We start from the raw sequence: 61,643 nt of genomic DNA on the forward strand, positions 1-61,643 counted from the left end.
CCTAGATGAGTCATGACACAGTAGAATTGGGTAAGTGGGCACAAACAGTTAAAGATGGAGTGATTGGGCAAATATTGGGTTAAAAATTGGTAACTGGTCACGGCCCCTATTATTAATTATGACATCCCCTCAAATCCTCAGGTTAGTCACTTAGTCTTGCCTTTTTGTTTGCTATTTGTGGCATGGTAGGCCACTGATCTTTTCTGCTTTATATTGTTGATATATTTCTATTGAATTGTTGCTCTTTATGCCTCGATATGCAGTATTACGTCCATCGAATAGGACAAAATGCTTGTGACGGACGATCTAGAGTTGCAATCTCTCTAGTAAATCAGTATGAATTGGAGTGGTATATAAAGATAGAGAAGCTTATTGGTAAGCTACAGTTTCCATGTCTGTGTTGTGAGACACAAAAGAAGAGTGTTTGGAATGCTTACTGTTTGTTTAATGTCCAGGCAAAGAGTTACCTCAATTTCCTGCTCAAGAAAAGGAAGTCCTACAATTTCTTGAACCTGTCAGAGAAGCCAAAATATTGGCCGAATCAGTACGTAATGTTCATCCCAATTTGGTTTACTTACTCTTCATTATCAACAATTGGGATTAATTAAGTTGATATACATTTTTATTTTGTTTTTTATTAGCCCACAAATTATTCGGTGTTTTCATTTTAGTTGATATGATCTACATTTGATATTTACAGAAAACAAGCGGAAGTGGAGACAAGAAAGAAAGGATGGTGAAGACTGAAGAGCATATTGAAAAGTAGTCTTTAGTCAGAAATGGAAAGTGCAACTAAGATAGATTGGCTTCAACTCAATTCTGTCAAATTTTGAACAACATAGTTTTTCTCGGATCGTTAGCATATTCGTTATCATCGATATTTTCTTCAGCTAGTTGTTTCCAGTGTAAAACAGATAGATTACCTTTTTATATCTCGACTCAAAATCACCTATGCAAAATTTCTTTAAAGCATCTCATAGTGTCGGGGATTTTTGAGCCGGCTCACCCTAATCAAGTGAATTTAATTGTCATGACATACAACCCATTTTGTATTTAATTAATGCTTTAGCTCTCATCGTTTCATTCATCTTCGTTTTCCTTCCACTCTGAAAATGGCCGAATCTGACCTACCTGAAGATGTTATAGTCAATATCTTGTCTTGGCTGCCCGTCAAATCCTTGATCCGATTTACCTCCGTTTCAAAACGCTTCCGATCCATTATACTTTTCGACCCCAAATTCGCCAGATCTCAGTTTAAAGCAGCTTGTCAGCTGAAAACCCTAGGTCGCAGACTCCTCTTCTCCACCGACACCCCTCAACTCGAATCCCTAGACTTGGATGCTCCGTGGTTTGGAGACATTTCCTCCGTCAGAAAGCTCAGTTTCCCTCTCAAGGAACCGGCCTTTGATGTCAGGCTACTGGGCTCGTGCAATGGTTTGGTGTTTGTAGCGGTTGTAGTCTGTGATGATTTCAAGCTTTACATCTGGAACCCATTAATGGGATTCTTCAAGGAGTTGCCCCAGCCAGGTTTGTCTACCCTGCCGGTCTATTACGGTGTTGGCTATTTGTCTGCCACCGACGACTACAAACTTTTCGCAGGCTCTTATGGGAAAGAGATCGAGATGTTCTCCTTGAGAGCTCATGTTTGGAAAACAATCCAAAACCCTGGCTATAACAGAGGCAATATGTTGGCGTGAGGGAAACATGGAAAAGTAAAAGTGGAAAAGTAAAAGTGACTTACCTGCCTAATTTCCGGATCTGTGTCTATTACCTTCACTATTAGAATAGTATACACCTTGTATATATTTACCTCTTCTGAGTAAGAGCTTGTAAGAGAGAAATATAGGAATTCAATCATCTTCTGTAAAACATCAATACAAATTATTCTCTCAATCTTGTTATCTTTGACTTGGTATCAGAGCAGAGATCCAATTTGGACTCTGTTTGTTCTGCCGTGTTTTTTTGTTTTTCGGGTTCTTTTGGTTAATGCAGTTTCGGATTCTTTAGTTTTTTCGGGTTCTTTTTTGGTTATCTTCCCTCCAGCACACTACCATCACCGTGAGCCGTTCCCGTAGCAGCAGCAGCAGTTCGGTCCAGTCCTCCGCATCTTCCGTCCGAAACCCGCAGCAGCTGCTCCAGTCCGTCCAAAACCTGCAGCAGCAGCAGCAACCCCACGATCCGACATCATTTGCAGCAGCAGCAGCAGCTCCGTCCATCACGTCACTTGCAGCAGCAACCTCACTATCCCTTTCTACTGCAACAACCCACAAAGTCACTTGCAACTCACTAGCTCAAGCCTTTGAAAAGCTGCTGCATTATCTACTTTTTTAATTAAAGAAAAGCCCATCAGCTCATTTCTAATCCCATCTCCTTTTTTCATTAATATATACATCCCCACTTCTATCATTCCCACTATCTCACCGTGCATGACAGACAAGTTTTTAACCTTCTCAGTTTTTTAATCCTTTTATTTTCTTTAGAGAGCTTAATTAAAGCTTCTGTAAAAAAAATAAAAAATAAAAAAAATAAAAAAAAATTTGCATATGGCTTGTAACTATTGCAAGGAAGTTGGTCATTTCAAGAATCAATGTTCTAAGTTGCAAAGATTTCATTCCAACAATTCTGGTTGGAGTGGAGGGAGCAATACTGGAGGGAGTAGAAGTCAGAGAGGCAAAGTTGCAGTCCAACAAGTACCAGAACCTGATTTCTACAGTGTTGAAGGGCAAGACCTCTCTAAGGATAATGTTTTCTTGACTAAGAAAACTCGAGGTAAAATTGGTATTGTTTTACATGTTTCTGACTTTACTGGTAGTGATACATGGATAATTGATTCTGGTGCGACTGATCATATGACCTACGACAAGTCTTTCTTTGTGTCTATGTCATCTCCTTCTATATCTCATGTCTTTAATGCAAATGGTGCGTCTTTTCCGGTCCTAGGTATTGGGTCTATTCAGGTTACACCGTCCATTGTTTTGCATGATGTCCTTTATGTACCCTCGTTGTCTCATCATCTTTTATCTGTATCTCAACTGAATTCACAGAATAAGTGCTCTGTAACCTTTTATCCAATGTATGTTGTTTTTCAAAATCTGTGCAATCGGGTGATTATTGGCAAGGTTCCCACCAAAACCTTGCCCAGTCGTTCAACCCGTGGTCAGCCTCCGAAACACTATGAGCCTGTTCTAAGTGCTAAAACTAAATACCCTATTGCTAATTATGTGTCGACCCATAGGTTATCTAAACCGTATGTAGCCTTTGTGAATCAATTATCTTCTGTGTCTCTTCCTAGTAAAGTGCAGGAAGCCATGAAGGATGAGAAGTGGATGAAAGTAATGACAGTCGAGATGGATGCTCTTGAGAAGAATCGTACGTGGGAGTTAGTATCATTACCACCCGGGAAGAAGACAGTTGGTTGTAGGTGGGTGTATACAGTGAAACATAATTCAGATGGTTCAGTGGACCGGTACAAGGCAAGATTAGTGGCTAAAGGCTATACTCAGAAGTATGGAGTGGATTACGATGAGACATTTGCACCAGTGGCCAAAATTAACACAATTCGGGTACTTCTTTCGTTAGCTGCTAATCTTGATTGGTCTTTGCAACAATTTGATGTTAAGAATGCATTCTTACATGGTGACCTGCATGAAGAAGTTTATATGAATTTGCCTCCTGGATATGGTACTTCCACTGGAGAACAGGTGGTGTGCAAATTGAAGAAGTCGTTTTATGGCTTGAAGCAGTCTCCCAGAGCTTGGTTTGGCCGATTCACCAAGTTCATGAAGAAAATTGGATACCGACAGAGCAATTCAGATCACACCTTATTCCTTAAACATCGGTGTGGTAAGGTGACTGCCTTGATTATTTATGTTGATGACATGGTTGTGACAGGTGATGATATTGAGGAGATTCAAAGGTTACAAGGTCAGTTATCTTCTGAATTTGAGATGAAAGATTTGGGTAATTTGAAATATTTCTTGGGAATTGAAGTTGCTCGTGGGAAGGATTGTATTGTGTTGAGTCAAAGGAAGTATGTCTTAGACTTGTTGGCAGAAACAGGTATGCTGGATTGTAGACCTGTTGATACTCCTATCGAGCAGAATCATCGGTTAGCAGAGTACTTGGACCAAGTACCTACAAATAAAGGGAGATACCAGAGGTTAGGTGGACGGTTGATTTATTTGTCCCACACTAGACCAGATTTAGCCTATGCAGTTAGTGTGGTGAGTCAGTTTATGCACAATCCCAGTGAGGTCCATATGGATGCTGTATTTCGTATTTTACAGTATTTAAAGTCTGCTCCAGGGAAAGGATTAATCTTTTCAAAACACAATCACTTGGATGTTTTTGGATACACAGATGCAGACTGGCCAGGTAATATTACAGATCGTAGGTCTACTTCGGGATACTTCACATTTGTGGGTGGTAACTTGGTTACTTGGAAGAGCAAGAAACAAAAGGTGGTGGCTCGCTCCAGTGCAGAAGCAGAGTATAGAGGAATAGCCCGAGGACTTTGTGAGATGTTGTGGTTGAGAAATTTGTTGAGAGATTTGGGGTTCAAGCAACAAAAGGCTATGCCGCTTTATTGTAATAATAAGGCTGCAATTGAAATTGCTCACAATCCAGTTCAACATGATCGCACGAAACATGTGGAGGTAGATCGACACTTCATTAAAGAGAAGCTGGATGGACATATCATTTTGTTTCCCTTCGTTCCTACTGAAGAGCAATTGGCAGATATTCTTACAAAGGCTCTATCAAGAAAAGCCTTTTATGACTCACTTGACAAGTTGGGCATCTGTGATCTGTATGCACCAACTTGAGGGGGAGTGTTGGCGTGAGGGAAACATGGAAAAGGAAAAGTGGAAAAGTAAAAGTGACTTACCTGCCTAATTTCCGGATCTGTGTCTATTACCTTCACTATTAGAATAGTATACACCTTGTATATATTTACCTCTTCTGAGTAAGAGCTTGTAAGAGAGAAATATAGGAATTCAATCATCTTCTGTAAAACATCAATACAAATTATTCTCTCAATCTTGTTATCTTTGACTCAATAATCAGGGGACGCTTTTGCATGAGGCACTTCATTGGCTAAACGATGCTGAAATCCTTGCTTTTGATTTCGCACATGAGGAGTTGAGGACATTGCGGCTACCTGATGATGACCAACATGGTATTAGCTTCGGCTCTGTTGGGGTTTTTGAGGGATGCCTGTGTGTATGTGGTCATCTGTGGGAAGCTTCTGGCTCTGTCGGATTCTGGGTCATGAGAGAATATGACGTGCGTGGCTCGTGGACTAAGCACTATAAGTTTCTTTACGATTCAGAGGAGAACCTATACATAGATTCCTTGGTTATGGATGGTATTACAGTTGCCAAGAAATGGAGTGCCGGCCGGACCTGGTTGGTAAAGATTGATCTTAAACAAGAAACGGAAGTAACGGAAGTTGGCATGTATATGACTCGAGGCACCTCTGTTAACATGATTCCATATCAAGAGAGTCTACTTTGGATTAATGATGAGTCCTGAGTGCTGTTGCACTGCTCTCAGCGGCCTCATCTTCATAAAAACACCTTGGAGTCGGCGGAATGAGACGTGAGTCAAGCAGTTTGGATCTCAGTTTTGATTATGTGTGAATGAAATTCATTAATTTGGTTTTCAATTTGAAACCCTCACTGCTTGTCCAGAAACACTTTCATGTGTACGATTTTTGCCTAGAAATGGAAATAATGGAAGGTTTCTGTTTTGTTAAAAAGGATAAAATAGTTCTGTTCAGGTTGTCTTTACTAGCTAACTTCTTATTTTCGAATTGTGCAAATTTTAACCCCAAGACCGTGCTAATTTCTTAGCACTTTATAAATTGGCGGAACTCAAAAATGTAGACTCAAATTTTTTTTATTATTTTTTATTTATGATTTCTAGAGTCCGAAAATGAGAAAATTCACAAAGTATAATCATTTAAAGTGTGAGTAGATGATAAAGTATTTTAACCGTGTGAGTAGATGATAAAAGTGTTTTAACTTTCACATGGAAGTCTGTATCTAATGTTGTTTCACACGGACTTTTGTGGCTATTGTTATTCCATAAACTCTTGTGGGCTCAATCATACTTATTTCACACAGTTTTTTGTACATATTGCCAATTCACACAGATACCTGTGGCTTTATAAAATCTGTGTGAGATGCTTGTTTTGCTAGTATTGTTTTGAGACTTCCATGTTTGGTGAGCAGTGTGATAGAAATCAAGAACTTAGTAACAACGTAACATGCATCTAAGGTTCTTGAACACAAATTCAAGATTACATTTCAAATTATGATTCGTCTGGATAAGTCATTGTATGTTATAATTTTTTTTATTTAATATTTGTTTCCTTTCAAATCAAGCTCATCCTAGCCAAGGAAAGCCTAAACTGCTCGAGCAACTCACTTTATGAACCAGCCTCCTGTGCATCATGTTATTCAGGCTTTGCTGGATGACATACTATAAAATTCGACTTGAAAATTTAGGTTTAGGGAGAACGATAATTTTATTACCAAGGAGCCATATGTGCTACACATCAGACTCGGTCTAAACCCCCATAATTCAAGGGGTATGTATGTATGGAACACAAATTTAACACTAATGGTACAGGTCTATCAACGCCCCAGTGCCTATACAACAACACATACCACGTACAGCTCGCTTAGTAGTAGTTATCTAATTCTCAGCCTCTCCCTGCATTGATTGCAGCTCGCACAAAGTCCTCGCATTGTGTAATGCCACCAGACAGCACATCAGCCAATACACCAATTATGTCGAAAGCCTCCTGCAGATCACTTGCAGAACTCATCTCGTCGAGCCATGACAACAACTCCTTCGAGAACTCTACCATCTCGCTCACATTCAGAAGCCTCTCTTTCATCACTACTTCCCAACCTTCCAAGCCTCCAGAATCATCTTCCCCTTGAGGGACTGTAGTAGAAGAACTAGCTTCTTTTCTGGCTGACGATGTCGCTTTGGCTGGTGCTTTTTTGACCTTGAAGAAACGTTGCAGCTGTTCAATCAGGCCAGTGTAGACGAGCATTGGTCGAACGACATTCAAAAGCTCATCGGCACCCACGATTTCTGCACTAGGACCTGGGCTAGTATTTCCAGACTCTATCCTGACTATAGGTGATGAACTGGATGAGGTGCGGCCTGCTGACCGACCATGAGTATGCTGCATGTATGCATGGTAAATTCCACGCTGCAAGAAGGCACAGCGGTGTTGCAGCCAGGCTTCATGCGATTCTGAGAGAAGTGAGTTCACCATCATAAATTGGACAGTTTCTTCGGATCCCAGAGAAGGTTGTGTTCCAGGAGTGGTAGGTCTATCTAAAGCAGAAGATGTTAAATATGTTGACACAGACTTGGCCATTGCATGACGCTGAGATGAGCTTCCCTGATCAAGAAGGTGGCGAGCCATTTGGATCATGAAAGGAAGGAATCTGGAGTTGCTTTCCCTTCCACCACCTCTGCTGTCTACACTAAATGATGCCCCAGTTGCAAATCGAGCTAGCATCTACAAAACAAAAAGTTTTATAGATATTAGGTCCAGACGTATAATGCAAAATCACATAATAGTAGAAGAATGTGGAAGTTCCTAAAGCATAGCCACAAAGCATTCAATTACACAAAACATCAAATGAATTTCCTCTTGACTAAACCCCAAAATAAAATTGCTCTCCTGCTAGTGAAAGATGATTTACCTTTTAGAGCAAGATTAATCCCAAATATTTTATCATCCAAAACTATGCAGGACAAATTTTTATTTGTGTACTAAAAGTATCCGTTAATCATTTCGTTATCAGAACTTCTCTAAACATAGAAAAAAAAATGAAACACACAAGGGAATAAAAGAGCAATACATGGTAAGGCTAAATTATAAGACAAAAGAAAACAAAGCGAAACAATATACCAGAACAATGTCATAAGTCAACAGCCGAAGACGGCTTCCATCAGCACGTCCAAGAGCGTTGAGGTTGTCCCAGTACTGCTCTACATAGCGACTATACTGTGATGAAGGAACAGATGGACCTCTCACAGGGAACAAGGAATTGCAAAGAGATTCATTGTTTCTGAGAGTCGCTCCGTCCCACTCTTTCTTTGGATTCTTCAGTGCGGCATCAGCTCTCTTGGCTTCCTGATGGCACTGGAAATGAATAATATTGAAATAACTAACAGTTGTATAGACACACTCCCCCCGAGCACTTCCAGGAGTCCCTGCACCTAGATTCACTCGCTTGCTAAAAGAGTAAATACCAAGCAAGTCAGTAGGCCTCAAACTGTAACCCTCTCGGCAAACCATGCATGCCAAGCCATCCTCCTCCTCCTCCTCCACATCTTCCAAACCCTCAAGTAGTGGCCGAGCAACAACAATACGCTCACCACCATCTGATGCTAGCTCTTGTCGCATTCCAAGCCCCTGAATTGATAGAAAATAGAGGAGCTATCAGTTTCATCAGTTTATTTCATTTTCTCAATACAAATTACAATGATAATTCAAATAAGAATGAATGCTTTCTTGATTCTAATAAAAGAACCTTCTAACTAGCTTACACCGTCTTCTTAAAATTTTAAACAATAACTTGCTTCTGAAACTAAATAGTTAAAGTCTACTTTCAGGATACGAATAACAGAGGAAGAATACCCCTATTTTTCAACAGAGAAGCATATGCCGTAACTCCTATCAACATAAAATAAACAGGAAAGAAGAACTAATGACTACTTACTTGAAGCAATTCCTCTCTCTTTCTCAAAGCTCTGCGCCTCATCTCATCCCTTGTGGCGTGTCTCAACCTCAGCACTTTCTCCTCCAAATAACCATCTCCTTTTCCCTCCTTATTTGCAAGTGTGTCCAACAAGTTTTCAGCCCTTGCTCCGATCTCATTTTCCCCAGAGACACCTTCCAAAGCATGAAGCAAAGGTAATATGTCTCCCTCATCAATACACTTTTGAGTAGCCAAATGTCCTGTCGATAAGCCCCTTAGCATAGACAGTATCAGTGGGACAGATGGCAGTTTTAAACCTGCACTTGACTTAAAGCCTGCCTGTCCAGCAACTGAAAAACTATCTCTCAGATGTCTAACTGCAACACCAGTAATACCCCTCTCAAGAATAATGTCTTTCAATCGCTCTCCACAGGAGCTTGTTTTAAGAGACTCGGAAACTCTTACAAAATTCTCCAAGGTGAACCTCTGCTTGGCAGCTTGCTGGGCAATGTTGTCATCTTTCGGGTTCTCTTGATGTGCTTCTTGCAGCCGATCGTATTCTCTCCAGTCTTGCAAAGGAGGGCTGAAGTGTTGGATAAGTGCTTCCATTGCAGCAGGTTCACCATATGTCAAGTAGGGCAAGATTCTGGCAACCATCTCAGTGTTCCTCTGCTGTTTGTTTGATTTTTTAAGGCCTGAAGGATGAGATAATCTTTCCAGAAACATGAGGACTATTTTCTTGGCCTGTTCACCTGTCTCTTCACTGGTGACAGTAAGAGCACTCTGCGTGATACTAATGTTGTCACTTTCATTAGCTTCAAGTGTCAGACTCTCAACAATCAGAAGTATGCCTTCAGCTGGCTCCATGGCATCCACAGAGAAGGCATGTCTCGCAGTTTCAAGAAGTAGACCTAAAGCTCCTAACCTCAGCAAGGCCCGTCTATTATCTCTTATTTTGCAACAGTGCATTAAAAGATTCAGAACAGCTACCAACTGCTCTTGGTTGGACTTGAAGTTCTCCCGCAAACGCTGTCCATTCAAAACAGAGTCAGATATTCATTAATTAGTGAGCAAAAAGAAAGGGATGGACAAGGAAGGCAAAAAAAAAAAAAAAAAAAGCCAGTGAAGCAAACACCAAACCATAACATTAAATGTTCCAAAGGTCGCTACCTCACAGAACACTTGATTCATAAAACAGAAATAAAATGTAAATAAATAAATTCTTCATGAATCAAGATACTATTAGCCAGAAATTTGAAATATGCAACACACCTGGATCATGCTCAATATAATTTCTAAGCCACCATATTCACGAACAGCACCTGCAATGGCAAACTCAACCTCCGGATCTTGTGACTCCTCTCTATCTTCTTCCAATTCTTTAATCATGGGCTCAGTAGCTTCACCATCTAATCCCTGGAATACATATAAATCAACCAGATGTCAAGATAGGACCTAAAGGATATGCAGACAAGTCACACGATATATAAATTGATGCATAATGTCAACTAAAAGGATGTGTGTACATGAACAAACTAGAAACAAAGAATTTAGATATAAGTATATGGATTTCACTGGCGTAAATATGGATAAGTGCCTATCTTTTTGAAGTTACTTAAGGTCATAGATGAATTTAAAACTTGTATAGAAACATAGGATGAGACCAGTTGTAACAAACCTGAAGCCGATATGTCACTGTCATAGGTGGAGAGTCTCTAGCTGACGAAACAGCATTAGGAGATAATAATGTAGAGTTAGCCATTGCATTTGAAGATTGATTGGACTTTTTCCAGACTTGCTCGTACACTAGAGCTACGGTCAGATCGAGGGAGATAATGTTCCCAGCAACTAACAATTCCATCCCATAGTCATCTTCAATAAGTCCCAACAGATCCAACTGATGACAAATTTTATTCTTCACATCACGCATCAATGGACCAATCTCAGAACTAGAGTAAGGATTCTTTGTCATAGATCCCCTGATGAATTCTTCTTGTGTATGTGCCTTGTTTAGAACCAGCAGATACACCGGCTCTGGCTTTGATGGGCAGATCAGATTGCAGAGCTGCTCCAGGATAAACTGCACATATAATGGAAATTAGTTCTGTCACATCGGTTGGCATTGACAAAGCAGACTGATCCCCATGCTCACAAATTAAAGAACACCAACAACATAATTGTGAAAAAGCACATGCACAATAAGAAGAGTATATAGACTTGTAGAAACTATGCAGACACCCCAAGTATTGACATTCTCTATATACAAGACAAAAACTTTACTTCACAAATCACGTTGAAATAATAAGGTAAGACTACATAGATTAATTACTTCAATAAACTGGTCTAAAAGCATTATTTTGGCCCACTACAAAACACATTTCTAATGGTTTCAGTTTTTCAATTTGGTTAAAACATAAGAAAAAGTATATATAGGAGAAATGAGGAGGAAGATGAGATATCAGATATATGAGGCAGAAACAAAGAAAAAGGGGTGGACAATACGAAAAGTGGAAGAAGAAAAAATATATATTTGTTTTTAGTTTTTAGATTTTTACTATAAATCGGTCTACATATGATCTCCACCATTCAAATCTATCATCTCCCTCCTACCTACACTGTCATCCTCCTCCTTCCATCTTTAATTAAAACTAAAACCCAAAACCAATCATAAAAATTAACAAATTGGGCCTCTTAAAAAACCATAAAAAATTCATAACGTCACGTTTGTCATCCATACCAGACAAGTTCGTCCTTTACTCTCCTCCCCATGGTTTTGCAAACCAAAAATACATGCCCGAATGAACTGCCGCTTGTTTTCACTGCTTTCAAGCAGAAGGCTATCTAAAAGATCTTTTAGAAGACGATTGCAATCACTAATTAACTTTGTCTTCTGCACCACCAAGCCACGAATAACAATAAGCGCCTCAAGAATTTCTGAGAGCAGATTGTCTCGCATGAATCTGTCATCAAGACGTATTAAGTATGATAATAAGAATGGTATCAGTTATGCACTAAACAAAAAAAAGTTAAGAAGGCAGTCATACCTGGATCTAATATTTGGCACCTCCAAGAATTTACCAAGCATCTCTATAAGCTTGTGAAGGATGAAACCTTGTGAGATGTCAATATGCAGGCTCCTTTCCAGAGACTCAACGTTGCCGACTTCTTGAGTGATTAGCTTACAAATTGTACGCAAACATCCACGCACAGTCAAGAACAGGCGAGCATCTTCTGACTCTATCATCTTGAACAGCGACTCAAAATATTCGGCAGCACTTTCACCAGCAGTAAGAGTTGCCGGTAGCAAAGACACTAGTAAGTTCAATAACCGAAATCGCCTAGATGTACTTTGGGCACACAGCAGACTGATCAACATGCACATCTCGGACCTTATTGATTGAGAACAAGCACTAAGAACAAGTTCAGTGACCCACGAGCCCAGCTCAAATGCTGGTAAGTCATTCTTTGTTGTCTTGCTAGCACGCCTCTTCCACCTGAGTGCATATTTCAGAGCCAGGAAATCTTGCCTTTGAGGTCGAGGCCTCTGGCTACCACCTTTTACAGCCTGGGACACTTTGTACTGCCTTCTAACAAAATCAAGATATGACGCTCCCTTCTCCCACTCTGAATAACTTAACAATTGAATATCCTGAGTCTTTTGAGATGCATCCCAGTTTTTATCCAATGATTCTGAAGTGGGCTTACTCCCACCACCAAGTCCACCCATAGATCCAGAAATATTAGAATTACTTTCATCCTTGATCTGCGAACCAGTAGTAGCTTTTCCTGTGCTAGGCTCTTTATCTGGTAGATCGGGTTTTGGAGGAGTACATGCCTGAGATATAATCCTCAGACAAGGAAGAATAATGTGCTCAGAAATTGCAGGATGCTTAGCTCCCAATTTGATGGAAGAAAATAACAGCTGAAAAACGACACGCAACCTTGATTCCCAAAATTCATCACCAAGAGAACATACTTCTGACAGCAATGACAACTCTTCACGGGTGGCCAGAGCAATGTCCATAGAGCGATGATGTTCAAGGCAGTACATCACCTTTTTCTGTATTAAGCTGTTCAACTCAGTCACTGCATTCGTATCACTCTCAGAAAATGCACAAAGAACTGCTCTAGCTTGGACACGAGCCGTTTTAGGACCTTGATGAATATTGTTTTCAAACAGTTCAGTTAAGATGCCAGCACCAACAAGTTGTCTCTTGGAATTTGCATGCTTTGACAGAACCTGTAATATCTCAAGACACTGTGTCACAAATGTAATAGCACAGCCATAACAATTATTCGGAGACCTAGAAACCACAAATCTTGAGGAACCCACACCATTATCAGAGTGTTTCTGGTGCAAATAATTCATCAAAACCCGACGTAACCCTTGCAGTGTTTGAACACTTTTGCTGACAGAATCAAAAGCTGCTTTGCACTTCTCCCCATATAAGACACCAAGAAGAGCTATTTTACGATTAATCTTACATGCAGGCCCAGGTAAGGAAACCATCATTTGCTGCACAGAATCCTTCTGTTGTGAGTCTATTTCATTCTCACCAACACTTGATACAATCTTAAGGAGAGGCTTCTTGAACCCTAAAAGTTGCTGATACCTCCTATGAGCATTCTCTGATTCAGTTTCTATAGCAGCCAACCCTCTCTTCATATCTTCGTCATTCTCCATATCATCAAAAGCAAAACTTGGCTTTGCCATGAAGTTGAACTCAAATCGACCATATTTGCTGTACCCACACTCATTGCATAAAAAGGAATCCAGATTTTCATAATTGATGTTCCGGCATTGCCGGCATTGATATGCATTCTCATGGCAATTGCCACATATTCCATGCTTATCGGTCACAGGTCGACTGCAACGTGGGCATTGCAATGGTTCAAGAGACAAAGCCTGAAGATTTTCATAGAAGGAATCCAGCTCAATCATGAAGTTGCAGGCTGTTATTGGAATGGGAAAGTCCACCTTCAATTCAGTTTGATTGAAAGCAAGATGACAACTCTTGGCACGCTTCCACAGAGACCAATTATTTTTCAATTCTGACAAGTCAGCCACAGGCCTATTATTGTAATACAGATTCAAAACTTTCACTGATTTAGACTTCCTCGCATCATGGACATTCATGGTCACTGTCTGGATGGTGTAACTTCCGGTGCATTTCACTATGATGCGGTTGTCAGTGAATTTTGTTTCAGATTTCAGACTTTCTAGCTTCATCCTGCTGTATGGAACTTCTGGAGAGCTGCAGGCAACGCAAGGCTCACTCTCAAGATAGTAACCATCAAATTCAACTAATCCACTTAGAGTATTGTAAATGCGGGAATTTGGATGATTAGCTACAAGCTCATTTTGTGAATGAAGTGTCTCAAAGATGCATCTAATGACATCAGGGGTTAAGCATCGATCCACAAGTTCACTGCTGTTTTGCTTTGAGCTGATATCTGGCACTTTACCCAGAAACCATGTGACAAGTTCGGTATACTCAACAATATTTTGACCATACATCGGCAGAAATTTGACTTTCTGCAAGAGAGCCATCAACATAGCTTCCTTGAATGACTGTTTCGCATGATGCCAGACACCATATAGAACACACTTGGCCTCTACACGTACAGAGCTAGAATTCCATTCCAGCAAAAAGCAATCAATGAATTGCTTCAAGACATCTCCATCCTTGTCACTAAAAATATCTATCACCGACTCCATATCCACATAGGACTTCTCAACACTAGATTCTGCTCCTTCTTCACTTTTCTTCTTCTTCTTTGGATCCTGAGATTGTGTCACTGATTTGTTTGAATTAAGACCTGAATCCACAGCTTCACTTTTCTGTGATGAATGACCCATATCCTTTCCAGTGTAAAATGACAGATTTAACAGCTTCAAGATCTGAATAACGGACTCTTCTCCAAGATAGAACACTCCATTAATCAAGAACGGTAAAAAATCAGAATGCCTCAAACAGTACCTCTGCCAGTTCCGAGGCCGTGCTGCAGCTACTTCAGCCATAGTAGAAAGGCACTTGACAATCTTTACACTTCTTTCATATGACAAAGGATTTTGAAACCCACCAGATTTGTTTACATGTTTGAAAAGTTTTTTCATCTCATTTGAGAACTGCCAAGAGTCTCGAACACTATAATAGTGAGTTTTGCTTCCACAGAGATGAAGGAAAAGCCTCCTAGCATATCTCCTTACAAATGTTGTGTGAGGATTGTTGATGTAACTGCAGAGAACATCTTGATATCCATCTAGCTTCAGATCCTTTCCGGAAGTAACTTTTGAAACCTTCTCTTTGTCCCCAGTCTTGTCTTGCTTTTCTGGTCTGACCAAGGTATATACCAGCCGGAAGGTATTTTCCAACAGCAACCTATGGTAGTCCATAAAAATATCTGCCCGATGGGCTTTTGCATATGAGTCTGAAAAGAAAGGAGAAAAATTACCGGCAGCTAGATCTCTTCGAACTGTTAACAAAGCTCCACAGCCAGAACCAGGTCCTGCATTTTCATAACTTGCAGAAGGAGACTTGAAAACATGCACTAACTGCTGCAGTATGTCCATTAAGTAATTGACAACAGACTGTTGCCTAAGAGAACTGCAAGCACGGACCAGCTGAGACGCAAAGTCATTTTTCTCTTGATCATCCAAGGAAGATGAAGCAGCAGTTGAAGTGGAGGGCGAAATTTGGATGACACTTTTATCATGCACATCTGTTGTCCCACTGGGTTTTGGCATGGAACTATCACTGCCAGGCTGGTGCCAGTTTCTTAGCATCAAAGTGAAGAACATGAATATAAGAATTGCAACTTCCCCAAAAGAAGAGCGGGATTTGCCAGCAAATGGTTGGTTGAGATTGAGCTCATCCAGAAACCATCTAATTAATTTCTCTAAATCTAAGCTCTCAGGCTTTGAAATGTCTATAAAAGGTCCACCAACAGCAGATGACAATCTGTAGAAAAGCTGCATAACAGGAATTGCCCGTACCCCAGAGGTTGAATGCATCCATCCTTTTAATTGTTCAAGAAGTTCAGACAGGATTAGGGAATTCAAAGCTCGTTTTGAAGCAGAAATTGATACTGGGTCATTCACTGAAGCAGAAAACTCCCCAGACTCACTGGGTTCAAGGACATGAATTGATGTAGTAGAACTCTGGGTCCTGGAATCTGCAGTAATTGGCAACATTGTTGAATCACTGGCATCATCTGGTGTGAAGTGGAACTCATTGCCATCTCCCCCTAATGATTCCACTTCAATGGGTATTGCTGTCATAGGATGATCTCTAGAGTGTGGTGGAGGAAGACGGTCGGCATCCAGTACTTCATAACATGCCTCACACAGATCAAAATCAGGACAAACAGTACAATGCCATCGCCGTCTAAGTATAGGAACAGTGGTGCAACCATCACAACAATATTGAACAGAAGAAGTGATGGAATCTTCTTCAATCATGACTTGGGCGTTTCCACCAGTCGTATCAGCATGCACAGGAGCGGAAACTGCAATTTCTGCAGCATCATCTGTTGCCAACATTGTTTGCTTTGGAAATGGAACCTGAAGTAACCTTGAAGATATAGCTAAGCTGAAAAGGAAAGGGCATGACATGTGAAGATCTGGACAAATAAAAGGAAAACCAAAATAAAATCAAGTTAATGTGAATACTAATGATTACCTGGTTGATGTCTGGACAGCCTCATTGGGTGAAAAGAGAAGCTTTTTGAATAATGAAACAGCAGGCCCAACAGAGTGCACCCCCATATCCTTTCCATGTAAAGCCAAGCATTCAGCATAACAATAAATGAGTTCCACAGAAGATATGACAATGTTGTTCATTGTTTGTGTGTCAAGCTGCTCTAAGTCCAAAATTCCCCACAAAACTTGAATGAGCCCATCCACAACTTCAGAACCTACACAAGAGATGGAAACAGAGCTTCTTCAATTTCAGATGAATGAAAAATGCAGAACGAGTGCAACAACCGAGGACAAGCACAATGGTAAAGAGAAAAAATAAGTACACGATCTTCAGAAAATTAGTGACAATTGAAAAGTTGCATTCCCTTTTCACCAAATTTGTGATACAAGAATAACAAATGCTTGCTTAAACTCATAATACTACTTAAAGGAGTATTCCCATTGTCTCCAGTCAAATAATAACATAAGCCCATGTATGCTGGTGTACGATACCAACAAATTACAATCACGAAATTCCCAGAAACAACTTCTCAAAACCCAGTAAGATAAGGAAAAAATAAAATATTATAACATGTAAGATTATGAAAATGCCATTAGCACTTTCTGTTCAGATTCTGTCTCCAAATTTATACGTTTAAACAATGGCAAAATCGAGTGCTAGAAGTTAGATAGGAGTGGCAATAACTCTAGCTAGAATAAACAGTGCAGTTAATTGAAGTTTGGAATGTCAGAAAAACAGAACAACACATCATATACATTGGACGAGAAAAGAAAAGGATGAAAGTAAATCTAACATCTACATGATTTAAGCACAAAGAGAATCTACATAAGAACAATGTGAAATGCACTTGATAAAACCGAATGGTATCATAAACATCCTCACTTCTTTCTCTAATTCAAAAACGCACATGAGACTAAATCCTCTACAAATAACTACGATGAGAAAAAATAGTGTATATAAACTGGACAACCACAAGCTCTAACTAGGTTGCAAGCACAATCAATAAACTGTACCAACAAATTTACATATAAATGACATGAACAATCTACAATTAGCCACCACCAATTGCACAAATCTAGGGCACAGGTAAAACACATTATAAATTGATAAGATGAACATTCGGCAAGAACAAGCAACTTCGCGGTACCAAAGATCAGCAAGGGGAATTTTGTCACCGATAAGCATTGCTGAGATTTTTTTATTTTTTTTTTTTTTTATTATTTTTTTTTTTTTGCAGCACTAGGTTGTGGTAAGAAGATATGGTTCGTAACTTTACACGTAAGGAACATATACTACATTCACGACAAGAGAATGAACTCTTAAACAATAATGGTGCTTCAGAGAATGTAAAAACTACCATTTATCTCTAAGAAAGTAGCCAGGTTAGAGCGACGGTGCAGTGCAATCTTAGATACTGCACGCATCTGGGCTGTGAACTCTTCAACTATCCAAGTTCCTGCAGTACCACCGACCCCAAGCCTGGAAGAGAGTACAGACGTCGATTTCACCACCCCAGAAAGCCGCATGCTATCCTTGACCTACAGGAAAAAAAAATGTCAGTTAATGATTAACAACAATTATGTTCATTCAGTTTTGTGCAAATAAGGATGCTCATGCACAGAAGCATAATTTCGAATGAATCATATGCATTGCCATTGGAAAATTACATTGCAGTATATGTCTTTTTTGGGGTAAACAGCCTGCAAGACACGACAAGCAGCTGCCTGCAACAAGGGCTCTCGATCACTTTCAAATATGTTTTCTAATAATTGCTTGCATCTTAGTTTGCTCAACTCTAGATTAACTTCTTCAACTCTTGAGCAACCTTGAGACCGACACAACGAATAAATCCTGGACAGAAGCTTAAGGCCATCTGCTATAACCTGCTCCTGTATAGGAGCAGACTGCATCGACCGGCGTTTTTTCCCAGATCCTGCAAGCAAGGAATTACAACCAAGCACACGTGCTTCCATATCCAGTACAGCATCCATTTTTTCTTTCCAACCAAATTCATCTTTAGCTCTACCATACACTTCAAGACAATCAATTCTAGGTAGAGCTGATCCATTGAAGGATGGTCCAACACAGATTGTGAACTCTTCATCAGCAAGGAGTGACTCAGCAACTGTAAATGGAATATCATACCAAGACCGCATACCTTCATCTAATTTAATCACCCTATGGAATATAGTAATATCAGAAGGTATATGACTTGCTGATGTATTACCAACATGCACACGAAAACCAACCATGATGATATCGGGGTTTGAGTTGAAGACAGATATCTGAGGAAGAAAACAATGATGTTAAAACCTTAACATTTGAACTAAAGATAAAAGCAAGTTATATAGACTTGGATGCTATTTGCAACAATCACTAATACAAAAACTACAGATAAAAATCTTGACAGCACAAAAATAGAGACAACACCAGAGGAAACAAAACTTTACGTGACTAGTAGTCATGCTACTAATTAGACTAATTCTCAATAATGCAATCAAACCTCTCAAATAAAGAAATAAATGAAGAGGAGATGGATATAAGAGCAGAGAGACAAGAAGTCCATCTGAGCAAAGTCCACAATAAACGCTTTACAAGCAACACAAACAACCCCATGAGAAATTGACAGTCATGAGCTTATTACTTAGATGAAGCATTGACACCATACAATTGCCATTGCTTAAAACAAAGCCTCTAATGAATTACTGCATTAGCTCCTCATGATGGTGAGGTAATGAAAATTCATCAAAATGTGACTCTTATACATGCTTTGAAAGATGATAATTTAATTTTCTGTAATTGCAAATTAATAGCCAACTATACAGTATATATTATCAAGCCTCAGTCAACCACTCGACCCTAACCTATAAAAAAGACGAGATAAAACCCAGAAACTACACCCTGAAGCATGGCATGCACATAAAATGACTAGATACTATCAAAAATTTACCTTAAAGCCTGCCGGGCTAGGACTCTCTAGAAAGCCATCCTCAGATGCCAAGCTCTGTTTAGCTCCTTCAGAATCACCATTTCTGATAGCATCACCACCCAGTTTCACATCTGCTGTTATGCACAATGTTTTCTCAAAAAAATCAAGGGGGAATTCAGGGTTAACACCAGCATAAGCCTTACTGCTGAGGATACCGGAACCCAATTTTTTTACTTTCTCTGCTGTTGCACTAGCACCAGCATCAACTCCCACTGGAACATGCGAGTAGATTTGAAGGCTACCATCATCATGTAAGACAAGACAATGAATCTTATCTTTAGATAATGGCTTATATGCAGTTACTCCCACTAAAGGTGAAGTCGAGCCCACTGCATGTCGCAGGTTCTGTGCAAATAAATCATCTGCTCCCATTGATACAGCAATTGCAGAGTTTAATTTGATGGTAGAGAAGCAAACAAAGAGCCCACTGCCAGCCAGCAATTCCTTCCAACGATGAAGTCCAGCAGGCCGCAGTTTACCATCTTGGTCCTCATATATAGTGGATACTTCACACAAAGAAGTCGCATCCGGGCTTAGCCGTCCCACCAAAGTAGTCCCATCCTGATAGGATAGGAAAAGTAACTTGTACGCCGATGAAAAGTACAAAGATGAGCCCTTCGCATCTATCTCTCTATCCTGTATCTGGATTACTTCCTTCAAAGGTGTAGCCCCGACATTACCTTCCACTGACAACTCTAGCCTCAACAACCTTCCATGTTCGGAAAGAACAATTAGAAATGTCCTTCCATGAGATGCCACAAGAAGGGTTGCATCCACAATCATATCATCTGATAGCGTAAAGTAGTGTATGGGACTGATGTTATCCTGAGATAGATCATATATTTTGACAAACCTGTTGGTAACTACCATTAATTGAACCTGGGAACCTGGAACCCAGTCTACCCTTCTGATATATGCACCTTGCAGTGCCAACTCAATGGCAAGACGATCAGTCACTTCACCACGAGGATTCAAGGTGAGAACCTGGCAATCTTCATAACCTGCTACTGCAAGATAATTCTCCACCACTGGATTGAAAGTAAGACGCACAATTTCAAAGCGGACAACATTCTTAGATAGGGGTTTGACATTGGTCTTGTCTGCAGTCACAGGTGCAATGGTGGCTTGTCCAATCAACTGCCCAACATCAAATATTGCAACTTTATCACCTTCTCCGACAGCAAGTCGCCCTCGAATACTGACACTAAGCAAGGATTTGACAAGAGATCCACTAGCTAAATGTGATTTAAGTTCCTTGGCATTTGAATAGTCTGCTTTTATCTTCAGGTCTAAGGACCCACTTTTGTATGCCTTCTTCAATTGCAAGAGATCAACACCAAAAGAAAGCACCTTGTCTTTGCCAAGAATGATTTTGTTATCTTTTGACAAGATGGAGTCCCTTTTACTAGTTATATAAGGGAACAATGAGGAGCAAAGCTCAAGCACCTTACCTTCCACATCAAGTTCTTCAAGCAATGGTCTGATTCCATCTTGAAGCTCTTTTGGGATAGAAAGTCTGAGAGAGTTATCAATATCTGTACCAGTATCCTCATCAAGATCTGAATCACTTTCTGGTAGCTGCTCTCCATCTTCCGCGAAGGGTAAAAAGGACTGAAAATTACTAGCACTGCGGACTGGGCCACTACTAACACCAGTGAATTTTCGTGGTTTTAAGCATTGACAGTTGCTTCCTCTAACACCCCCAGCTCCGCAATCACAAAAGAAACGACTGGAGCGAGAATAAACAACACGATGACCACGATGACAAACTTTTGCACACACAGAGCAACAGCCTTTTGAGACAGTCAGATCACATGTATAACAGAAGTACCAGTGCTGCTCCATGAAATTGCTACCACTAGAAGTAAATGTGCAAACTTTAGAAGCAAGGGCCCTATCGCTGTTGGTATCCTCTTCATCATCCTTATCCAGGCTAGCCACCTCACCATCAGAAGTTCCATCATCCTCATCCTCATCTAAAGAAGTTGCATCACATTCAAGAGCCATTGACCTGCCTTCCTGATTAGTAGAAAGAACCAATGTCTCGGAGTTCTTCCTTGATCCTACTTGCCTTGAAGCTGTAGGTCCCACACCATGGGTATTGCCAGACAGAGACTTCCCAAATGACCTTTCCGGGGTATTCCTACCAGACCCACAATCACTTAACACACTTTCCAAAAACCCAAAAAGAAACTTCAGGCCTGGTAGCAAAGAATCATTGCCCGCCAGCTTCTCCATCAGCATTATAGTTCTTTTTAAAAGCAATTTCAGAGAAGTATCCCCCTTGGATAGTTGAACAACAAAATGGAAAAATGATTTGGCAACATGAATATCAAACTGCAAAAAGGCAGGATCGAGGGAAACGAGCACAGCTTCAAAAATATGACTCTGGAGTTCCACTGATTGCAATTCAGAAGGTGAGGATACAAGGGATAAAATAAAGTTCATGGTCGACTCCCTGAGAGAGAGAGGACTTCCTTTTGCACCATTAACTCCATCCAAAGCTTCCATAACGGAACCTAAAAGCCTCTTCTCTAACCATTTGGACAGTTGAAGCAAGTCCATGCTGAGAAATTTGTTTTGCATCTTCTGTTTAAGATCAGGGCACAGGTCTCCACTCAGTAGATCAACAAAAAAGCCAAGAACCTTTACGTTGACTGTTTCCGAGTAACAATTATGTAGTGAGTCAATAAAAACCAGCAGGTCACCACGTTGCAAACTGAAAAGCTCCTTCACCTGATCTGAAACGCCATCCATACCAAGATAAAATTTAAAGATATCAACCTTGGTGGGGTCTTTCCTTAAGCTATCCATCGTATCAATAGCCTTGGTGATTATGCACTCATGGATACTGCTGTCACTTACACCTTTGGAATTGATATCCCGTAAAAACCGCTCCAGGTGCTCCAATAGAATCAAATTGGAATATTCTGGCCCTACCAAGCCCGCACTCAAGCTGTCATACATAGTTTCACATTTCCCATGAACACTTTCGAAGATCCTGTCAAACTTGATTGTCACTACCGAATCAAGAATTTGACGAAGTACATCACTCTCCAAGCAGACATTTCCCACAGTATCTTTTACTTTAAGCAGACCAACCAGGATGGAAATGATCTGCCTTATATTAAGGATGCAAGAAAGAAGGATTCCACTAGGAGTTTGAAGATTAAGAGGGAAACCATGCAACATACATTCCCATGTGGTCCTACACAAAATTCCTGAAGCTCGTTTATCAATAATAGCATCAAATTTCACCAAGAGATCAAGAACAGACTCCAGGCGAAAAGAACACGTTCCAGTCTTTTCAAGCTCATCCTGAAGGCATATGTCAAATCCAGAATGTTTAAAAAGCAATAGCGGTGAAAACCCATTAGCATCATTCTGGCTATTACTAAAGGTAGCAATGAAAGCTTTCTGATAAACTTGTAGATATTTATTCAACAAAGATGAAATCATCTTGAACAACGATGAAAGTTGACCAGCAGCCACTAAGGAGGCAACCATCCCTTCAGCAACAGTGATATACTCGTTGTCCTTGGACATGTTCGGCATCCAGTTTGTCCCAACTCCTGGGACTGTATTCTTCACACCATACCTACAGATGCCAACATCAAGCAAGCCTCCCGCCAAAGACAACCATATTGCATTTCTCAAAAAACCCCAGCCTAACTCCTCAATGTGCCCGGGTATGTGTTCAGCATCCAAGTGTTGAAGCAGATGAACTATAACTTCAGAAAAGTTAGAAGCATGACTGCCTAGCATTGAATGGCTGAAGAAAAAGAAATTTTCCATGTCAGAAATGTCAAGAGTCTGTGGATCACTCCAAAAAGGAAGCTGATTGTGCTTTGAAGTACCCATGGTTGGAAAATCCCAACAAAGTACAAAAATATATCTTTCGACAATAAGATCCTCCACCACTGCAGCCTTCTTATCTTTCCAGAACCCAATAATGGATGACATGGTTGAACAGATGTCATCCCAACTCAAGCATAAGCTGTCAATATTCAGACCATCTATAGACAGCGAAGCAGGAAGGGCCGATATATCAATCAATTGGTGAATCAAGGGACTGATATCAGGCTCTTCTTCAAACCAAGCACTCATTACATTCTTGCATACAACTGAAACCCAGGATGACAAATGATCATTCATGCCAAGCTGTGAACTTGAGTGTGGAGCTTCCCTCAACTTGGACCGTAGATGTACAAGTAAAGACGAAGGAAATGTCTGTGGATAGAATATCATATGACGAAGCACTACAATCAACCTTGAAACCAGTAAAGCCCAGCAAGACAAATGTGCACCGTTCAGACCCAAAGGTGGAGTACCAATTGCTCTGAGAGTGGAAAAAATTAAGTCTGCATGCGATGCTTTCTCCTCTTCAGACGATAAGTGAAATGCCATAAGAAGAATCTCAATATGAAAAACAGATGGAAGGGCCTCAAGCAGTTCTTTAAAGGTAGAACATTTCAAAGAGATGGCTTTTGTCTTCTCAATAATATAATCCACAAAGGCCCGGAAAATTTGGTCTCTCAACCGGCTACCAGCCAAACCCACCCTACAGAAAAGGATGTGAGCTAGTAAGGTAAGGGTCCGACTATTATAAGCAAAAATATCATTCTCAACATTCAAAATTCTTCCAACCAAGTACTCTTCCAATGAATCAGATAAAGCATGACGTGTGATAAGGTCCTGCAACAAGTCAAAGCAAAGTTCATGGACCTGGCCAATTTTTCTCTCTTCTTGTGAAATGGAATAGCACTCCGGGCTCCTCTCCTCAGAGCATCCCTGACCTTGGAGTAAATACAGAAAAATATCTATATGGCTGTTGCTAAGCTTCGTGCAGCTATCATCAAAAAAAGACGGGTACCATTCAGGAGAGAAGATGCACACTTTAAGAAAACTAAGCAACTCTGTAGCAGCTTCCATGGGCATATTACTCTGGCTGGAGCTAGAATTAGCAACAACAGGTGGCTGATCATATCCATCTGTAGAACCCCGGCCACTCTCAGAGAAAAGATCTCCAAAAAGGGCTTCATCTTCATGGCAAACGACATTTTCCACTTCAGAGCTGCTAGTAGTTTTTGCACAACTAGAATATGTCCTCTCCACTTTTGGCCTTAGTTTCACTCCCTCAGAATGAAGGAAAAATAAAAGATGCAGCAGATTGTCCATCCACTGATTTGAGGAAGGGAAGATTATCTTCACAAGTTGTTCAAATGTGTATCTCTGAAGTAAAGAAACCTTCTCAGAATGAACCAAGCATGAAGGGGAATCAAGAAAACAGATGTTACTGCCGATAAGTTCTGTCTCAAACTCCTTCCAATTGACAGCCCGATTAGTCTGTCTCTTGAGGTCATGAATGAGCATCAATATGTATATAACAATCCGCGGAAAATAAGCTAGTGGGGGCTTCAAGTTAGCAGCAGAATTGTTGTATCTCCATAGAGAAGAATCTAAGTTGTCCAGTATTGAAGCTATCACGCAGACTTGGATGTTCAAAAATACACTGCTGTTGCAGAAAGTAACCCGGACAAGTTCAATGAAGTCTTCCAATAGCAACAGACTGAGGCTCTCAAAACTACCCTCGACTGGAACATGGCTGTTTACAAACTCAAATCCAGGTCTAAACAACCCGGGTAGTGCATCAGCAAGAGAGCCAACTGCTTGCACCAAAGAGGCGTCATATTCAATATACGGGATGTCCTTTGCAAGACTTCCAAGTAGCTTTAAAATCCTCAAAGTGATGGACAGTCTCTTGCAGAGGCTTGTCCCAGACAACTTCTCATCAAACACATCTGGGAGTACAATAAGTTGTTTGCAGAGCAAAATCAAACGTTGAATACACCCAACATGAGCAACTGCCCAATGCTGGGATAAAAAAACCAACTTGTTCGGATCCTGGTGGAAAGTAGGCCCACCAAATCCAGTGGTCTGCCTATCAGACTGTATGCATTCAGAAGCTAAAGACATAAAAAGGTGATCCACCGGTTTCTCTGCCCTTGAGCAATTGACACCTGCTCATAAACATAAAAGTATTCATAAGTACCAAGAAATGCAGCACTATAAGACCAAGTCTTACAAGATCGAAAAAAAAAAAAATACCTTGAGGGCCACACTTAATATGATTATCAAACTCAGTACCACTAGAACTGCCAGTAACAGATATTGACAAGTCTGCAAGGCTATCTAAAGGGAAAGGCTTCCGTGCCTCGGGTGCTTTATCCATTCCATCAACCAATGATATCTCCAAAAGTTGCACCATATTATTCTGCAAAACCAAATAAACACAATAAATAAGTATACCCACTATTAACCCCTCCCCAAACGTGTACCGATATCAGCAGAACATTAAGTAAAAAAAGGTTGATTGCCATGTCCTCCACCACAAGTGATATCTATGATACATAAGGGACAGTAATTCTGCCTAACTGAAAAAAAAAAAAAAAAAAATGTCTGGAGAAAGTAGAATCGCAATGGGTTTTATGGTATACTTGCAATAACTGAAAAGACTAGTTCTTGATCACATATGACATCATGTAAACGATGCAAGGAAAAATGTCATACCAAACAACCATAACATGACATATATTATAAGTAAACACTAAACAGAACTTGGATCCTGTTGAGCAGCAGAAGAAATGCACATACTTCTACTTCATAGCAACAAAGCTGCTATATTTTGCTAGTATGTTTTCTCGACTTAGACAAACATTCTATATCTTGGTTTAAATCTCTGTTTCTTCAACAAAATTTTTACTGCTTCCTTAGGAAAATACATAACAAACATCTGAAATCACTTGCCGATTCCAGAATGCACATTATAACAGTAAGATGGTAGTGACATCGCTCACACCATCCATAAACGACATATACAACTTAACACAACGATACTAACACGTTCAATCACCACAATAGAAGCTGATGTGAAACTAAGCAAAAGTAAAGTCCAAACTAAACAGGTCATTCCAACATAGCTTGTGAACAATAAAGGAAAACAAAAGAAAAGAGAACCTGAATACTCATGTCTTCGCTGCCGAAATCTGATCTTTCCAGATAACATACAGCAAACTCCAGAGACATTTGCACAGTGGCCACAATTATTGCTTCCGCTTGCTCCACTATGTATGCAAATCCAAAAGAAAACCAAAAAAGTCAGTACATTTATAACCAAAACAGTAAGAGTTCTACAAGCGTTAAAAACAGAGAGAAAATCAGATACGAATTTCTACTTCAAATTCCACACCATCTACTTCTACATCTCTCTCTTCTCAACACGAAAGCATAATCCTCCCGAATCAGAACCATTTCAAGCACGAAAATTCAAACGCAAACCGATGAAGCAGAAAACGAAGGCAAAAGTTACCTGAGAGAGATCGAGAGGCGGAGACAACGGCGTAGGCGAGGGAATATACAGCTTGAATTTGCGAATCCGTCCATGATTGGAGCCCTAGCTTACCGTCTGCGTCGGCCTCGACGCCGCGTTTTAGAATCAGGAGAAGGTTCTGGAGCCCCGGCCTGATGGAGTCGGAGTCGGAGCGCAACCGAAGCAAGAGATCAGTGGCGGCGATGGGCTTGGAGTCGGAGTAGAGAGAGTCGGCGAGCTTCGCCAAGGCCTCGGCCATGACAGAAGCGAGACGATCGGGTGTGAAAGTGAATAGAGGGAATGAAAGTTTCAGTACATGAAAGGGAGAAGAGAGACTCGGAGAGTCTTCAGTGAGGTGGAAATGAGAGAGAGAGAGAGAGAGAGAAATAAAAAGGTTTAAAGGCGGTGTGAGGGAACAAATGACAAGGTTTCGTGGTGCTTTAAAATGCTTACTGGTTTTTCTTTAAGATGGGGGGGGGGGGGGGGGGGGGCTTTGCTTTTTTACCAAGCAAAAGTGGATTCTTTTGCTTTTGGTTACTTTAACTAGAAAGATTGTTCCCGTGGTTATGGGTTTTCTCTCGGGGGAGTTCCGGCACCGGCCGGCGAGATGGTTCGGCCGTCGGAAATGGCTTTCTCTCTTGAGTAATGCGTTGGTTGACGGTTTGAATTTGGGCTTGGGCTCTCAGCTCGGCTATCTTGTCATGTGTTGTGTTGTGTTGTTTTTGTGAATTAGGGATGTAATTTAAGACATGTTCGATTAGGTTGCTTTCAGGTTTGATTAAGATATTTTAAAAGATAATAATGTTCACTTGACTGATCAAGAAAATTATGCTCAACTATCATTAAAAAAATATATTTTTAAGTTGAGTGTTTTGCTTTCCACCAATAATAATTAAGTATAATTTGCTTAGACGTTACTGACCAAGTGAACACTACTGTTTAAGATGATGCATTGTCATTATTATTTATCATAGGGGAGGAGTTATCTTCTGTGTACCCTTCGCCCGTAACTTGGAGTTCGTAGAGCTTGATTTTCACAAACGTAGGGGTTCGGTGTTAAGTTTTTTGTTTGTAAGGTCATTTTTAGCTTTCGGTCATGCCAGAAGATGTCCGATCTACCAGGTTTCAAAAACAACAACTACATTTGGGCATAATGGTACCAAACAAATCAACTCTTACATACTTTTTGTACCTTCTTTTTTAATCAATAAAATGTCAATTAAGGGCGATGAGTTAGCCCCTATTTCGCTTCATTATATAATATATATATATATATATATATATATATATATATAAAATAAATAACTTTTATGTACTTTTAGGCAATCCTGTGATAAATGCTTTTCTTTTTCAAATTACTCATGAAAATGAGATTCCCGCACTCCGTTTTAAGACATTTCGAAAATGTTTTAGTTTCAAAATATTTTGAACTCTAGCTACCTAAGAGTAACTCCAACAGCTTCCCTATAATTTCTGTATTATAGGGAAGCAAAAGTCAAAGCTTTAGCCTCTTTTTCTTCTCCAACTCCAACAGAGTCCCTATTTTACAACAATCTCTAAAATCTCTATATTCTTCCTTAAAATTTTAGAGTTTGCTGTAAATATAGGGAATTTGGTTTTCTCTTTCCTCATTTTCCCTAAAATAGGGATAGTTATAGGGAATCTGTTGGAGCAAAAGAGGCTTATTTTTCCCTAAAGTAGAAAAAAAAAATCAAAATATAGGGAATCTGTTGGAGTTGCTCTAACAATTGCTAATTTTTTTTAAAAAAAGATGGGATGTGGATTCTGAAAGCGAAATTTTTTTGTTGGAGAACGCGCTTGCACGCGCCTGAGAAAGAAGAAAAGTTCCTGCTCCCTGTCCGGCGGTGAGCCCTTACGGCGCCGTCGTCAGACGAGTCTTTTTCCAACTCGGGTGGGTCTGATGTGAGGCTAGGGTCCTCGATGGTTGTCTATGAGTGGAGGGAGGAGAAGATTGCGGCGGTTATCAGGCCTTGGTTCCTACTTCGCTGGCCTGATTGGCGGATTGGCTTGGAGGCATGGGATCGGAGGCTGCCTGGTGGCGGCAAGCTTGTGTCGGCGCGGTCTGGATCGGATCAGAACGATCTGATCTGGATTGGGTCCCATGATTCGGATATGGGGAATGGTTTGGGTGGAAGGGAGCGCGTTTCTCCATGGCTCGATGGGGAACGTGGTGTGACGATGACGGCGGTCCGGCGAAGGGGGTTGTGTGGCTAAGCGTGGTCCGTCGGTGGTGGCGGGGCTGGGCCAAGCTTGGTTGGCCGACTGCGATCTGCTTACTTCCTGTGTGGCTGCTTGGGCTTGGGCCCTCCTTTTGGGCCCAACCTGGGCTGCTGGCCTTTTTATTTTTGTTATCAGTTTTATTTACTTTAGTATTTTAATCTTGTCTTGCGTCTGGCGTGTAATAAGTCCCTACATGTATCTTATAGGGTTAGTCGGGCTCAATGTCTGTGTGTGCACTCTAAGTGCCTTATCTGGCCTAGTGAGGCGACCATCCATTGTTAAATGGGCGCAACCTCCTAGTAGCAGGATGAAACTACGTGTTGTCGGATTTATCTTCCGGCGGCAACATAGGAGAAAAGCTGTGTTAAAGCTGGTAATTAAGCTATGTTGTAATCGGGTTACATATCAAATTATCTTTCCGCTGTGTCACTGCTATGTTAAAGCAAATGGAGTAGCTAATTGTGCACTCTTAGCTAATTGTGCTTTACTTAGCTAATTGTATTAGGACCTTAGATACAAATTGGCGTATCTCAATTAGGGCCTTAGATACAAATTAGTGTATTTCTTATATTCCGATTTTAGTTCAATTAGGTATTCTTCTTAAGGGTAAAATAATCGTTTCTTCTTATTAGATTGTAATTTTAAGTTTGGAGATATATTGAATAAAGAAAAAGAAAAAACTTTTCAAATATTGAATAATAAAACCCAAGTTAGAGAAGTTTCTCTATGTCTTCTCTTACGGCTGTGCCCGTATTTGTTAGTGGATTCTAGCTTACTTGATTTGATTTCGACATCATTGCTAGAGAAGTTATGTTTTCTTACAGCTGTGCCTGAAATCATGTTTCTATCGTGACATGTTCCCGACATCATTGCCTTCAAATTGTTATTCTGAATATAGCGACTATGTTCGATATTTTTTATTAAAATTGGCTAAAATCTCGATCGTTCTACATCAGTACTTTTAGGCAATCCCATGCCAAATGCTTTTCTTTTTCAAATTAGTTAGGAAATTCAGGTTCCTGCACTATGTTTTGAGACATTTTGAAAATCTTTTGAACCGACATAGTTTATGACTCTTTAAAATCGGTGTCGTTTTGAACATAAACCCCTCCCACCCAAAAAAAAAAACACAAACTCTCATGCATGCACATTAATTAATGCATAAATCGTTACAATGACCAGATGGCCAAATTTGTTTCTCCTTCTATGAGAAGAATCTTCTCATCAAGGTTTAGGGATAGGGCCGGGATGACAACTTTGATGGAGCAACGGCTAGAAAAGTGATATTTAACGTGGCTAATTATTTCTAAGAACTTCTTAAATGGAAGCGTTTTCTTCCCTATTTCATTCATGATGACGAAATAGAAAGTCTTCCAATAGCAAATATAAGACTGAGGCTCCCATACAAACATTAACTATAGAAAGAAACAGAAGAAACATATACCATCATCATCAAACTGCACAGTCCGCATCTACTAGTGCATATTGAATTTGGTCAAGTGCCCTTTCCTTTTGGTAATGCACCTCTAGTCTAGAGCTGGTCCTCAATACGAATTTTTCAAAGCTCGTGGGTAACACTTTCGTCCACCGCTCACCAGTTTTGACTTGCTTTAGATCAGGGAAACAGAAGAACATTGTTGTCAGCAATACCCGATTAGCTAATCAGCCAATCAGCTCAAACAATGCCGCATAGGTTTTGGGCCGCGGGGCAGCCAAAACAGTAGCAGAATAAGGAAAAATATCAGAGGCATCAACCACCAGATGAGACCGGCATTCTCTTTATCAGAAATGAGGATCTCAACCCAACCCGCAAGGGATTCTATCGTAGCACCCAGCGCCACATCGATACACGCTCTCCGGAATCTGAGCCATGGAAAGGGGTGAGGAATGGTTAGGTCAAAAAAGGGGATGCATAGGCGATGAGGACGACGTGGTAAATATATGAGTCTGCGGAGGAGAGATAAACGGTCAGAGAAATACATCTCCTATTGCTGCACTACTGATAACTTTGAGTATCACTTGAATGCTATGTTACATCACCTTCCTGTCAATTTAAGCAACATTTACCTAGGAGTACGGTATGACTTTGGATGCGGACATATTCCACTAAACCATCTCTTAATGGAGATCGTGAGATGCCTAGCAGTTTTTCCTAGTGAAAAAAAAATATATATATATATAAGAAAATGGCACGTTTCAAAAAAGAAATTAAGAAAATGTTTTCATCTACTGGATTTCAGAAACAACAACTACATTTAGGCATAACCATATACCAAGCAAACCAGCTCTCACGTACTTGATGTAAGATGAGATTTTAGCCAATCTTAACAAAGAATATTGAACATAAATAAACGTCGTCATATTAAGAAGAACGATTTGAATATTAGGAATTGGTATTCAAATATGCTTCTTAAAGACGGGTTGAATATATCGGGTTTCTCCGAGCAAAATCTCAATTAGGACCTTAGATACAAATTGGAGTATTTTGGCAAAGTTAGGTATATTCTTGTAAATTATTTCCGATTTTAGTTCAATTAGGTATTCTCCTTAAGGATGAAATAATCATTTCTTCTTATTAGATTGTAATTTTAAGTTTGGAGATATTGAATAAAGAAAAAAAAACTTTTTAATATTGAATAATAAAACCCAAGTTAGAGAAGTTTCTCTATGTTTTATTATGGCTGTGCCTGTATTTGCTAGTGGATTCTAGCTTATTTCATTTGATTTCGATGTTTTGACGGAATCATGTTTCTACCATGACATGTTTCCGACATCGTTGCCTTCAAATCGTTATTTTGAATATAGCGATGTTTCTTTCTATTCGATATTTTTTTATTAAAATTGGCTAAAATCTCGTTCTACATCAGTACTCTTAGGCAATCCATGCTAAATGCTTTTCTTTTCAAATTAGTTAGAAAATTGAGGTTCCTGCACTTTGTTTTGAGACATTTGAAAATGTTTTGAACCGACATCGTTTATGACTCTTTAAAATCGGTGTCGTTTTGAACATAAACCCCTCCCACCCAAAAAAAAAATCACAAACTCTCATGCATGCACAGTAATTAATGCATAAATCGTTACAATGACCAGATGACCAAATTTGTTTCTCCTTTTATGAGAGGAATCTTCTCATCAAGGTTTAGGGATAGGGATGACAGCTTTGATGGAGCAATGGCCAGGAAAGAGATATTCAATGTGGCTAAATATTTCTAGGAACTTCTTAAATGGAAGCGTTTTCTTCCCTGTTTCATTCATGATGACGAAACAGAAAGTAAAACACCCACATTTTCTTTTACCTAAATTAAATAATCAGAATGTTCTATATGGCTAGAAACTAGAACTAAATGGAATTCCATAATTTTGATTTATCTGAAAAAGAGATGAGGAAAGTCTATCTTTTTTCAGATAAACAGGTTAAGCAGGGTTGAGTTATTGTAATTTGCTATCAACTTTTGTAAAATAAGTGAGTAGATGATAACTCTTTTTAATGACCAGCAAGGATAGATTAATTTCATGATTAGATTGTTTACCAAAATATACTCATGAAACAAGTTAAACTTTCACCAGAACACCCAAATATGTATTGTAAGAACTCACCTTAGTTTTGTTTTTTTTTTTACTTTGTCAAGGGGAACCCAAAGGCTTTCTAGGCCCAAGATAAACCCCTTCAGCGCATGTGAAATGCTCCAACTATGCATTGCAGCACAGTGTCTGGCCACTTTGACAGCTTCGAGGTTTGAACCTAGGTTGGGGAGTACACTCAACTAGGCAAGAACCATTAGGCCACTTGCAGTGGTTAAGAACTCACCTTAGTTAAATAACTCTCATGTGGGAAATATGGCTAAAAAAGGTAAGTAAACATACATGGTAATTAGTTTGGCAATGGTACATTTATTTCTGAATTACAGTTTTTTTTATCAAAATACTCATGATGCTATAAGCCCGTAACAAATTGAATGAAACACCCAAAACATTACTGTTGTATATAAGTTTTTCTAGATAAGAACTCACCTCATCAGTAAAATAACTATCAGTGTGGAAATGTGGCCAAGTAAGGTTAAACATAATATTAACAGATACGCAGCGCCTGGACTCTGCAAATTAGGTATCTTTATTAATTTTACCTACCATTTATACTTAAAAAAAAAAAATGATTTCATAAAATGTCCAGGTGAGAATGAGGTTGCCAAAACATGAGAAGGGTGTGTATGAGGGAATCTATTCTTATGTAATCTAATTTGTCTTAATGGGATTTCCAAATACACTTTTTCTTTAGTGCATCTTAATAAATTCTGCTGGATTCTGGTCTTCATCACTTTCTCTCCTCTCTTTTTCTATATAAAACTCCAAACACTACTCCATAACTACTCCATATCTCCACACCTCGATCTCTTCAGTATATTCAGGGTTTTTGCTAAAAAATTCAAGAAAGGTTATCGGTCTCTAGTTATCGATCAATCTCTTGTGTGATATATGAAAATGGATTCAACATCTAATACTCTAGAGCTGACCTTGAGTCTTAAGCCCTCCTTTTTTCCCAAACCCCTAAACCACTTACTGACTAACCTAGCTCAAATTGATAGTGCTTCCGCAAAATTGTCGGAGCTAGAAATTTACCTGAACCAGCATGAAGAAGAGTTGCGTAGGGTTCAGGCTTTTGATAGAGATCTGCCTCATTGCATGCTTCTCTTGAAGGGTGGTAAGCTAGCTAGCTAGCCCATTAGTTCTTAGATTCTTTCCTACTTGATTAAAGGTAGCCTCTAATTTTATTTTTTTTGGGTTTGGGATCAAAATCCTCTGGTTGTGAAATAGCAATTGAGGTGATACAAGAGCAAATTTCAATTATCAAGAATGGTAGCGTAGAAGCCGATCACCATACCGTGCCATTGATCGGGAAGAGGCGAAATCAACCGGAAAAACCTAGCTTTTCGTCTTCCAAGCATGACTGGGTAGTACCGAGATAGATATCTAAATTAAGCTTCAATTTTCATTTCTCTTTCTCTCGTCTAATATATATTTACTTAATTTGTTTCCCGTCTGATATATATATATATATATATATATATATATATATATATATATATATATATATATATATATTTACTTAATTAATCTGTTTATTGAAGATGGTCCGACCAAATAAATGGAGTCAAACAGAAAAAATGGAGGGCACTAGTACAAATCCGACCCCTGAATTCAGCATTAACGTCGATGACTCCACAACGCCGATATTAAATAATCATTTACCTCCATTGCCGATAGAGATATCAAGAAATGGACGGCGGATATGGACGCCGGAGCTCCATTTAAAATTTATGAAGGCATTGAATGACCTCGGAGGTGCTGAAGGTCCGACGTTATCTAAATTTCATATATGGTATTTTTTATAATTGGACTTTTTCCGGCCCAATTTTGGATATAGTACAATGAGGCAAACATCTAGGGGCTTAGATAGAGAATGTTTTCTCGATTAAAACTCATTGGCATAATTTAAAAAAAAAAAAAAAAATAGTCCACCCCACCTTTACATATGTAAGTGAGAATTGAACTCGTGATCTAACATTTACAATGTTTGAATTATAACTTACCAACAGGTCACAGTTTATTGGCATAATTTTAAAGCTTTTGTTTTACATTTTCTTTACATTTTGTTATAATATGCAATCTTTATTTTGTTTCTTTTTAATGTTTTGGGTTGAAGATTTTTGTAGTTCGCCTCGAGCCCTATAAAATCTGGAAGCGAGCTTGATTTTTATTTTTATTTTTTATAAATATACGGGGGAACGAGGATTTGAAAAATATTACTGGACTAACTTAATCTCGATTTAGTCTATATATAACATTATAATTTTTGTTCAAAAAGATCATTAGAATAATAATTATTATTATTCATTTTCTATTTTGGTTAAATATTATATTATATGTTGATATATCTAAATATGTGTTTAATTTTTTTTCTAAAAAAAAAATGTGTTTAATTTTTTATATTTTGGTTAAATATTATATTATATGTTGATATATCTAAATATGTGTTTAATTTTTCTCAAAAAAAAAAAGTGTTTAATTTTTTTATTTAATTTTTCTTTTGTTTTCTTATTGAGCAGCAGCTACTCCCAAACTAGTTAGAGAGAGGATGCGGGTTAAGGGGCTTACAAACGATCAAGTAAAGAGTCATCTCCAGGTAATTGGTTTTAAATCTTTCATTAAGCATAATTTGTGCGACAATGCGAGTGTCATTTGCAAATCCTAAAATTATAGCTTTACAAGAATTAATATAAATTCTTTTTGGGCCAAACAAGAATTAACATCATATGAAGTGGTAGAAATAATGGTACTCATCAAAACCAAAATTCTAATGATATAATGAGGAATGGTTGCTTAGTATGTATACATATATATATGTCTTATTTAGTCGCTTTGGAAGTAAAATGCACACAATCTGAGTATAGAGGCTAATAGCTAGTCATTCATTTAATTTAAATACCAATTCTGGTCATCATTGCTTGGAATTTTGAATGATATCGAAGTCCATCGTTTTACTGTGGTATAAGGAGTGTGAGGCAAATTTTCCTCACTATAAAATCCTGTGTTACTGATTAAACTGAAGAGATCTATACCAAAACGAAAAATTTGATCGAAGAGAGGAGCTACTACGTACGTACTATATAGATATCTAGCTTTATCTAATTTGCAGATGCACTTACTTTGTCCTGCCTGATCGATCTAACTTATGAACGAATCATATGCATAACTGTTGTTTATATACACACTCCTGCTTCAAGCTTGTGTGGTCATCAACTGTGCTATCCATGTCTTTTCATGAATTTTCAGTCAACAATTAATGGTTATGATGATGATATATATATGGTGGTGGAAACTAGCTAATTAATACTAATAATGTGTGATCAATTTGCAGAAGTTCAGAATTTACAAAAAGGCCGGACTCCCGGTTCCGCAAGCCGGAGCTGGCAGTAGTAGTGCAGAGTCTGCAGACAATCTTCATCAGCCAGCAATGGCATTACAAAAACAGTGGACTCTCCAATCCCAGGTTCCGTATACATATGAATTTTTTGGCACAGCCAGTACTTCAAGTGGTCAGTACTCGAACTGGCCGCAGCATCAGGGAGATGACCAGGGAGCGCAAAACTAGGGTAACTACGGAAGAACTTGGGTCAACTTGAAAGCTGGTGTGCTTTGTCGACCATGGCAATAAGAAATGGAGCTTTCATATTTTCTGGTGGTTTTAACCCTAGGGTGAGCTTTCAATAATTGGGCTCTGGTGTGAGCTTCTGAGACTGTTTTGGTTTTTGTTGTTGTACTGTTTGTATTGCTCGGGCCTTGGACTCTGATAGTGGGCCTTATTTGTGTTTTGTGTTTTTCATTATCTTTTTCTTTCTTTAGCAATTGAATAATAATGTGTTCTTCTTGGTTACATTTTCTCTAATGCAAATTTTTCATCAATGCCATTGGCTTTTGCTTCTCAATCCAAGATGGTGTAAACTGATTTAACCAGCATAATTCCAGGATTTGATCCTCACCCCATCAGAATTCATTATTGGGGAGTAAAAGATCGAGCAATTTTATATCTACCGTCTATGTTTTGGTCAATTGCAATTTTGGTTCTTGTGTCTTGAATTGCAATTAATTAACACAATAGCCCTACGCTTATGATTTCTTGAGTGATAACTCCTTGATATATTATTGGTCTGCTGATACATTTCCCCAAATAACTCTTCAAATTATCAATTCCAACGATATTAGGATAATGGAAAAGGGAGATTTGGAAGGAACGAACATATTTGACCCAAAAACAATAGTCAGTAGGTAATAAGTAGATATGGTTTCTATTAATTTTAGTGACTTATTGTTGAGTTGAAACTGTACAATATTTTTGTTTATCCAATTGATCAAATTTGAAGTATCATCGGAGACATTAACCCAAACGATGATCAGCGTAGTAATTGGAGAGCTCATAATGCTGACATGAACAACATCTGATGATAACTTGGTGATGTACAAAGTAAACAAGACCCTAATAGATAAGGAGCCATAGAAAGTTTTATTCCAAAGTACAATAATTCTGTGTCCACTACATTACAAGCTCCTTTGTCCTTACAGATCACAACCTTACAAATCCTACTATATATATGCTCTGACAATTGCACAACAATACAAGAACTCACCTAGAAAACTCGGTGCCAACATGTGAAAGCTAAGACATTATTTGAAAATTATAGATCTTATACAAGATTTTGTATAGTCACTAATCAAGGCGAGGAAGAAGCAGGGGGGATTCCAGGGATGAGAGGTACAGGTGGGAATGGGAATGGAGGCAATGGAGGGATTGTTGGGAATGATGGTGGTGGTGGAGATGGTGGAGTTAAACTTGGTAGTGGTGGCAAGCTAGGCAATGGTGGCAAATTTGGAATCAATGGTGCTGGTGGAGGCTGAAATGGGTTTGGGATAAGTGGAGGTGGGCTTGGCAGAAGAGGGTTTGGAGGCAAAATTGATGGTGGATTGAGAGGGTTCGGTGGGAAGAAAAAATCTGGGCGGGTTAGTTTTTCTTCTTCAGTTAGGTGCCTCTCTGTCTTTGAAGAGGTAGTTGTAGTTTTGGTATTGGAATGGGACTCCGTTACTTTTCCTGGGATGAGGGGTAAAGTTGGAATTCCCATTCCTGGAAGTCCTGGAAGACCTGGGAGTCCTGGAAGGCCTGGGAGAGGAGGGAGTTGTGGTAGTGGTGGAAGATAAGGAAGTCTAGGGAGAGAAGGAACACCAGGAAAGCTGGGTTCTTGAACTGGTGAGGGAAATGTCAAATCCTCAGTTGGAGAAAATGAGAGTTTCTTGGAATTAGTGATAACTTCCTTCTTGTTGTTTTGGATGAGGCTTGGTTTTTGGTTACATAGGTTGGGTTGGTTTAGGGGCTTGAAGGTGAAAAACCCAGCTGAGAAAATGTGAGTTCCTTGCTTCCTTGATTTGAGGTGAAGTGAAGATGAAGCTGCTGCTGAGGCCACAGCACAATACGGTTCGCTGCTGCGAATCAGCTTCACAGAACACCCTTCAATTTTCTTCACATGTTTGCTCACTGAGAAAGGCAATTGGACTTTGAACACTCCTTGGTTATCTGTCTTCACTTGGGCTTGAAAGCTGGGTTTTGATGAAGTCTGATCTTTGCACTCCACACCAACAGAAGCCCCTGCATAAAGAAAAATAGCACACAACTTTTTTAACTCAACGATCTCATTAATCCATATGACGTTATTAGAATTAGAGCATCCGACCCAAACCCAATTAAAACGCTCATGTTAGACTATTTTGATAGAGTAAATGTTGAAAATCCAAAAAATGGTTTCTTACCTGAAATGAAGTGGCTGGATTTTGAGAACCCATCTTGGAAACATGTCTCACAGTAAACTTTGCCTATAACCACAGCAGGTTGAAGCTTCTTCTCATGGTTAGCCTCTGAAGGAGTACTAAATGTGAAACTAATGAGGAAGAATATTGTTAGAAACCAAGACATTTTATCCCCCCCCTAAGAGACTCTATTGCTTCTAAGTTTCTAATAAGAATGAGTTGAGAGGTTGGGCTTTTATATAAGTTGCTGAGGCTCAAGTCTGATATAAATTCTCTGTATGATTTGCACACTTCTTGTTTTCTTCTGGTTGTTTGGAGGTTCAAATTAAAATTTAGCTTTTTCTGACCTCATGAAGCTTCTTAATTTATTTCACTCATGGAAAAAACCAGTCAACTGCAAACTACTAGCAGTGAATGTAGGTTCCTTTCCTACCACCAAACAAACCATACCAAAAGGAGATGGTAATTATCTTTTGTGGTATTGGGGAGGTGATGTGAGGTTGGATAAATTAAAAAAGAGGCATGCACCTAGTTTTGCTTTGCTGGTTTTTTGTTTATTTGACATTTATTGGAGTTTGTTTCTATGTTGGTGTAAGAAAATATGCCAAAGAGAATAGTTGGGTCGCTATTAGTTCACGAGACTTAGTAGAGCAACCATAGATATCATGAGTCTGGAGTGAAGCTGTACTATATATATTTAACCAATTAAACGAAGTTTACAATTATCATTCCACTGTGTTAGAACTTAGAATATGCCATTTGAGCAGAGAATGGGATGTTCATAGGTCAGAATGTGAATTTATTATTGAGATTCAGTACCTGGTGAGCTAGAACTAAAGCAAGTAACTAATGTCAATTCCAAATCCCATGGAGGAATTCTAGAAATCTTTGGATTCGCAGCCTTGTCTTGCACCTAACAAAAGAAATGAGAAAGGGTATTGGAGGTTTGATTCGAGCCTAGTAGCTATTGCAATGAAAATCCGACAACTATACTAAACAGGACCCTTAGAAAAAAGACAGACAATGTATATCAATCTAACGCAGATTTATGTGATGTAGTTGAGCACTTTCCAGCCAACTCAGGAATGTAAGCTGTAGGCTTCTGGGACATTCCCATGTGTTGGTGTTGCATGAAGATTCCCTTCGCATTATTTATTTCGAGTTTCTAGTTTGTGAGGATAAGTAATGGTTGTTTCAACAACACACTGGACCGTTTATAATTGCACACCATTTTGGGTGAAGAACTTGTACTACAAGATAATAAAAGGACACCACAATAGCACAAACTCCTATAATAATGTTACATCCACTGGAATTGACACATATTCTTACTTTCCGTCACGGTGTAACTATTACACACTCACTCTGTGTTTGACTGTTTGTCTTTACATATATATAGAAGCCATCACAGTTTTTGCTAACAGTAATCTTCCCAAAACCTCACCGTTTCATTCTTTGACAGTATAAGGAGGGATCTTGACGGTTCAAGATTACCTTTGACATTGTTATCTTGTGAAGAATGAAAGAGATATGTATTGTTACAGTTCATAAAGGGATGGTTTTGTCTACTTGTTCTAAGAGTCCATAGAAAGAAACATCTCTTTATGTATCACGGGTCTCGATTTCACGGGCGAGTTTAAGCTGTCTGTGCTATTGTTTGTTATTAACTTATTACAACAATGGCTTATCTTCATTGTCAAACTCGGAAACAAATTCCCAAATGAAAGGTTGCAAAATCTGAGCTTCTGAAGCATAAGATAAGATTGTTTATGCACTTTTGTTTTTGCTGGTGACAGATTACTAATTTACTATTAGACTATGCCATGCACTGTGACCATTTATATGGCTGCTGCGTCTGTCTGTCTGCCTGGCCTTCTCACCGTGATTTACTGAATCCGATTCAGCTCTATTTATTGTGCAAAATGATCTACTTATTAGACTGCTTTGCCTCGGATCGATGGATTGAGAGTAAAAGACCACTCGTAACAGATTTTTTGTTGGACGTGAAAAGACTTTCATTAAAGCCCAGAGGGCAAAGAAGCAGATATACTAGACCCAGAAGAATCAAGGCCCAGCAAACAATACAATCAAGCTTTCATAGTCAACAGCCCACACTAGTTAGACAAAGCTAACTAAGAGCAGAAACGTGAAAAAAGAAAAAAGGACCGCCAGAACCCAGCCATTGGTGCCGACGGTGGACATGGTAATCCGTCGCGAGAGAGAACATGGACCAAGGAAGACGGCGGCCTGTCAATCCAGACGTCCGGGCACGTCTTCCTCACACTAAGCGATGCAACACGATGGGCTACGCAATTCGCTTTTCTGGGAATCCACGACCATGAGATTTGCCTGCATGGAGGAGGAGTCGATACCATTGATGTTTTTTACTAGCTCTTGGCAGTCCGATTCGATCTGTATAGGGAGGTGAATGTACTTCTGGGAGGGAGAGAGAGAGAGAGAGAGAGAGAGAGAGAGAGAGAGAGAGAGAGAGAGAGAGAGAGAGAGAGAGAGAGAGAGAGAGAGAGAGAGAGAGAGAGAGAGAGAGAGAGAGAGAGAGAGAGAGAGAGAGAGAGAGAGAGCGAGGATATGGCAACTTTTCCTTCAGCTTCAATTGCCGAATTTGATCGGCAATGTTGAGATGCACCATCAACCAGAACTCCATTATCATTTCGCACAACAACACCCCTTTGACCAGCCAGGTTAGTTCTGTTATCCCAAGCCGCATCGAAATTGATTTTGATGCAGCCATTGGGTGGCTTTGTCCAAGTGGTTTTTGGATTATCGGGGTTCTGGTTTATGTTATGGGGATGAGTTTGTGAATGGTGGGTAATTTGTGATGGGGTTTGATTGTGAAGATGCAAGTGGGTTTGTTGTAGGTTGGCATGGTCAGAATTGGGATTAGTTGCAGTGAGGTTATTGGTTTGGGTTGTTTGAGGGTGGTGGGATGAGTTTGGGAATGTGCACGAATGGTCGGGGGGTGACACTATGAATGGGGTTAGGTTGCATAAGGTGTGAGAAGAAGTGTGAAAGGTTGGCAATGTTTGGGGTATGGGAGGAAAGAGTGTGATTTGGATTGTGAATGGGGAATGGGGAGGTAGGAATAATAGGGACGTACAGAAGAGGAGGGAGTAGAGTTAGAAATCATACCTGGCTCATGCTGATGACCATGATTCATTGCTTTCAGGAACTCCAGGGCAGCTTTTTCTGCTCGAGATGCAATCAACGTTGGATGGGTATTGGTGGCCTGATAAATGGCTTGACATCTACTCTTCCACAACTCCCAACAGATGAAGGAAATGATGGTAAGACAACTTTTTTGAAGCTCCTTATTTCGGCCTGCTAGCTTGAGAATTTGTTCCAACCATCTGTCAATTGATGTAATTTCTTGAACATTAATCTTGTAATTTAATGAACAAGCAAACCAAGTGCATATAGCAGTAGGGCAGAGTAGGATGATGTGTTCAATTGTTTCTGGAGCTAGGCCACAATTTGGACAAATAGGGGAGGCAACAATCTTTCTCTTGTAACAGATTGTGCTAGTACAAGAGCGGACATGCGATATATATATATATATATATATATATATATATATATATATATATATATTCCTTCCCGATCGAGTAACTACATTGTTTACTATGGATGAACGTACTGTTTGTCCAGGGTGGTGTCAGCTCCCAAAGCAGCACATAAGATATCAATAATCGACTGAACTGCAAAGTTGTACATTGGACTGGAGTGGTACAGATTCAAAGAAATCATGCAAATCCGTAGATGTAAAGCTCAAGCCTCAAGCCTGTTATTATTGACCACCACAAACTTTTGAAATACCCTAGCTATCAACAATGCTTGCCATCAAACCAAGCTATAAAGTTATAATACAACTTTTAAACATCTGAAACCCAGATCATATCATTTACCAACCAAATTCTCAAGTGATGCAAATTGCAAATATATCTCATGCCCAAGCATCAAAAGAAACTCATAAACATTAAACATATCTTATAGCCATAAACATTCGATAACATACATCTAGAATATGTAACTGTTTGCACCTGTTTTTTGCACGTTGACCTACTAAGCTCTCGCTGTTGGATGAGAGAGAATTTTGGCTGAGATTAAGTAAAGGCCAAGAATGAAGTCACTCGATCATTCGGCCGAGAATGAAATTAATTGGTCATTCAGTTGAGATGAGGAAATTAGTCAAATAAGCATTAGGTCGACCGAGAATATAGAGTTTAGGTCATACGGTCGAAATGAAGGTATTGACTGAAATCAGAGTTTCTCGGTCACTCGACCGAGATTATAGTTTTGAGTCGTATGACTAGGCGTTGTTCGATCACTCGACTGAGACTAGAGTTTTGAGTCTGAGATAAAGACATCGTTCAATCACTCAGCCGAGGTTTGAGATTTTGGGTCGAACAACCCAAAAGAAGATGAAAGTGGATCGCACGGTTACATGGTTGGGAAATCCAAGTTCAAATGAGTGACTACGCAGATGGGCTGAGAATGATCTTAGATATGCTCGACCAAGCCCAACTGACAAACATCGGCCGAGGAGTCCGTTCAAGGAAGGAATCCTTACAAGGAAAGAGTTCAAATCAATTAAGGATTTCAATTGTGAAGATTCCAGATATCAGTCGAATATGGACTAATCAATCTTAAAAGGAAGGAGAATCCTACTTAAATTCCACGGCTTGGAGAACAAGTTAGCTAGGGTTTTGATTTGTATATATAGCACCTTGTAACTCATTGTAAAAGGTCCTGCACCACACAAACAAATCAATATACAACTTTTACTCTCAAACTTTTCTCTTGCTATCTCACAGGTACTTTACCTTCGATTCAACTTTCACAACTTGTTTTCATTTCTAGTTTTTCTATTTCAATTCAGTACTTTACATTCAAGCACTTTACTTTCTTGTTCATTTACTTTATTGTCACTTTACTTTTCGCAACTTAGGAGTGTTTCGTAACATAGAATTATCGTCCATTGATCTCTTTCGGCCAATCCGGATTGGGTCGATGCGATTCGCTGTTCACACACACATAATCTCACAACGCTTTGACAACCCAGTCCACTTCACCTTCGTCTTTACCGTGATTTGCGAGTACTTTCACCCGATAGATCGCTCGCTTGTCACCCGGACGTTTGAGTTTACCCAAGAAGTGAACGTGATAGAAGATCCCGGTCAGGATTGACGCCTAACCGAAGTCCTTGCAACAGAGGCATTAGAACCTAACGGTCGAGAGGGTTCCTTCCTCGGCCTTCAATCATTTGATAAGAAGTCAGATATAAGCGCAAATCAGATCTGAACCTCGCTCGGCCATTTGGCCGCGAGTTGGCACGCCCGCACAGTTTTAGAATGACGATTCAACCACAGGTCCCTCGGCCCTCATTTCGGCCGAGACGATTTTGAGGCAAACAATAACCAATAAATTCTATATTAATGAGGTATCTAAAAGTAAGTACTTGTGAGCCCCGAAAATATAATAGAAGCTAAAGTGAAATAGTTTGAGATTTAACATGCAATCTTGATAATTGGTAAGGACACTGTTAGGGAATATTTTCTGAATTTTTCCAAATGTGAAATTTTCAATTTAAAGGTTTGAAAATAAAGTACGTGACGCGACGTTAGTGAGAATTTTCGGACACCTGAGCTATTTGTTATGATTTTTTTGAAGTTTTGGGACTATAGAAATTATTTAATGAAAAAGAAAAATAGAGCGATGCGATCTCAGCCGTCAAAATTATCCATCAGTTGATCTGAGCCGTTCGAATGTATTTAAGGAAGACAATAAAAGGGCTGAGATGAGATGGACGCATCAGATTTCTCCAAGAGTCTCAGCTCTGGAGACCCGATCGTCGACCCGAAACCATGACCTGACCGGAAATCTTCCGACCCGATCGTCTGACACTCGAAAGTTTCTAACTTTCCTGCGGTTCCGCAGCGTTTTCCGGCGACCGTTTGTCGTGCATGAGGTATGAAATGTGATCTGCTCTCCGAGCTCTACATGTCTGTATACTTATTTTTCTGTTTCGGTTGCGTATTGACGGATTAATTGATGATTTGTGTTTTTCGGTGTCATCGGAGTTCATTGTCCACGGCGGCTTTTCTTGTGATTCTGGGTTCATTCCCAATGATTATTGTCGTCCTAGAGCTAGAATTGGAGCTCGATCGGTAAGTTCTGTCACCGCCATGCCGCTGCTTGTGGTGGCGGCTTTGGCTTATCAGCTCATTTTCAATCTTCACCTGCGCCTTTGAGCTTGAATCGATTCTTGGTTTTGTTAAAATCACAGAAATGTGAAGCTGAAAAAGAAATCCTAAGAGTTGGGTCATCTGTGATCATGCCTGGGTTCGAGAACTTAAGGCAATACGGTGTTTACGCACTGCTGGTGTGTTTGTGTCAAGTGCAAATGCGTGGGTTTGTACAATTACTACAAGTAAAGAGTTCGTGTTTGGAGTGCTAGTTGAGCGGCGGAGTCTTCACAGATCGAGGTATAATCCTATACCTTGAATATGGATTTGTTTAACTGTTGGAAGGGTTCATGCATGCCAACTGGCTCTCAAATAGCTAGCGATTCTAGTTTGGGATTATACTTGATTGCCACTGTTTGAATTTTATGGTATGTTGACTTGTGAATTTGAACGTGAAGCAAAATTGTGATGGTTTAGAGTCCGGTGGAAATTAAAGGATATGTTATTTAGCATGCATGCATGGTTTAGCTAGCTAAAGTGGGAGTCATTTTGTTGGTGTTAATTGTCTGGGAGCACCGGTGGTATATTAATTGCGAAGGCTGTTAAAGGCAGAATGTTGGTGGTTGTGATAAAGAAAGGTTGCTGGAAGTACATTGTGCTCTTAGACTTGTTAACATAGCACTTTGGGGTGGCCGTGGTGGTGAATTATCAGGTTAAATTATATATATGAGCTTGTCTGCTTGACGAATGCTATTTGCTAGTGATGGCTTGTAAATTCTATAATTTATTGGTACCTATGCCATTTATATGGAATTAAAGGATTTGGGTTTCTTAATATCTGTGAATGTCGTCAAGTGCAATTAATTTAATGTTCTACCAAGGTTGGTTAGAGAACTATCAAGTTAACTAGTTAAGTTGTTTTGATTTTATTTTGGTCTTGTTGAAGTGTGAATTGCTTGGAATGAAAGGAATTATGGATAACTATTTATCCAAAGTTAGAATGCAGATATGACAAAATGATCAATTGAACAATTGAAGTGGACTTGATTTGAATGGGTGTCCTCATTACGACTAGTGAGTAAAGCAGTATCATTTGGAAATAATTAATTAGACTCAATAAGATTTACAAAGTGTTATTGATTGGAAAATGATTTTAACACTTGAATATTATCATTGTCGGACTAGGGACTCCAGTTACCCGAAATGTGAAACGTGGTGGTGTTGGCCTAGGAAAGCGAATGGGTTCAGAGCTGCAATGTTTCAGGTAGGGTATTCCAGACTCACCTCAGACCCTCAGTTAGCGATTTTTATGCATATGTTTTTATCGTAAATACTTGATGCATGAAAAATCTATATTTGGTGGTCTATGATTTACTGTTTGATGACCTGAGAGTGAGAGGAGCATAGCGACTTCCTTGGGCTTCGATCCCCTAAACCTCCGGAGGGGCTGTATGGACTGAAGAGTGTCTGACATCCTTTTAGGTGTGGCACTACTTCTAGGTGATACGGCGTAAGTGGACACTCTGGCTACACCTTGTCGGTGTAAACGATATTAATCGTGGTAAGGTTGTAGTTGGCATAGCGATCGGTCATCAGGTCTATTTCATTCTTCTGGGCCCTACTACATTTTTATAAATGAACAACGGTTGTTCGTGGTTTCGAACATGTTTATTTATATGCACTGTTTTCTCACTTACTTTGCCAGCACCTATATTTCAAATTGTTTTTACACCTAGCTAGGGTAGAGTCTTATTGAGCAGCGAGGATGAAAGCTCAACCATACAATGTTAGCATTGAAGTCACCCTCAAGTGCAAGAGGTACAAGTTATAGAATAGGGGATTAAGTAAGGATGTCGAACCCACGAGAATTGGTAAATCCTTTCCTAGCTAGGGAAAACCTAAGGAAAAACTAGAAGAATATGCAAATATACAATCACAAACAAAGGCTCACAAGTGAACCAAAGTTCATGGTGAGTATGTGCAAGATGGTGTGTAGAGATTTGATTTTGATTTTGAGATTGGTTTCTATTCAAATTGAAACAATGAAAGCAAGTAATATAAACTAAGCTAAACTAAACAAGTTGTTATCAAATGGATGGGAGTTACGGCGTCGGGTTTCACATTTTGCCTCCCTTGCAAGCATTAAAGCAATTGAATATGAATGATGCAAAGCTAATTGTCCCACTACCCTCTTAGCATTCGGATAGGACTACTAAGGCTTAAACCTCTTTCATTTTATTAACTCTAACCGAATAAGTCTAGAGCTAACTACCTAGAGACAAATTCAATTACTGGATAGGTCTCAATCCTTTGCCCCTAAATGCATAAAGCTTAGAGTTTAGGTAACCAAGCAAGCAAACCAATCCTATCTCTAGGTGATTTTAGCTCACTACCCTCACATGCACACATGGTGTGCTTTCATGCTCCCTTTTTGCCTAAAGGTAATCAATCTCTAGGAAAAACTTCATGTCATGGCAAACACATAACTCAAATTGATTAGGTCTAAGTAATGCATTCAACTATTGACTTAGCATGTGAGAATGACAACGTACATGAATTTGCATCAATTTATAAACAAAAGCATCAATACAAGCAAGTTTGGCTAGGGCTTTCAACCCTAGCCCCAACTAGTTCACTACTCACACATAGCTAGATACACAAGCTTCAACATTCTATTAAACATTAAATACATAAAGAGATAGAGAGTAAAGGGTGACTATTGATGATGCCAGAAGAGGTGGTGGAGATGGGTCTCCAAGAACATGATGTGGTGGTAGTCACCTCCTTCTCCTTGCTCTAAGCTCTTGATATTGGTAAGAATAGTGACATTTGGGATCTCTAAAGTGAGTTGTGGTGTTGAGTGGTGGAGGAAATGGAGGTTGTAGTGGTGGAAATGGTGGTTTTTGTGGTGGAAATGGTGGTGTCTTCTCTAGAGAGAAAATGGATCTTGGATAGGATGAAGATGATTGAATGGAGTCAAGAATGCTGAAGAATTAGTCTTTGGCCTCTCTTTGATCAGCTTGTATGTCCTCCTTGGTCCCAAAGTGTGCAAGAGATGCTCTTACACCATTGTCCCCCAAATGATCCCAAATTGGCAAGGTGACAAAATGTCACGCCCTGACTCGAGATATTCTTATAATCTCGAGTTAAGGTGTGAATCACATCTTAATTATAGAACTAAAATCTCTATAATCAAAATGTGACAATAAATAAATAAATAAATAAATAAATCGTGGACTAACAACTAGATAACAAGATCTCAAAATTCCAGCGGAAGCATATATTATATAGTCTTTATCACATAGTACACTAGTACAGTAGTACTCATTCTTTATTCCAAACAAACATAAAGAAAACACAAATTTCACAACCCATTTGACATTTTATACATATCGGAACTTCTTACTCTAGTATCTTGATTCCATACCTGCAAAATCTGTTAAGGGGTGAGCTCAACCAGCGGCTCAGTAGGGACATAAAACTTTCTCATGGATAATTGACCAAAGATAATACCATCATATATTTCAATTATAACGTGCATATCAAACAATGATGCAATCCAACTCCATTTATATACCCGTTAATTCATATACCAGAATACGCAAGCCTACACGTCCCATACCGTGTATTTTACAGTTTTGCAACTGTGACTTGAATATCCAAACATATAAATTAATCCCATGACTCAATCAAATCCCCCAAACCCCTTTTGCTATTCATCTTGTCTGAAACATTGATCTCCAAGCCCAAATCACCTAAATATATCGACAATTATACCGCCGATATTCTAAACCTAAATGTGCACACGGGCTCGCCTGAGCTTGATCCCTACAATGTTCAGACTCAACTACACAAAAGATAATTCCCACAACACCAAATAACCATAATTTTCCCCCAACTCCTTTACAGTTGATGAATAACCACCTCCATGAAAACATGCACTTACATCGATCAACGTATATTTCGTACATGTAATTCAAATATCATCAAAAAAATCATTCAAACATAATAACATATACACGGAGCACATAAAATCAATATCCAATCATAAAAAGTTTCCCCGAGATCCCCCTACCTTATTTTCGATAATCGTGGACAATACAAAATAAAATCAAGCCTCCTAGGTCGTCAAAAAATAGTTTCACCAAATCTGAATTTTCTTTCCACCAATAGAAAGAGCTCGTGAAGACGAATCCGTAGGCGAAAACGGATCCTAAATCGGACTTACGGTTCAAAAGTTATGCCTAAAACAAATTTTAGAGAGATAATGAAAATAGAGAAATGTAGGAGAGAGAAGCTCTCCGAAAATTGTGGAGGAACTATGATCTGGTTGGGTCCTATTTATAGGCCTGATGGAACCGACATAATAGGTAAAGTTTGTGGTTTTGGTCCATGAATGAATGACACGTGTCAAGGCTCTACTAATTTTCCAACACTTGTACGCCACATGTCAAACATATAGCAAACTTTGTCTAAACAAGTGACATGTGTCCCATGACTGTTGTAATTATGAGTGGCACGTATGGCTGCTACTCCTTGGCCACTAAGTCATGCTTTTGGCCAATAATGAGTCGTCACGTCGTCACCTAATTTGTTTTGCATCCAAACTTCAAAAATTCCTTAAAAATAGCTCGGGAACCCGAAAAATTCACCGAAAAATGCTGTGAACTCGTGGCGACATATACTTTCCATTTCCAACCTAAAAAATAAAATTTGACTAACTTCAAAATTCAGGATCTTACACAAAAGGACAAGGTGTAGGGAGATATTTGAATTTCAAGTGATGGGAGATTCTCACAACCATGGTCCTCCTTTGCTGGAGAAAAGATCCTCCATGAGTGGCGGCTCGCCGGAAAAGTCGATTTGCAATTTTCTTCCAATCTCTGTGTTTTCTTCCCCTAGCTTCAAATCTCCGCATTTCAAGCCTCAAATAGTCATTTTATTCTCAATGCAAGGTTTCCTACAAATAAAAGGAAATGGATTAAAAAGGGTAAAATAGCATGGAAGACAAATCGATTTTCATAATTATTGGACACAATTGCATAAGTAATTTGTGACTCAACATACAACAGATTGTGGATGCAAGTACTGTGTACGAGACGAGATAGCTGGACGACGCAGGGTGTGGCTTAGTTGCTTTGTACTTTAAAAGGTTATTGACGGGTCAATGAGAGTTGGTTCAGTTGGCAAGGGCGGACTTGAGGTGTAAACCCACACAAGTTCGATCCCCGCTACCAACAATCTCTCATTTGGTGGGCAATCTAGAAAATGTCCTGCAAAATTCCATACCAATGGGTTCGGCTGGGCTGAGACACTGGCCAGTTTTGTAAGTCATGTTGGGTTGAGGTCGTAGGTTTGCCATGACCCTAGTAGTGTATGGAAGCCTCCCTCTTACCTAAACTTTTTCTCAACACAAAAAAAAAAAAAAGGTCATTGACGGAATTAGATCTGCATGACAAGTTCTCTTATTTCTTTGACTCCCGCATAATTTATTTATCGAGATTGTGATTGTTTGTAAAATACCTTCTTTGTATTTCAGACCTTGGCCTTGAATTGATTGAACATTCAATTATTGTTTTGAAATGACTTGTATTGGTTTCTAAAGAATTTCTATTGGCTTTACAATTTTCACCTCATTTAAACAAATACTTCTGCGCTCAAATTTCTTAAATTTTCGAAATGGATTTACTAAAAGTTTAAGTCTCTATCTTTTTGCCTTGCGGGTTCTTAGGATTTGAGTTAAGAAATTCTTAGCTTAGGTTCTAAGGATACGCGGCACTGTAATGTACTCGATTTGATGAGGTGCAAATCGGGGTGTTACAGTACCTCTTGACCAGACATCAAAAGAAAGTTTAATGGAATACATTATATGCGTGACATTAGATAACGTACCTCTAGAACAAGTAACCAAATAAATGACATAGGTATGAGGATCTAAATCTATATTCCTTCTTCTTACAAGGTATTGAAAAAAACTCATAGCACAAAACAACCTACCTCAAAGTGATGAACATTGCTAAATGTCATATATTTGAGATAGGTAACCAATGAAACTTATAGCATAAAAAAAATTTAAAAAAATAAACAGTAGGCATTAAAGTTTTAAATCTTGAAAGTCATAGTTACTAAATACTTTTTTTTTTTTTTACTCTGGGTTGTATGATCTCCTGTTGTGGTACTTCTACTATTAAGGGCCATTGCCATATGACTGGTTTTACTAGATTTTGTTGAAATTACAAAAATATCGTAAAGTTTCTAACCAAACTACTCGATGAAACATAAGCTTTAGCCATTAGTTCAATGACTTGAGAGTTCTTAAAATAAATGGCCATGGCCTACGGATGTATCCATATTTTGGTGGAACTGAGTTAGCCTCGATTCCATCGACATAATGAAAATCATATTTTCAGTGATATAGCTCGAATCCCTCTGTGAATTGGTTCAATTCTAAGCTTCCTCTATCAATTTTCATTTGTAGCTTCAAAATTTCTTAACATTGTTTTGCTTTGTTGTTTGTGATTAGGTCTTTTACATTCTTATAAGCTATATCTGTATATTGAGTTCTGAAAGAATTTTTAAACTGCAGCACATCCATTATGAGAAAAAGTCAACTTATTAATGGTTTACTAATCCTATTTAGGGTCAGTACCCTATGGTGGGTCAGTAGCCCTAATCACAATGCCCCTAATTCTCTATAAGATTAGTTTGAAACAGTGAATGGTATAGGCTTGAGTGGAATAATGTAGTGTAATTGAGTGCATGCTGCATTTACTGTGTTTATGCAATCGTAGTAGCAATCCTATGTAAGGCAAGTTAAGTTTCCTTTTTGAAATCTGCATTGACTCTAAGGCATGCCTCAGTTTGTGAATTTAGCTAGCTCAGTGTGATAGTGTCATCTTATCAATTTTTTGGATGTGTTTCTATAGCTTTGGAATCTCATTAAAGTTGTTGATTTATAGCATCTATATGTTTCATTGCTTTGAAAATGTGAGATGCATTATATGATTTCCTTATAGTTCTATATTTGTATCGCATGATTGTGTAAATACATAATATATGAATTTTATGTGTTCTCATTTTCAATTAATTTCTGAGGATCAGTAGCCTAATAAGGGTCAGTAGCTTTAGCTTTGCTTGCTTTGGGTGAAATATTTGTGCAGCTTTACTTGACTAGTACTGTGTTATGTTCGTATTCTAAGAAAAAGATCTCATCTTTTTTGAAATTTGAACATCTCAAGTAAGGATTTCATTTTTGAGTAGTGGGCTTGTGTTCCTTGAGTCCTCTATGTTTGGTGCAACATGTGTGATTAGTTTGTGATTGTTATTTTTGAGAATGTGTTTCTTTTGGTTTAAATTTGTCCTCCATGTTATGTCACCACATATTTAGGATTAGATACATGGATAATGAGTAAGCTACTGAGGGTTAATATTTTTTCATAAAGATGTTCTACTGACGGTCAATACTCATATATTTGCATATCATATATACATATTAATTACAATGACAAAGAGGAAGGGGAAAGCATTTGTTGAAGAAGCAATAAGTATTCAAACGAAAGACAAAAGAGAAAAGCTGCTGCAATTAAAGAAGAGGATATAGCAACTAAAAGGAATAAGATAAGAGCACAGAGACCCAATTACATACAATATATATAAATGCAATTCGCATGCATTCTGGGCTGCCATAGACACCTACATAACAACAATTGGAAAGAAGATATAGGGAAAGCTGAAGAAAATGCCGTTTTGGGGATTATATGTTCACCTCTATCAGATGAGTTTTTAAAGTTATATGACTTTAGGTTGACCTTTGCTGATCATGATCAAATTTTGAGCTTGTATATCATATTTTTCTATTTAATTATAATATCAGTTTTCTCAGCTCAAGTTGGAACTCTATTTCATGTCATAATGGATGGGAAGAGATTGATTTATGGGATAGAGAAAACTGGGCTTTATTGACACATTCAACTAATTCAATATATGTAGATGCAGAATGACGTATTTGCCAACAAATTGAACTCTAGAGAAAAACGATACAATCAAAGAAAAGAACAAAGATAAGAATGAAGTATCCTTCATAATGATATTGAAGGTCAGTAACATTAAATCATGTTAACTACAGAAGCTCTTTGAATTTATTTAAAACTCTACAAGGTCAGTTTGGTAATTTACTCGTTAACATAAATCAATTCAAAAATGGAAGGAAAATGCCGCATGGGTTTGGGCCTTGCGCATGGATCAGCTACAGTACCGCAAGGGATATGAAAAAAACAGGCCTGCTAATGGTAAAATCTGGGCTGAAATTGTACCTAGTGGTAATTTGCTATAAGATTGAAATGTTTTGATGAACATAATCATTCTGCCTTGAAGAACATGTCAAAATCTTCTAAATGATTCCAACCTTGGAGGCCAAGTCTACTTGATGCTTAAGCTTAGTCTCTGTAATCTCTTTGTAAATCTATGTGTTTAATGCTTTCCTTAATACATGTATTTGGTGTAATATAAATAAGCAATACAATTGATCCTCTCGGTGTGAGGTTTACCACAAACTCTTTGTTCTCTTTCTGTTATCTTTCATGGTATCACAGTCACAAAGCTAAACAACACTTCTTCTTTTTTTCTTCCTTTGCAACCCTTACCCTCTACATCCCATCGTCACTACCGGTCATGGCCTCTTCATCCTCGTCCTCAACAGCTATTCCCACCATAACTATTCTTCTCTCCATCAAACTAGACCGTACCAACTACTCTCTTTGGTTGGCACAGATTGTCCCTATTTTGTGGAGTCGAAATCTTATCGGCTTTGTCAATGGCACCAACAAATGTCCTTCTCCATTCAAAACCACTGCTGATGGGAAACCTACTAAAGAAGTGAACCGTGACTATGATGATTGGATCCAGAATGATCAATTGGTCCTTAGCTGGATTAACGGCTCCCTCACGCCTTCAGTTCTTGCTACTGTGGTTCGCTTTCCCTCATCTCGTGCTACCTGATCTTCTTTGGAAAAACGTTATGCTTCTCAATCTCAGAATAACATTTGTTATAAAAATTGGGCCTATAATGAATTGCCCCTTATTTATATTTATATTGTCGCTGAAGAGGCAGAATTGACACAAGAAAACGCGGGGATATATTCGAAATACTTCTCGCTTCATTGAATGCTAAAATGACATTCACAGTGCTCCTAATCATAGAATGCAAGGACCGGCTTCACATGAATATGCCAAGCAGCAGCATTAATTCACCCATCAACCAGGAACATATGATGGCTATGTATGGTTCTGTATGTCACTAAGCTTTAAAGCTATCGAAAGATTTACATAATCTAAATTTCTGTTAAAATAACACATCAACCAAGACTATGTGCAGTTTTATGTACCTATCGTAGTATCGTATTCTTGTTGAGGACTTTCGCTTTATGGGCATGCATGGTTCAAAATTACTGTCAACGTACACACGAACACTTTCATCAAGATCCCGTCAACCGTGTATAGAACTTGGAAAAGAAAGAGCTAACAATTTCAGGGAATAATCAAACAGGCTAGGGTTCTTACAGTGACGTTAATATGTAGTCGATCTCTTGCAGTTTTACAAGCGCGCACCAAGGAAGATCAGATACCTTACCATGTTAACTTTCAGTATAGAACTATATCTGATTTCAAGTTCAGATCTTCGGGAATCAAATTCTTCAGGTTTTGTCTGCAAGACACTAGCATATTCAAGCTAGCCAGGGTCCTCAAGCCAGCAACCTTCTCTTTCCTTAGCCCAAATTAACCTCCAACAACACAACGAAAAAGGGAATGATAACACACACCAAATGATACTATATATTGGGCCAAACAAAAGAGTTCTTGTAGTGGAAAGCTATCAAGAGCTAGTAAAATTAAGTTTTGCAACATTCAAAATTGTCCAACCGGCCCAAACAATGGGAATTAACTTCAATCGATATATATCCTATAAAAATTTACCTCGAGTGCATGGCCTATATATACAAGACTGCCCTCATTTCCTGATACGCCTGAAGGCTGAAGCACTGAAGTAACTACATCACTAGCTATGTCCCATGCAAACGCTCTATATATAAGATTCTGACACAGACTCCTAGCTTCTGCAGCTTTGTTCAGTGCATCTTCAGTAGCCAAAAATTGCTGAACATAAGCTTTCTGTGAACATGATATGGCAACTAAAAAGGAATTATTAATAACTCACGACTTTCCTTAATTTGAACAGTATGTCTGGCCTTCTATGGCATTAGGGTTTAGCCTAGCTATTCTATGGATAAGAACCAAAACAAGAGCGATACAATATCCAGAAAATTAAAGAAACAGTACGTACGTAGTTCATGTCAACTTTAGAAAGCCTAATGAAAAATCTAACATTAATACAGAAGAATATAAAGTAGAAAAAAGACTTTGATCTGTTTGTTGCCCTTCAATATTATTCATCTCCGAATAGGAGGATATAGAGATACAAGTGAATCCTAATAGGACAATATCTCCTACAATTATACAGAATACGTAATCTACATAAACAAGGAAAGTAAATATTTACATAATATTCTACACTCCCCCTCAAGTTGGTGCATAGATGTCGATCATGCCCAACTTGTCAATTGAGTTGTCAAACACTTTCCTTAACACTCCTTTCGTAAGAACATCTGCTAATTGATCTTCTGTATAAACGAATGGGAAACGGATAATCTTTTTGTCCAGGTTTTCCTTAAGGAAGTGTCGATCCACCTCCACATGCTTAGTCTGATCATGCTGAACAGGATTATGAGCAATTTCAATAGCAGATGTGCTATCACAATGCAAGTCCATAGGTTTCTTGAGTTTAAAACTCAAATCTTTCAACACATTACGAATCCACAGCATCTCGCAAATTCCATGTGCCATTCCTCGAAACTCAGTTTCCGCACTCGACCTAGCAGCAACCTTCTGTTTCTTACTGCGCTAAGTCACAAGATTTCCTCCAACAAATGTAAAATATCCAGATGTAGACCGTCTGTCAGTCTTATCACCAGCCCAATATGCATCCGTGTACCCCACAACTTCCAATTCATCTTCCTTTTTTAACAACAAACCTCTTCCAGGTGCCATTTTAAGATATCTCAAAATACGATACACCGCATCCATATGCTCTTCACTGGGACAATGCATAAATTGACTAACCACACTCACAACATAAGCAATATCAGGTCGAGTATGAGAAAGATAAATAAGCCTCCCTACTAGACGTTGGTACCTTCCTTTATTAGTTGGAACCTGATCCGGATAGATGGCGAGGTTATGGTTCATCTCAATCGGTGTCTCAATGTGTCTGCAGCCAAGCATTCCGGTCTCAGCTAACAAGTCAAGCACATACTTACGTTGGGATAAAGAAATCCCCTTTTTAGACCTTGCAACTTCAATTCCAAGAAAGTACTTCAATTGCCCAAGGTCCTTCATCTCAAATTCCTTAGAAAGATACTTCTGTAGCACCTCTATCTCTTTCAGATCTTCCCCTGTGACAATCATATCATCAACATATACTATCGGAGCGGTAATCTTACCCTGATTACGCTTGATGAACAAGGTGTGATCCGAGTTGCTCTGTCTATAACCAAACATCCTCATAGACTTAGAGAACCTTCCAAACCAAGCTCTAGGAGACTGCTTCAAACCATATAGAGACTTCTTCAACTTACAAACCTTACCAGTATCACAAGGCATATTTTTGACACCTGGCGGCATATCCATATACACCTCTTCCTCCAAGTTTCCATTGAGGAAAGCATTCTTCACATCAAACTGATATAGAGGCCAATCTTTAGTTGCAGCAAGTGAAATTAATATTCAAACAGTGTTGATCTTTGCTACAGGGGCAAATGTCTCTTCATAATCAATTCCATAGCGCTGGGTGTATCATTTGGCGACTAATCTGGCTTTGTACCTGTCAATGCTCCCATCAGATTTAAGTTTTACTGTAAACACCCAACGACATCCAACAATCTTCTTTCCAGCAGGCATAGTCACAATATCCCAAGTTAAGTTTTTCTGCAAGGCCTCTAGTTCTTCATTCATTGCTTGAGTCCACTTAGGATCCGCCAATGCATCCTGTACACTACTAGGAATAGATACAGTAGATAATTGATCAACAACAAGTGCATGTGACCCAGACAACCTATGGTTAGATATGTAATTAGCTATAGGATATTTAACTTTGGCTCTGATGTCTGGTTCATATTGTTTCTTAGGAATATCCTTGGTAACCCTCTATGATCTCCTAGACTCAATATTATCTACCCTTAGATGATTCATTTAAAATTAAAGGTACCTGAGGAGGAACATTCGCAGCGGATCCTTCAGTTGATGATGTAGAGGGGGGTAAAAACTCTCACAGGTGAGAACTCTAAATTATATTGTCTTGATTGGATGAGTCACGGCTGAGCTGATCAATGGGTAATTCATCAGCATCTGTCCTATTCGACTGGTCATGAAGAAGTCGGCTGGATGGCTCATGATGTTGACTAGATGAGGACCCCACGGGTAGGTCAGGTCATGTAGGTCATAATATCGGCTGGATGGGACAAATCCACTCTGGATGGTCTTGTTCAACCGGTCATGGTGTTGGTTGGATAGGGACCCCACAGCCATGGGCCCACTGCCATTGTCAAGACCATCTTCTATTTCTTCTTCAAAAAACACGGCATCTTCTCTTCCTTTTTTCAAGGCCACGGGTCCACCTTCTATTTATTTTTCCAAGGCCACGGGTCCACTGCCAGTAGAACAATCAATATTCCCAGCTTCTGTTTCTTTTTCTTTTCCTACTGCTCCACCTTCTTTTTCTTTTCTGTTTCCAACCCCAAATCTCAATTCCAAGGTTTCTAATTCTTCAAATGTAAATAAATCTCGAGGATTTCCTTCACAATCTCTCTCCCCCTGAAGGGAAGACCCCGAAGCTCCCCCTGAATAATAAAACTCGGACTCACGAAACGCAACATCAAGAGAGACATGTATAGTGCCAGTAAGAGGATCATAACATCTATAACCCTTCTAGAATTCAGCATAACCAACAAATATACACTTACGGGTACGGGGATCAAGCTTGCTACGTTGAGACTTAGGAATATGAACATAAGCAACGCACCCAAAAACACGGGGCTCTAGGTTAGGTAACGATGGAAGTGACAGAAGTTTCTGAAGCTGCTGCTGAGGATTTTGAAATTCAATCACCCGAAAAGGAGTACGATTAATAAGGTAGGCAGCGGACTTCACAGCTTCTCCCCAATATTCACGAGGTACATGCATACCAAACAAGGAGGCATGAACAACTTCAAACAACTGCCGATTCTTTCTTTCTGCCAATCCATTCTGTTGAGGAGTATATGCATTCGACGTCTGATGTCGAATTCCATGAGATTGCATAAACTCCTGCATAGGGCCATTAACATTTTCTCCGCCATTGTCAGATTGAAAAACTTGAACAGTCTGTTGGTATTATGTAGACACCATCTTGTGAAACTCTTTGAACTTAGAATACACGTCACTCTTGTTCTTTAATAACGACACCCAAGTCATACGGGTACAATCATCAATAAAAGTCACATAATATTGAGCTCCAGAAAGAGAAGGGATCTTGGCAGGGCCCCAAACATCAGAATGAATTTTCATAAACGGAATGAGACTTTTATTAAGACTAGGTGAATATGAAATTCGATGACTGTTAGCCAGTTCACATACATCACAATGAAAATCTGAAGCACTAACAACAGAAAACAAATTAGGTTGCAGTTTTTGAAGATAACTAAAAGACAGATGACCCAAACGACGATGCCATAGCCACATTGTTTCCTTAGCATTCTCTACCCCATTGACCTGATTCACTTGTCCTAACAGCTATTGCTCTCCACTTTCTGTCAGATCCAAGTAGTAGAGTTTCCCCCTTCTAACACCATAACCAAGAATCTGCCGAGTCAGAATGTCCTGAAACACACAGAAAGAGGGATAAAAAGTCACAATACACGCTAGTGCTAGAATAATCTGGCCAACAGATAGGAGATTATATGCTAATGAAGGGACAACTAATACAGAGTCAAGGGTTAATGTGTCAGATAGGACAACAGAGCCTTCTCCGGTAACCGGAGTTGGAGTACCATCAGCAGTAGAAACAATATGTTGAGACGAAGGTTTCAGCTTTTTCAAGAGGCTAGGATCATTAGTCATATGGTCAGATGAACCTGTATCAATTATCCAAGAACTATTCATAGATACCTTACCCTTCATACCTGACTGTGCGACGTTAGCGGAGGCATTGGATGGTTGCTCTTCCTCTGTAGTAGCCACAGCAGCTTTTCCAAGGTTCTTTCGCGGTTTCTTAGTGAAATCCCACCAATCAGGGTAGCCAATTACTTCATAGCACCGTTGCTTGCTATGACCCAAATCTTCACAGACCGGACACTTTGTATTTGCATATAAATGTCTTACCCGGAGGGCGGCGTGGTGAAGGAGTTGAGAAGCCTGGGGGAGGACCCTGTCTGCGTTGGACAGCCATGACAGAGGATTCAGAGGCGTGTCCCATTGCCTGCCTATCAGAATGCACCTTTCGAACATAGGCATAACTTTGCTCCAAGTCGAATTTCGGGTCTTTGCGCATAATCTCACCACGGACTTGATCATACTCTGAATCGAGTCTACTATGAAACATGTGAACTCGCATTCGTGCCATGGCAGTATTCTCTTGAACAACAACAGCCACTGTGTTATTTTGGGAGGCCATACGCTGATCAATCTCTTGAAACATTCCCACCAATTCATTGTAGTAGGTAGGAAAAGTTCGGTCATTCTGTTTTGCTCCAAAACACTTCTCATTTAATTTGAAAATCCTAGTTTCATCAGAATCATCATAAAAAGTCTTCTCAACTGCTTCCCAAACATCTTTGGATGTTGGGAGCAAGGTCTTAAAAATCGAAAATATCGCCGATATTTTCGTTTTTTTGAGTGGGCGATATATCTGCTGCCTTCCAAGTGAATTTCGTGCGATATTTTCGAAATTTCCCGAAATTTCGGAAAATATCGTTAATATCGCGATATTTCGGCGAAATTCCCTTATCCAACTTCTCATTTGCTGATTTTCTCACATGCAAGTTGGTTGACTATCCCCACCACGTGACACACTAATATTCAAACTAAAATTCCAATCAAAAAGCAACTTGGGGTCTCCAAGGTTCGAACCTTGGTCACCTCAATCCTCTTTGAATGCCTTGACCAACTCGGCTGCATCTGCTCTTCAATTTTATTTGCAACATTCTAGTATATATTCTAAGAATCTGAAAACTTAAGTAGATATCCAATCAATAACTAACTTACAACCGATCAATACATATATATTCCTTAGTATTTAGTATTTACCAACAATTCAAGACTACAAAAAGGAGTATCATTTAATAACCTATTCTTCACAATACACTCAAGACTCTACAAATAGAGATGATGAAGATAATGAAGATTTTGTACATAATATGTCTTCTATGTGGTTCTAAGTTACTCATGTAATTCAAGGTGTAATGTATGATATGTACAAAAAATGTATGTAAGGCATGTTGGCCTAGCCTCCCATTGAGTTTCTAGCAATCAAAAAATAAAAATTAGATGTTTATTTCAAAAAATTTAAGAGTTGTCAACGATTCAGGCATTTACTGTTTCATCTTAAATTATTACAACTCAATATATAACAATGTTTATTCAAGGTTATTTTTTCATATATAGTAGATAATTGATAAGACAAACATATCCAAAAGTTTCACTTAAAATTTCCATATTTTTCTTCAAATTTCCATCATTTTTCTTGACTATTTACCGAAATCGATATATCCACGATATTTCCGTCGAAATTTCCGTTTTCCGGACCATCGATATTTCCTCGAAACTCGATATTTTGGTCCTTGGTTGGGAGGTGGATATACCGATTCATGAGTGATGGCTCCATAGAATCAATGAGCCAACTCTTCACTTTTTCATTGTCTGTGGCCCAAACTTCAAATTCAGGAGAGTTCTCATCTGGTGGAGCTTTGGCTCTAGTAAGGTAGCCTACCTTTCCTCGTGCTCCAATCCTCATCTTCATAAGAGGTGCCCATATGGTGTAGTTGGATTCGCTCAAGGCAACGCCCGTAGGAAACGCTGAATTATCTTAAGCGGTGGTATGATAATGGTTGATGATTGGAGGCTTGTTATGGAGTGCAAGGGTGGCAGCGTCGTCTTCCATTGACCAAAAAATAAGAGGCCTACACGTGACCAAGCTGAAAACAATAGGAGGTCAGGAGGTCTAGTAGGAGGTCTTAGTCAAACAAGGTGTGCAGACTTAATTAAAACGGTGCAGGATGTCTTTGTCAACCAAAAAGTGTGCAGCAATTCCAATTCAATTGATGATGATGACTTTTAGTTTCGGTGCAGCCAATCAGTGGGACTTGGCTTCTCTGCTATAATATGACATGCTATAATTTGCTTGGATTCTATCACAACCGTCAGATATAGTTTTAAGGGTCAACTGATGTCACATCAAGAAACATCAAGAAGTTTTAAGGGCCAGATGATGCACTTTTTTTTCTAGCAAATTATAGTTATAGCAGAGAAGCCAATTTCCAATCGGTGACTTTTAGAGTTTCAGTTTCGCACTTCAAGACTTTTTTGTCTTCAATGGTTCGGGCTTCGGGTTTCGGCTTGGCTCTGATACCAAGTAGAAAAAAGACTTTGATATGTTTGTTGTCCTTCAATATTATTCATCTCCGAATAGGAGGTATATATAGAGATGCAAGTGAATCCTAATAGGACAATATCTCCTACAATTATACAGAATACGTAATCTACATAAACAAGGAAAGTAAATATTTACATAATATTCTACATATAAGCCGTCTTTCAAGAAGTTGAGGAGTTCCTCTTGAAGGCGCATCGTCGCCTATATATATCATTCCATTTCCATAAAATTTGATATTGTAACAGTGACTCACATCAGGAGAAGAAACATCGACAACACTCTGGTTCTCATACTTTTCTGATTAGGCAATTTAACATATA

General features: G+C 39.1%; 3 protein-coding genes and 2 long non-coding RNA genes across 5 annotated transcripts; 2 read left to right on the top strand and 3 right to left on the bottom strand.

The window, feature by feature from the left end:
- The first annotated feature begins 1,112 nt into the window (after positions 1-1,112).
- On the top strand, positions 1,113-1,697 carry LOC133733384 (F-box protein CPR1-like). The gene has a single exon (XM_062161022.1). The coding sequence runs from the start codon at positions 1,113-1,115 to the stop codon at positions 1,695-1,697; it is 585 nt and encodes a 194-aa protein (XP_062017006.1).
- Positions 1,698-6,510: 4,813 nt separating this feature from the next.
- Positions 6,511-27,206, bottom strand: LOC133726247 (auxin transport protein BIG). Its single transcript, XM_062153758.1, has 14 exons — positions 26,794-27,206; positions 26,442-26,548; positions 25,533-25,698; positions 19,386-25,444; positions 18,103-18,720; positions 17,793-17,973; positions 16,415-16,649; positions 11,777-16,324; positions 11,470-11,692; positions 10,411-10,812; positions 10,005-10,148; positions 8,754-9,761; positions 7,940-8,446; positions 6,511-7,543 (listed from the first exon to the last, which is right to left on the bottom strand). The coding sequence occupies exons 1-14, from the start codon at positions 27,050-27,052 to the stop codon at positions 6,707-6,709; spliced, it is 15,294 nt and encodes a 5,097-aa protein (XP_062009742.1). The 5' UTR covers positions 27,053-27,206; the 3' UTR covers positions 6,511-6,706.
- Positions 27,207-37,048: 9,842 nt separating this feature from the next.
- Positions 37,049-38,609, bottom strand: LOC133745270 (uncharacterized). Its single transcript, XM_062173329.1, has 2 exons — positions 38,389-38,609; positions 37,049-38,227 (listed from the first exon to the last, which is right to left on the bottom strand). The coding sequence occupies exons 1-2, from the start codon at positions 38,549-38,551 to the stop codon at positions 37,302-37,304; spliced, it is 1,089 nt and encodes a 362-aa protein (XP_062029313.1). The 5' UTR covers positions 38,552-38,609; the 3' UTR covers positions 37,049-37,301.
- Positions 38,610-44,305: 5,696 nt separating this feature from the next.
- On the top strand, positions 44,306-46,268 carry LOC133745280 (uncharacterized). Its single transcript, XR_009863536.1, has 3 exons — positions 44,306-44,567; positions 44,687-44,885; positions 45,771-46,268. It is a non-coding gene; the product is annotated as an uncharacterized LOC133745280 (long non-coding RNA).
- Positions 46,269-47,842: 1,574 nt separating this feature from the next.
- On the bottom strand, positions 47,843-48,881 carry LOC133745286 (uncharacterized). Its single transcript, XR_009863537.1, has 2 exons — positions 48,661-48,881; positions 47,843-48,021 (listed from the first exon to the last, which is right to left on the bottom strand). It is a non-coding gene; the product is annotated as an uncharacterized LOC133745286 (long non-coding RNA).
- Positions 48,882-61,643: the final 12,762 nt, after the last annotated feature.

This window comes from Rosa rugosa, chromosome 1 (assembly GCF_958449725.1).
Source record: "Rosa rugosa chromosome 1, drRosRugo1.1, whole genome shotgun sequence".
NCBI lineage: Eukaryota > Viridiplantae > Streptophyta > Magnoliopsida > Rosales > Rosaceae > Rosa > Rosa rugosa.

Coding starts and splice junctions, on each gene's coding strand:
- LOC133733384 (XM_062161022.1), top strand. CDS start 1,113: ATGGCCGAATCTGACCTACCTGAAGATGTTATAGTCAATATCTTGTCT.
- LOC133726247 (XM_062153758.1), bottom strand. CDS start 27,052: ATGGCCGAGGCCTTGGCGAAGCTCGCCGACTCTCTCTACTCCGACTCC. Junction 18,721..19,385: donor CTAGCCCGGCAGGCTTTAAG/GTAAATTTTTGA, acceptor TTTCTTCCTCAG/ATATCTGTCTTCAACTCAAA. Junction 16,325..16,414: donor GCTGTCCAGACATCAACCAG/GTAATCATTAGT, acceptor TTTCCTTTTCAG/CTTAGCTATATCTTCAAGGT.
- LOC133745270 (XM_062173329.1), bottom strand. CDS start 38,551: ATGTCTTGGTTTCTAACAATATTCTTCCTCATTAGTTTCACATTTAGT. Junction 38,228..38,388: donor ATCCAGCCACTTCATTTCAG/GTAAGAAACCAT, acceptor TTCTTTATGCAG/GGGCTTCTGTTGGTGTGGAG.